This window comes from Pseudomyrmex gracilis, unplaced genomic scaffold, assembly GCF_002006095.1.
Source record: "Pseudomyrmex gracilis isolate BER0280 unplaced genomic scaffold, ASM200609v1 scaffold_762, whole genome shotgun sequence".
Lineage (NCBI taxonomy): Eukaryota > Metazoa > Arthropoda > Insecta > Hymenoptera > Formicidae > Pseudomyrmex > Pseudomyrmex gracilis.
In genome coordinates, this window is record NW_018021346.1 from 1 (window position 1) to 51,826 (window position 51,826).

Here is a 51,826-nt window from a genome sequence, read left to right on the forward strand (position 1 = left end):
ACTTAGATATTGCCTTGAGAAAATCTTCCCACTTCTATTTTGCATGAATCTCGCGTATAATAGGCACGGTGTGCTCGCGCAGTTCGAGCGCAACTTCGTTGCGCGTGAACTTGGCGCGAGGCACTACCGTGCCTCTTGATTAAAGAATGTGTAGAGAGGGTGAAAGAGGATAAATAAAAAGGAAAGAAGAGAGAATAAATTAGGGAATCTTACTTTTCAATATTCTCTTGTTTTTTTTCTTTTTTTTCTTTTTTTTTATATAGAAAAGGTATAGGATAGGTAGTGTGTGTAAAAAAATGCAGAACAAAAAATAAGTAATAAGAAGTCAAAAGAAGTGATTGAAACGAACGAAAGTTATATAAGTTTTAAAATATTCTAAAATTATGTCGCACGGATTTTAGGTAAATCTCAAATCAAAATTATAATTAAAAATCGAAGTTATAATCAAAAATCAAAGTTATAATATTGATTATTTTGTTAGTACGGGACGGAATTTGCGGTTTTAATTATAATAGTTATATTTGCGTACTTTTTACGCAAACAGTCTCGCAACTTTTGCGAAAATCACTCCGCTTAGCACAGCGAAGTATCTTGCTTCGTTACTTCAACGAAGCATCAGTTCGCAATTTCTTTGCGAAAATTGTTTATCGAAAACGGAACGGATCGAAAAAGCAAAGTTAAAAACATATTGAAAAATTCGATATATTTACACATTTGAAATCTAAATTACAGTTAAGTAAAACGCGATCAATCAAAATTTCTACGTAAAACTTTTCGTACGTGTACTTTATTATCTTTCACAAGATGGATTTTATCAATGATACTTAATAATCACGTATACTCGTATAATCAAAACTAAAAATCGCGCTAATAGTAACGTAAGTTTAAATTAAATAAATATGTTATTCTTTCCCAATATACTTTTCGATAGTTTCTAAAATATTTAACTTTATCGTAAAATTCTCGCGGAAAATCTACTCTTTAATCGAGATCAATAAACAACAAAAAGTGAAAACATGGCAAGTTTCAAATAAAACAATTCGCGAAATCTAAAACCGCGTACACGACCGCGATCGCGTTATTTCCTCGCACTTGCGAGGTCCAGGGCGTCGATTTCGACGCAAGGCGAACTAAACGCAATTGTTCGCAATTTGTTGAAAACGAGAAGTCGTCGAGAAAAAACCGGTATAAAATAATTACATTACGGTATTAAATAATTACAGAAAAGAATCATTACATGAAGCAATTTGAATTGGTTTGAAAAGAGTAGTCAATATATCTCTTTGATAATGATACAAAATATATATCTCATAAATATCTTTATTATTCTTTATTATACTCTAATTTTTATAAGTAAATTTGATTTAAATCTATGATCACAACGAAAACTATATTTTTATCTTTGAAATAATTATTTTTTCTCGACGCTTCGAAATAAACGAGTAAAAACTATGTATCGCACTGATTTTTAAAAAACCCTTCTCCTACCCTAAAAGTTTACTCACGTGCGCTGGCCACTTACTGCGAGGACACCACTCTGTAACAAAATAGAAATCTATCATTAGATTAAGAACTTCGAAAAAAATTGGATGTACTTTAATACTTTTATATGTAAGATATATATTATAATATTAAAACCAGAAATATACCTTTGTGCCAGCATTTTATTGCCCGAACCGGCTCCTCCGGTACTGCAAACACCGCCATCAGGAATACAGCCATCAGGAATACCGCCATCAGCGTCACCAAAAGTCTAGATTGTATCTTCTTTAGCACTTGAACACGCGCGATTAAGTGAATTTCTTTCATATTTTCTTTAAAAGTTGCTTTTGATAATATTAGACGTTAATTCACGATGAAAAATTTCACGTATATCAAACTATTATCTTGCCGTTTCGAGATTTGTTTTTTTTGTAAAATAAAGTATTTTAAATATATAAAGCGATGTATTACGATTACATGTAACTCACATTTTGTTGTTATATGTATGTTATAGCATAATATGTGCAAATATATTTTTTATTCGAATTTTACAGAGAATTTTACAACACAACCACTCTTTAAAATCGAGTCAACACAAGAACTACTGAATATAAAAAAATCTATAAAGTTTATTCACCTCCGAACTCTTCTCAATGACAGTTAAGATNACAATGGTACCGCTTGCACCCAAACTGTCAGAGAAAAGAATTCGAAAATGGATAAGAAGTTATAGATTTACCGCGATTCTCTTAATAAAGAGTATTAACNAAACTCTAATGTGTAAAATATTAATTACCGTATTGTAAAATTCTTCTGAAGATTGAAATAAAAAATATAATTTCCGATATATGTTATATACAATATGTAACAAAAAAATGAATGTCGTTACGTGAATCGATATATCTCTTTATGTATTAGAATAATTATTTTACAAAATAAATAAATGACGAAGCGGAAGACTAATAATTTATATACGCGAAATATTTAATCGCGATATACGCGGTATATTTACGAGAACAAAATTATATAATTAATTCACGAAGAAATTCACTTATGTACGAAATTGCGTACGAACTTGTTATAATGAAAAAGAAAAATTTTAAATCGCGCACAACCCGACAACACGTCTGTTACACTTGAGAGATCGACGAGATCTGAGGCTACGCGCTGCGCTGTGAATAGAGCGCACGCATCCTTCACTGTGCGCAAAAACACTCGCCGGTTGGAAAAACACCTCAGTCGTTGAACATAACATGTTTATTTTTCACATTCTTTCGTATTAAAATTTAACATTTATTACATTTCTTAGTTCTCTTTAAAGGAAGAGAACATTTATTACATTTCTTAGAAAACATTTCTTATTCTCTTCCTTTAAAGAGAATTAAGACATGTAATAAATGTTCTCTTCCTTTTTAATTTTCAAAAAAAATCAAATTCACGCTCTCGAATATACTCACACACTTAAAGAAAGTGACCATTTAAACTCGTGCACATAGCACAGAATAGAACCGCACGCTGTGGACATAGCGCACCGACATGTCGCTCGTGGACTGGCTGCGTAGTTCCAATGTGTACCACTCGTGGACATGCGCTGGATTACGGGGCGGAAAAGTGATTACACATTCTCTTATGGGCCTGGTCGCTCTCAGACATTATATATAACATTAAATACTACATATTATACATATAATTTATTATATATTTATAATATTATTCTTTATATTGTATTATATGTATTATATACATACTACAGTAATGTCACTGACCTCCGCCGCGCGACTTTGGCGCGGTCACTGACCTCGGCCGCGCGGCCTTGGCGCGGTCATTGACCTAAGCCGCGCGGCCTTGGTAGGGAGGAGGTCACTGACCGCGGGCGCGCGGCCTTGGTGGGGGGAGGAGTCACTGACCGCGGTCGCGTGACTGCGGTGAAGTCACTGGCCTCGGCCGCGCGGCCTTGGTGGGGGGGGGGTCATTGACCGCGGGCGCGCGGCCAGCGAGAACCGTCGTCATACATCAACATAATATGGCTGCACTCTTCCACGAGCGCACACGGACAACGGTCTCGTTTGTGTACGTATCCCCACGTGTTCTCATAGCACGGAATAGAACCATGTCCACGAAAAGCTATCGTAGAAATTCTTATAGCCGTGGCCGTTCTCAGGCTTCTCTCTGATGGACGTAGCGCTAGCGAACGGAGGGGAAAAACGATAACAGCTAAACTAAGACCGTGGCCGATCTCAGTCTTCTTTGTATTCACGGGTGCTTCGACCCGTAAGTCTTGGACTAGTGCATTACACGATATAAATTAAATCTGATAGTTCGCAGTGGTTTGTTTGATTTCATCTTATCTCTTAAATGTACTCTTAAAACAATTGCAGACCACCGTCGCATCAATATCTTAGCAGAAATGACGAGAAAAGTTCTATTTATGATATTTCTTGTCGTTTTTTTGATAAATCAAGGTACAGTATATCTTATTTCTATATAAAAAGGGCGTGGCTCGTTTTAGGTGTTAGGTTATTTTGTTTTGACTCATACACTAACTTTGTATGTGAGGTTTCAAAATGTAGTAAATAGTAGTTACTAAATTATTCATGAGTTACATAATGTGAAATACAAAGTTTTTCAATGCTGATAAATTTTGAAACACAAAACTTTTTAACTTGTTCAGAAAACAATGGTTGATTATATAGCCTATAAAGTCTAGATAGCTCTTTTTTTTAAAAATAATTTGAATCTAATTTCAGGTGAGAGTACTTTGTACTGTTATAGATGTATGAGTAACCAACCTGGATGTGGTACACCTTTAAATTGGCTGTGGTATTGGGGAGAAGTGTGTCCAGAATATGATGACAAGTGTGTTAAAATAATCGAACGAAAAGGAGGTAACTTATTAATATTAATAACTACTATTACTTATTAAATTTCTCTTTATTGTATTCTTATATACTATATTTTTATACATAAACAAAATTGTTTGTAATTTTTTTTAGCCGAGACAGTCATCACACGTGAATGCTTAAGTTCCGTCACTAGCTTTAGAACGGATATTCCTGCTGATCATTACGAAGGTTGTAGGCCCGCTGCTAAAGATGTCCGATTAGGTCATTATGTTAACAATAGTATACATCAATTAGATATTCATCGTGATTATTACGATGAAGTTACTTGGTGTTTTTGTTACTTTGATAATAGATGTAACAGTGCAACAAGTATTACTGTTTCAGCATTTATCATTAGTTTAGGAATTGCAATACATAATTTCATATCTTGAGGCTCTTGTACATTTTCAACATATTTCTCTTTAAATTTCTAACTTACATTTATTCTAATATCCCTATGAGCAAAGTGCTAAAAATCTGTAGAGAGATTGCTACAAATTCAGACACAGCGGTGTATAAACAGATGTATGTCAAATAGTGCCATTTTTCACAAATTGGTACTAAATTCTGAGCAGATCTGTTCAATACGAGTAGCAGCATCTTTGCGTTAGACAGATCTGCTCAGAATTTAGTGCCAGTTTGTCAATTGACTTGCAAACTGGTTTTTTTTGTTTTTTTTTTTGTGTTTTAATCTGTGACCGTTTTGATAACAAATGTGTCGCGGACATTTAACGAAATCTGTTCGACATACTTGGCTAACAGGGATATTAAACTCGTACATAAAAAGTAAAATTGGCACATATCGCACTGCCGTCCATTAATTTAGATAAAAAAAAAAACTTATAAGCCGTCCATTAGATAAAAAGAAACCTATAATATAAATATATTAAATACATCCTTGCGTTGTGTATATTATATTTAGTTTTTCCGCACAATATAACATATGTATATTTTTCTTGTGTATTTTGTAATCTCTATTTTTATATTAAAAGAGAGAGAGTGTAAAAATTTTTATATTTTGTATGTAATAAAACAATTCTAAAATAGTTATATATTATGTATCGATTATTATTTTATAACAATAAAAATAATAATAATTATGTATTTTTTTAAAGGAAAAAAAATGTATACTGATATGTTAATAGGATCAAAAGACCGTCAAGCAAAAAAGCGAGAATCGATGCAATACAAATAAAGTTGGAAAGGTGTGTCTCTCCCCGGTGCTATTTTATGTATTTTTGTTTTACATAGCAGCCGTGTAAATGTTACATATTATCTTGGGAGAGCCAATCAAGTAAATACGATATATTAATGTTTTTGATAGAAGAATAACTCATGTAGCAAAAGAGAGTTCCCGTGAAGAGAACAGACTCCTCGCGGAGCTTCTCGTCTCTAGAAACTCGAAATGACAGGGAGCGTACGTAAGACCCGTCGCAGCTAATATCACTTGGTCACGAGTCGAACGAGCCTTTCCTCCAGTCTTTCACGTGCCGAGCGAGCGATCACATACAGCCCACGAGAAACTGAAAGTTCTCTATCCGTCGGCGCGAGTACTCTCGCGTCCTCGTGCCTTTTGTCTTCTTTTCTCGGGGCGAGTCGATTCTCAACGTGACACGGTACGACGCGCGTGCGACGATGCGTCCACGATTATAAATCTCTTTCCGAAATGCCAGCAGGCGGGTTGTAGGTAGTGTTTCCCGACCTACATGTAACCTGCTGAGGACAAGAGAGGATAGAAGTGGAAGTGTGCGGAAGGCGAAGAGGGATAATATGAGGCTCCTCTGCGTGGCAATTGTCATCGCGAGTGCAACATTCCTCTTGACAATAGTCGGTGAGTTTTTTCCGTTTTTGAACAACCGCTCTTTTTTCTTTGTCAAGTTTATACTGAACCAAATATAATAGAAACGTTTTTTTTTTTTTTTTAAGTCAAATCGAGAATATTTTCTTTACTTTGCGACTTTCGATTTTTAGTGACTGATCAAACAGCGGAACGTCTCGCGCGCAACAAACGTTAGATCCAGGATCTATTTCGAAGCAAGGATTTAATTACTTTCTTACTTGATTATGGAAGGATAAACAATTTGTTACACCGTGTGTGTATATTTTTCCGTCCCACTTTGCACAGACTGCGGACTGTCAGATACAGTAACATGAACTGTTTCTGGTGTGGTTAAAAAATATAGCACACACACACACGCGTGTGTAATTTCTCATCACTTATTGACCAAACTCGTCAAAATATCAGATTTCAAAAAAGCAAAATATCCGATTTCAAAAGTTATTGGCAAAAATTGTTTTCTGTAGATCTATCGCATTCGCAGACCTAATATTTGACCTTTTAATAACTCTCTCTTTTTTATCATTTTCTTCGCAAACTCTAGCGTCAATTCGAGCTATTAGATACTGCGTGTCTGTGTCTAACTGAGCGTGACTTATTGTACAGTTCCGAGAGAAACGGAAAGCGCACGAAAGCCGAAGATAAATTTCGCAAAGGTCATAGGTCGCGCCTCTCCTTCTAATTAAACGTGCGTAAACGTGTTGTCCGATTCACAGACACGGGATGCGTTTTTGAACGCGAACTTAATTTGCCTCCGCTCGAGCAAACCGTGCCGATATCCACTCTCCCGTTTAAACTCGTCTTCTTCTTCCGCACTAACCTTTGACTGTTTGCGCAGCATAATTAACGCCGCACCACGAAAAGGAACTTCTTCACAGCTGATTTAGCAGGTTAAACAAAACGACTCTCTATGTAGAAAACTGTTTTAAATACAAGTTTCTATAGGAACGTATTTACTCCCATATAATTTCTCCGTCTGTTTGTACTTCGAGGTTTGTAATTTTGCAACAAACGTCTTGAAATTCCATTACTTGTCAGTAAAAAAAAAAAAATAAAATGTAAGAAGTTGTGTTTACTGTGGGATACGTTTATATATAGTGACAACGCCATTACATAATGCGAATACTCGTATATAATTGACGCGCAGTAAGACTGTCACTTTTTGAAACACGAGTCTGACGAAGCCAGCAACGTTTTTTCGCTTTGCACCAAATTTTACATCATCATGTAACAAATAGATCTCTTAAAAGTCGCGACTAAAAACGTGTGAAACGCAACTCAAAAAATATAAATAAAATATTTCAAATATTCCTTCATCTTCTAATGCGTTTCAATTTACATTTTCTCAACGTGTATACTTTTCTAATTGCACAATAAAGCGCATAACGTGCGCTGTGTATAAAATCGCAATAATCGCACGCGGAAAAATCAGTCAATTGGTTTCGTTTCTCTCGTTTCTTATCCTTCTTAGTTTTGTCAATTTGTTGAGAACAACATTAATCGGACGACGACCGATACGAAAGAACAAAAAGAAGAGTCGCGCGACCAAGAACGAAACACGTCTAAGAAAGAGGAGGTAACACACGGCGGACTTTTCCTGAGAACAATAAACTCTCGTCGAACAACGTCTCAATTACTCGAATATCCCTCTCTGACAACAAATTCGAGAAAATCTCCTTCCCCATTTCGCGAACGTAACACGCGCTTATTTAGAGTTCTCGTGCAATAATTCTACAAGCAAAACTAAAAACGACAATCAAGAACTAGGAAAACTCCCTAGGATTACCCGAACTTTGTACAAAAGGTATTCAAGCAGCAAACTGTGACGAGATTGACGTTATCAATGGAAAGAAGGAATAACCGGTAACGTTTCTTTTGCCATTTGCAGATCCATTCGGTTCGCCGCGTTTGACGACGTAAAACTCGTGCGAAAAAAAAAAAGAAACGACGAGATTCGCCCGGTGATCGATTCGAAAGCCGTTCCACCTCGAGCTATTTACGCGGATAATCTAGATAGAGAAACATTGCTCAAGGATCTCTCATTCTCTCGCAACCTTGTTCCCTTTAAAGAAATGATTAAGTGGATTCATGCCATCTCTTGTGCTCGCGCACGACCGATCGCGGAGAATAATTAATCGGATTTTGCAGAACGCACGAAGCTACGTTCGATCATCGGCTTTTAGTTTCAGTCCAGTTAACGTCCATAAATCTAAAGCAGATTTTTTTTTTGCCTCACAACCGCGCGCAATTTACAATTCTCACTTTGCATCGGTGCGCACGTGTGGAAAAACATCATCCGAATCAGTATCTCATCATTTTTACATGGCGCGTTGCAAACCATAGCGTATGACGACATGCGAGTGAAAGATGGTTTCTCACAATGTGAAGTGAATCAGTCCGATACATTTGCTTCGCGTTTTCTCGAATCCGACAGAGCGACCGACACTCGATCAGCAGTGGCGACCAAGTGTCAAAAACTTTACACGCAAAATCAGACGAAGCTTGTGTGTGTTGGTTTTTTTTTTTTTTTTGCATTTATATACGGTCAAAATTCCGATGAGAATTTTTTTTTTTCCGAATCTCACATCACGCTCGTGAGTTTTCTGACACGTACGAGTTTCCGTATTACGACATCGTTCGACCAGAGAGTTATGTGGAAGTTACTCAGCTGTTTTATAATATATCTTGCTCGTATAACAATCATTTCGCTTCACATAACGCAACGGCGCGAGCTTCGCATAGTGAAAACGTAATGTCTTCCGCTGCGTGAAACGCCGCTGACGATAATGAATAGGTGCATATCGCGCAAGAATAATATATTACTCGGCGCGAATGCGCGCGGTGGTTCACATTCCACGTGTGTATTGTTCGTGCGCGCGAACGACCGTGTCGCGCAAACTACGAGTTAATGGATGAATACAGAATTAAATGTTTGTACACATTATTTTATTTTAACAAATAAAATCACGCGGTTCGAAACGGGAGCGAAGAAAGCGCGCACAGAACGCGCGCACGGCGAGCTGTCCTTCGTAAAAATATCAACTCGGTTCAAAATCTCAAGGTGGACACGATTTACGGAAATGTTAAACACGCGCACAAGCAATAACAAATAAACCGATCAAAGTGTCGCTAACTTGTGACCTTAACATTTGATGTATCTGCTTTTCGTTATTTTATGTATTTTTTCATTGAAACGAAGTTAATTTTAATTGTAAGTTCGTTGTTAAAAAAATCTCGATCGTTTGACTCTTGCAATGTCGTGAGAAAATCAGTGTCGACCCTCGCATCGACCGTTGAAAGTGAATAAAATTCAGTGCAAAAGGTTCGTGACGATGAGATAATCGTAAAGTTTTGTGTTTTATCTCGCATTTCTATATGTGCAAATTAACGGTGCAAGGTGCACGAGCTGTGTCACCGTTTTCTTCAATAAACGTGACACACATTGTCGATGACTTTCGCCGGCGAGAGGATAGAAGATTTTCGCAAATTCGTCAGATGCAGTTCCCAATGGCGAAACAATCAGTATTTTGTATCTTGCACATTTTTATTTACAAAACATCTAGACCTCGGCGTGAGCTGCCGTGTAGCGCAACTGTCTCTTCTTCAACAACAACGCGACACACACAGTGTCGATGACTTTCGCCAGTGAAGGTTACAAGATCCTTGTGAAACTCGCCACTCGGCGCAGATGCCGTCCATGTTCGAATTCTTTTCCGCTCGTTTCGCCTCGGAGTTTCAAAGAGACGTTTTCAACGTTGTTTGTCTCCTCGGCAAAACATGATTGTTCCATGTAATTTATCCCCTTTTTTTTTATTGTTGTTAAAATTAGAAAATTAACTCCTTGTATTTATCTTTTCTTTTAATTTTTTAAATTTAGTTTTGCTTTGTGGATTAGAGAAAATTTTACAGCAACTGAAACCTCGAAGTTTTAAGCTTCGCGGGCAGGAACGCTCATCTCTCTTTTCGCAAACAATTGGTATTAATAATCGTGTCGAACAATTAGGAAACCAGAATTACTCCGTATGTAATAATACTTCACAAAAATTTTACCACATAATAAAATATAACAAAATAAAAACGCGAATCAATTTTTATCCAAGTAATTTGCCGCTAGTTTGTGCGGTGACGATCAATTCAATTTCAACACCGCGGCGGTGACAATAACGCACAGATGCATGATCCGAGCGTTGTATTCAACACATGAATGCAATACCGAGCATATATACATGTAAAGGCGCGTATTAATGACAACGACGGGCGTGCTCGTTCGCTCGCTCGCTCGCTCGCTCGCTCGCGTTGCGTCACGCTTTGGTCGCGAGATCAGGCATGACAATAAAGCCGCCGGGAAATTTGAAGTCGTGAGCAGAGTTATGAATTAAGTTCCCCTCCGGCCTCCCTCCCTTCGTCGCGGTTTACGGCGTGCAGGTGGGAAAAAAGACGGTCGTAGCCTCTTTTACCGCGAGCTCGTGAGAGAGCGTTTTCTATTCTCTTTGCGTTGCGCCGCGCGCGATTCCGAATCTCCGCTGTATGTATATATATATATATATATATATATATATACATTTACGGCAACGCAATCACTCCAAAATCCCAGAGGAGCAATCCCCCGAAGTACTCGCAATTACAAAATTATCGGCGCAACGCGCTGTTTTTTTTTTTTTTTTTTTTTTTTTTTTTAGAAAAAGATCTCCGGTAACAACGAAAAAAGATCGATATGGAAACAACAACGCGTTCCAATTGTATGTATCGTCGAGATAGTTTTTTTTTCCCCGTCGGTAGACTAAAGAGAAATCCATTTCCATTGCAGTTCCATGACACACATTTCACCTTTTCATCCGTCGTCGCGGCGCGAGAGCCAATCTCTGCGAAGCGCGCGTGTCTCTATGACATAAAAATGTATTCGCACAAAATATCTGTGATTTTATGGGCGTCAACCCCAAAAAAGAGAAAGAAAGAGAGAGAGAGAGAGAGAGAGAGAGAGAGACGAATTCGCTCGGTAGTGCGCAAGTTTCGCCCGAGATCGATTTGTTGTGTATTGCGGGCTCGCTCGCGCTGTCGAAATCAGAAGTATTATTCATTTCGCGTGTGTCACAGGAGGCATTGCCTAATAAACACGCGACGACACTATCGCCGGACGCCATTGTGAATATGAATCAGCGCGGCTCACGCGCGCGCATATATCATTCGTGACAATTGTCAAGCAATAATTATGTGTAATTTTAATGGATAGTGTCACGATGTGTGTGTGTGTGTGTGTGTACATTATTATCACCGATAATACCAATTCGAAACACATAAATCACACACGCACTTTACTCGGACGATTTACCTTAGTCTATTGACGATTGCGTTTCCTCCTCCGTTAATCACGTAGTTTTTTTTTTTTTTTTTTTTTTAATCCGTCGCGTAAATCTCCGTGTGCAACGGCTGTCAGTGACCTCACATCGTCGCGAAATATCTGGGCGAAGGTCGTCGGTTGATTCGAAGTCGAATCTCTTTTGCAAAAAGCAGTGGTTGATTTTCTAGAAAATCAGGTTTTGCGCGCGTATCGCATTAAATCGTAATCTGCTGCTCGTTAATTTAAACTGTTATCGCCGGCGCGAAAAAAACATCTGTCATTTACTCGAATCGGTCGATTATCGCAACGTTTTCCCACACCGATAAGACCGCTGTTTCACAGCTACTACCGCTCTCACAATCAATCGAAGGATGCGTTTCTTTTATCTTTGTTTTTTTTTTCGACAGTCGTCGCGCTGAAACACACACATCATATCCGCGGCAGCGCAACAAACACACGTAACTCTTTTGATGCAATCAGAAAAATATGCCGTCCGTGTGCGTGGGAGGGGAAATAACGCATTTTTCCTTTCACCGCGTGTAACGCGTGATTGCGAGTCTCTCCGCTCTCTATGCGATGCTAAAAAGCGTTCATCCATGGCGCGCAAATTTACAAATTTAATAGTTGTGGATGTTTTCAAACATCAAAGGTGCGCCAAGTTGAAGTGCGCAGATTGAAAAATTCACAGAAAAATGTTTGTAGATTTTTTTTACAGAAAGTAATTTTTATATCATTCGTAAATATCAAAAAAGTGTCACGAAAGAAAATTCAAGAATAAAAAAAAAAAAAAAAAAAAAAATTTACTTACGTGTATGTGATTTTTTAAACAAACGTCACGTGATTCTTAAACGATTTACGCGACTTCGACATGTCATGTGCGACTGAGCTGCACTGCCTGCCGCACATATATATAGAGCACGTTTATGCGGTTTCGAGCGTAGGTTCAATTAGTCGATCCACATCCCTATTAACGTCGGTCTCCCCTCGAGCTTTCTCGAGGGGTTGTTGTTCCGCGTCGTTTTTTCCATCGCTTGTACTATATTTGCGAAATTACTTTAAGACCACGGCGTGCAAGTCGCGGCGCATCAACGGAAGACGTATTGAGCCCGCCGTTATCGACGAGCATCGAAATTCGATAAACGAATTTCGCGCCGTACGCGAGTAACACGAATCGAAAATTCTCTTCCCCTCGTTGAAACGTTCAATTCAAGCGCCGCCAACCTCGGCGGCCACTTTTCTCCCGGTACTTTTCTCGATTTGTATGTGTACGTATGTACACATAGAAATCTCGTGTGTATGTGTACGTATGTGTGTATGTGTGTGATTTCGACGTCGCGCAACATCCTCCATAAACACGCAGCTGGATGATGGAGCAACACGATAAGCACAGGCAGGCAAGAATTTTCCGCGTGCGTCCGTTGAAATAACGTTAATTCCGATAAAGTCCGACCGGGCACGTGCAACTGCTGAAAAAAGCCCGAGAATCGGCATTTTCTATCGGGCGAAAAACGCGCGCCCCGCCGGTAAGGCGCGCAAATATATAACTTTCTTTCTATCTCAATTTACTTCCTTCTGTTCTCTTCTTAAAGTCGTGTACGTACCCAAGTTAGCTGCTTTGCGCGCGTATTTCTTCTTTTACACGACTTCGTTATATTTTGTCTCTGTCGCTTCGGGAGTCACGAATATTAGGTAAAATATAACGTAACAGAGCCTGTAATTTTCTCTACTGTTAGAAAAAGGTTCATTTACTATATAAAAACAAAGATAAGATTTGCTGGTCACAATCTTCTTCGAACATTAGAAGAATGCAACTAGAGATTTAATATAACGTAATAGAGTCTGTGTCTCTGACTACGAACGTTTGCTCTCTCAAATTGGGAGAAAACAAATAAGTTTCTTCCAAAGACTTTAATATTTCACGAAACGTCTAGGGAAGACTCTCTCTCTCTCTTTCTCTTTCCATTTGAAGTTGGTAAAAGGCTCAATAATTTAGCGTTTTTTAGCGGTTTTCATTTCGCAGAAGTGGAATTAGCGGTTTTCGCGAAAGTTTTTAAAGCGACGCGCGGTTAGAATTAATCCGCACCGTAACAACTTGTAAATTACAAGAGATTTTCGCTGAGTATTACATAAGACACATCCTGCTGAATTAATCTATAATTTTGCAAAACGTAATCCATTATTTCACGCGGCGTGTCTGTCGCGGGAAAGAACCGGTTTACATTTCAGGTCACTTGCCTTTTTGCCACGACACACACACAGAGCAACATGAGTGGCGATCGTCGGATCTTGTTAAACGTGTCACTTAATTTTGATCACAGGAAACGATAGCAGAACAAGCACATTGATTTTTAAAGTATTACTTTATCGGAGGGAAAAAACCGGCGCGTCTCTCCGTCTCTTTCGCGATCGAACAGATATCGTCGATTTTTTTTCGGATTGCGAAAGTACCGCGCTGTTTACACTTATTTCGTCGACAATCGCCACGATGAAGATTGAACGAGGAACAAACCAAACCTGAGCGCGTGAACATCGGGGCGAGGCGATCGGGACACGCTCTTCTTTCCTCGGTAACGAGAGGGGATCAGAGACGCTACGCGACAGTAAAATCGAAATTGTCAGAGCTCTACCGCTTTAGTTTTAGAACCCCCGGGTTACTGTCGAATCCCGCCGCCTTCATCACCCTCCGATTTTCCCCCGCGCACACCGTCCCCACTCGTGGTGCCCTTTTCTTCCTCTCACGGAAGTAATAAGTATCGTCGACACGGTATAGCCTCTTACTTGCTGGAATTCAATCAGGGGAATTTCGACGTTGGAAGTGAGGAAGAAAGAGAGAGAGAGAGAGAGAGAGAGACAGAACGCAGACAGGGAGTTCGACCGTGCTAAACGTTGAATGACTTATTCCCAATTCCCGTTGCTCTACTTTTTATATCGGGGGGTGCGACGGAGAGTGGGAAGAGAGCGCGAACAGGGGTTGTCCGCGCGTATTTTATATTATTTCAACGGTGTTTCTCATTCTAATCAACGAAGAATGTTCGCGAACAAATTTATTGTCTTTCTACGTTATATAAATTTATTTCCAATCTCTGCGAGCTTTCGCTTCGACTTCCGGAACCGAAGCAGAAGAGCATAAACTCATCTCGCGATCATCACACGCGTCGGAATAGATTTCCAGAATTCTGTCGTCGGAAGTTTGAAGACGGCCGGAAACCGGTTTCTTCGGTTGTGAAAAAAAAAAAAAAAAAAAAAACGCAGCGAGGATGACGCGAGAGACATTAGAATTTCGATCACGCCAGCTGCGCGCGCGCATTCGAATCATTTGAAAGAGCTGTGCATAACGCAATTTGGCAAATGACACGTGACAACGACGTCCGCTCTCAGGTTTTTCTTTGTTATGCATATACGACGTAATAAGCACGCCGGCGAGTAGAGCGACTGCATTATGCGCGCGACGCGTGAAAAAGCAAAATAAAAAAACGACGCCGAGGCGCCCAGCAAACCAAATAAATTCGCGACCTCGACTCGGGATCTCTCTCTGTCTGTCTGTCTGTCTCTCTCTCTCTCTCTCTCTTGTTCTCCTTCGGTTTCCCGCGATCCTTTTCCACGAAGTTTGCACAATCGTTGCGACGCCGCATCTTGCAACGGTGGCTCGGTGATTCCGCGCGCACCGTTTCTCGTTTTGGTCGCGCGACTCCTTCGCCCCGATTTTCGGCGAAATCTCACCGCGATCCGAGCGCAAAGCTACCTCAAATTCGCCACGTGAAGCAGCGGAACAACACTCGTCTCGTCATCGCTTACGCGACGATTCCTTCCGTTTGTGCGACTTGTCATCGTCTGCATACGAAGCTGGTGTAGCGAGGCGAAATAAAACAAACGACAGTACGACGACAAGCACGACCATGAGAGCTGCAACAAAGGAAGAGGAAAGATCAGGCCGCTTATGATTCTATCATTTTGAAACTTATTTTATATTTTTGTAACATTTGAACTTACATTTTTCTTGAGTTGTTTAATTGTTTTGCTAATGATCGCCGATTTTTATCACAACTGTTACATGGTTTTGATCATCAGGAAGGATTCCAAAAGAACGGAAACTGTTTGAAGCAAACTGTTTGTTGTGAAATAAATGAAATTCCTAACACACCCTCTATCGCACACGCCCTATTATTTATGCCACCTTGTACATTTCGCGAGCGTTTGTTGTCGGATATTTATTAATTTCATTATTTATTTGAGAACTAAAATTTCTTTACACAGTTCGCGCGCTAAATCACTTTCAGTGCTTGTTCTACAAAATACATACGTTGTTATCAAATCAAATCGTACACGTGAGTCACGCGTGTGAACGCGTTAACCTTTCAACACACACCACCTCGATGCATCGAAGCAAATTGTAACGGTGAACAACGAATGGTTTTCTTCGCGAGAGTTTCCTTATTACCGCACGGAAGAATAATTAGAAGACGTAAGAAATCGCTGCAACGAGCGCACACATACAAATGACAATTTAATTTCATTTCATGAAGCGAGCACGAAAGCTCAGCGAGCGTCAGGAAGCTAAACTATAGACGAGCACGGTGAGTCATGATGATGTTAACGAGACGACGCGCTGCCTCACAGGAAGTGTCGAATTTTAATGGACGATCGTTCATTGAGAAAGAAACGTCGCGCGGAGCAGCACAGTCCGCGGTTGCAACGATTTCGCGCGCAACAACCACGAGATCTTTCACCGCGCGTCTAACTACAACGTGGTCGTGCGGATTACGTAAACGCGCCGGCACCGTTTACGTAAGTTCTCTATCCGCGCGGTTCTCTGTCAATAAACCGGCTCATCTGTCTCTCACGCGTAGCACCTACGTGCAGATTTGCTCGCGAAAAATAGCGATGGAATAACGAGTCGACAGTTTCCTTTCGAGAAAAGCTTTCGGTGTAATAAGAATCGCCACAAGTTTTTATTTAAAACTTCGATTTATTTTACTCACAAAAGTCTTATAACATTTTTTCTTATTTGGTCATTTCTAACGTCGCCTATAATTCGGCTACGCGCTAAACCGCGACCATCGAAGATTGCTTTATTTGGTAAAATATTTGGAAGGGTCGCGTTTTAAAGACTGCGTTATATGGTAAAATATCTCAAAGGTCGACGGTGTGGTCTTTTATCGCACTCTACGATAAATACTAAGAGTCTAGAAGTTACGCCTAACTATAAGTTGGACAATGGTCACATCGGAAACGCATCCGCGTACTTTACAATATTTCATAGAAGGTTGAGAACTACTCGAGTTTCGGATCGAGCTGTCCCGTATTTGTCAGTGTGGCCGGAAATAAAATCGCGACGAGCGGGTTTTATATTTTATCTATTTCCGACGAGTCTCGATATAACCAACGTTGGCTTTTATTTTTATTCGCAACGATTGTATTAATTTTTCAGAGACACTTTACCATTTTGCAATAATAAAAACCGTGAATAAAAAGAGAGAGAGAGAGAGAGAAAAAAAATATCATCAAAGAGAAAGAAAAGCTCTTCGGCGCGTACACGTACACAGGATGTGACGGGAGACAGAGATTTGCATTACACCTCGTCGCAACCACGTGACGAGCCGTCCCCTTTTGAAAATCCGCGATAGAATTTCATTTGGATGCAGGTAGCTTCGTGTGATTTTTTTATCTTTTTTTTTTTTTTTTGTTGAGAGAGGGCCACGTGCGCGAATCTTCGCTAATGCACCTCGCGCGCGAGAGAGTAGCGGCGCGTCGCATTCGATGCGTTGCGAACCGTCTGGTCACATTGTTTCTTTTATGACACTCATTACGCTGTACTGTACACAAGCCGCGCTACATCATGAACTTAATAACAGCGGGGCAAAGTACATTATACAAAACAGCGACGGCTATAAGAGAATGGCCCGGCTCTTTGCTTACCTGTGTGTCGAATGTGATCGAAACACCCGATGTGTAAGAATCAACGGACAGAAAACAGATTGTGGTCAATCGATATATCTATTAACGCCATAAGTATTTATTTATAACAGACACAAGTTTCTTGACATATTTTATATCGAGCATTGCACTAAGAAATATTTACTCGATAAAATATAAACATGAAAAATGTTGACGTATCAAATCTCTTCAATAGAATCTCAAAGTGACGTAAATCAAACAACGAATTTTGTCGTCTCTCACTAAAATCTTTTTCAGTGATGACAGTGCGTCATAAAATTTCCGAATTACATTCGGTTTGCAAAAGAGATCAAAACTTTTCCTCTCCGAGAGAAGAGAATTGTCTTTGTTCTTCGGAATCCCCGCGAGGAAAAGCTTTGAATCTAAACACGTCTCTCTCTTTCTCTCTCTCTCTCTCTCGGAAAAGTGCCAGTGTAAATAAATAAGACTAAAAAATGTTCCGTCGCACAAGAGGTGCGAGAGTGCGGAATCTTTTCTACGTTCGAGAGAGTTTCATTATTCGACGTGAGCGAAGCACATTTTCCGCGCGGACGAGGAACGGAACAAGAGACCGGTTCTTGCTTCGCGCGAGCGAGCGAGAGGACAGATCTTTTCGTCCCGTTTGGCGCGTTTTCCTTTGTCCAGAAACTCGTTCTCATTTCGCGGCGATACCTTGGCGAATTCCGGTGTGTGTCACGTGCGTTTTCGCCTCGTCGCTCTTGCGTCGCGACTCGCTGCCTCGACGGACGGAAAAACTTCCCAACCGGTTTCGATTCCGCGGTAACGACGCGCGAGTTCGCGATTACTCCCAACGGTATGGCACGCGTCGTCGTATCTCGACATTCTCATCGCCCCCAAAGAGAGAGGGAGAAAAGCGTGTAATTCGGAAGCCCGTTATTAGGTGCCATTGTTACCCGGATTCGATAAGAGCGCGCGAGCGCGCACACGCCGGAGCGTGCCGATGGAGTGAAGAAACAACTGACGCAAGAGAACGTAGCCAGATAGCGCAGGAAGGAAGAAACAAGAGAGAAAGGAAACAAAGAAGAGAAGCGAGGGAGAAAGAGGAGGTCGCTCTTCGAAAGAGAGAGAGAGAGAGATGGAAATGACATTTGTATGCATTGCGGCCTGATACACAGAGAGCACAGCCAACTCGATCCAATTGCACTTTCTCCCTCTTCGAGTTCTCATCTCCCGCGACTCATCTCGGAATTGCTATTTTCCCGCAAATTCGCGAACGATTTGCAATAATCTTCGTATGTAATAACATTCTCCTCGCACTCTGAAGAAAGAAAAAGAGAGAAGAGATCCGCCGAGAACTTCTCTATTGTTGTCGAAGTCAAACCAGCTAAGAGATTTATTCGCGAGAATCAAACCACTCTATTTCCAAGCTCGATCGATGATTCGGCCGCGTTGAAGCTATTAATTCAGAGCTGCGTCATCGTTCCGAAATGTGTCTCGCGAGATAAAAACGAACGGAACGGAGCGGCACGTTGAAACGAGGAGGAGAAATGTGGCGCGGTGCCTGACCTTATGCGACGCTCGCCTTGGCCGCCGCCAAAAAGAGGCAACGAAGATTTATCCTTGGGTAATCGCTCGAGGAAATCTTTGTGCTCGGCCCGCGTGATGGATGGCGTTACTGTAACGAGTTCGCGCTTGTAATGCGGCTGGAGTTTTTTCAACGGCGCGAAAACTCTTCCTCCGCGTATTTTTCCGCGCCGGGGAAATTCGATCGATCCGAAGAGAACGCGCGTTACACAACACATCGTTGCGTTTTCGAAATCAGCCGGTTGAAAATCGGTCGAAAACCGCGTTTGTAATATTTTTTTTAGGGCAAATTTTTTTAATTACCGAAAAAACTTACTCTCGTCTCTTACGTTCGCTCTCTTTCACACACAAGAGAGAATTATTATTTCCCGGTTCAACTCCGAGCACGGATTTTCTTCATAGAGAATTTCTGGATCACGAATCCCGCTTCAGACTTCCTAGGAGAACGCGCCTAAGCCCGCGTGAATACGGAAACGCTTGTTCGTCTCGACGATTTCCTTTTTACGTGCCTCGGAGACGAGTTTAAGGATCAAACACACTCCCGTTGCGTCTCCCTTTGCGCACCTTTGCGCGGACCTTTTGGAACTCCGAGCGAAAGCGGAAAATGGAGAAAATACAGAATGGCACCGAGAAAAGGAGGAAACGAGTGATGTATTAGACCGAGGGAATCAATACTTCAGTGCCATTTTATACTGACAGAGCACTCAATACAGATATTATCGATACCATAAAGCTGTTTTTTTTTTTTTAAATCGTAGTGGAGGATTTAAACGAACAAAAGGAGAGAAAGGGGAGGAGAGATTTGCGATAAAGAAAACGAGAAGGAGAAAAATCGTAAATGGGCGAGAGAACGATGGAACAAGAATAAAAGGAGAAAGTTTGTCTAGAATTTGAAAAGAGAGATATTTGTTTTACACTCGGAATTTAATACAAAAGAATTTAATCGCACATATTGTCATTTTTTTCTTTCTTTGATTTTACCACAAGTATTCATCAGCTCGGCGTAGCCGAAACGTTGGAAGTGTAAAATCGAACGCAAATAAAAAAAGTCAATCGACCCGAAATTGAACGAATATACAAATCCGAGTAGTAGTTAAAAGAGCCCTCCGATTTTGCAATAGCAAACACAGCAAAATATATTGTCGCTTGATGAAAATAAAATTGGACCGTTCGGAAAATTCGTTTTCCAATAAGGCATTGCCGTAGATGGCAGCAACGTGAAGTTATTACTGCGCGCTCACGTACTTGCAGGATTATTTGGAGAGCGTGTTTTTCGAGAGAGTCATATTTAGGGAAACACAACGCGGTAAGAAGCGCGTTGCCGCTTGCAGCACAGTCGCTCTTCCAGGGAACGTGATTATTTGAACAATTTGAAATTTAAATCATTTGAAAATGTCAGAGACGGATGCCATCAGGGAGAGGTTTCCGAAGACAAACAAATTTTTACAGTCTCTTTAATTCATGCGGAGAAACGTTTAGTTGTCGACGCGCTTGTCCACGCGCGCCGCCGCTCGCGCTGTTTTTCCTCCGGGAAAAACATGGCGTATAAATGCTTCCGCCCGGCTTTCCTTCCTTCTTTTCCCCTCTGCCTTTCCCATCGACGATACAGATGCACATCGCGCTATTTGCGTTCCAGATGCGCGACTCGTCCGAACGCAAGATTCCTCTTATTGTACGTTCTCGCTGAATATTAATGCGCCGGTTGAGAGATTTTCGCGGAATCTGCGCTCGCAGGCATTTCGCGTTGAAATTCTCTCGAACACCACCTACCTGTGTGTGTGTCTTTGCCAAACGTCGAATTTTCCGGACGCGTCAAACATTCGGCAACTTCGGAAACGACGTTTGGGGTAATTTCGATTACCGTTCGAACAAGCGAGCACTCGGCCTGCCAAAAACTGAGAAGTAGCGTTTAACAACGTCGGAACGTCGTTGGCGTTGGAAATTAATTAGTTCCGGAGATGTTAATTTTCGCCCAAGTGCCGAGCTAATAATTTTTAGCCCGAGTCTCGAGCGCATGTACCTACGCGAATATATGCATATCGCGTGAATAACGCAATAGAGAGGTAGGGGAGAGTCCCGCGGTCGACGCAATGGCCGCAGAACTTCGACGGCCCTCTCGTCCGTAAATGTATATCTCGCGAAACTTTGTCTCACCCCCTCCTCCTCCCTATCCTCCTTGTGCAATGAATGGGCGAAGTTCGATGTTGGCCGAGGACTGGGTCAAGTTTGGGGTACCTTTATATATAGACTAGCGTGTGTGTGTGTGTGTGTGTGCTTCTCCTTTAGAATAAAATTAGCTTCTGTTAATAGGAGAAGTTGCCGAAAGTCAACGAGAACTGCATACTAGCAAAGATAATTAGCTTTGAAAAGCTTACTCTTTCTTTTGCTTGCGTTAATGCTAATGACAATGATAATAATAATAATAATATCATCGTCGCTTTTTTGCAGAGCGATACGAGCTTCGTCAGAGAGAGAATACATTCGAGTTTTAATCCCCGAGGATCACACACGCGCATTTTGCTTTCAGAAAAAAAAGCGTGTGTATTAGAAGTTTATCTCGTATATCTAGGACGAACCCGACGATCGCGCACTTCGAATCCCTGATAAGGCGCGTGCTCGTGCGCGCGGGTGACACACGCGAGCGCCGGGCCGTATTACGCCGGTTTACGAAAGCCGAACACAATCCCGTGTTCATCCTATTTGATGCTGGTTGTGTTGCGTCCGTGCCGTGGAAACTAATTAATGGCTCATCGACAAGCGCGCACTTTATGCGTCAAAACGCCGTGGATTAATTCGCGCGGGGACAATACCCATCCATACGCGGGATTTGCAATCAGACAACACAACGATGCATAACACGATGCACATTGTCCCGTTATGTTGTTACCGTTTTTTTCCTCCTCCTCCTCCTCTTCCTCCTTTCTCGTGCATGAATTTCGCCGCCGGTCGCGCGTAAAACGCGATTTTAATGCCGCGCCACGCACGTTCGGAAACGCTCACTGTAAATACTATTAAATATCGCGAAATATTTCCGTACGCGCGCGCGCGCGTATGTTATAAACGCTGTTTAATAATGCGCTTTGGAGCGTGTGTAATAAAATATCTGGGAATCTGCCCGCTTGTTTTTCGGGAAACCGCACGTCCGCGCACATCCAAAAGAATATTTGTTACAAAAATTTATCTAATGCAGCGGGTCGTTTGTTTTCTCAGTCGTTTTTTCTTCCCCGTGGAAATACAAGAGTCGAAAAAGAAATAAAAGAACAAATCGTTTGATTTATTTAAGATTTATTAAGCGAGAAAAAATGATATGCAAAAAAAAAATAGCTTACAAATAATAACATAGGAAAATAATAATAGTAAAAATATAATAGTAAATACGAAATAGTGAGTGAATTCTGGCTATATCTAGTGATTCGACTATATCTAATATATTTGTGACTTGACAAATATACAAATATATCAATCACTTTATTGTAATACTTGCGTCACTTTCCTTGTTAGAATTATATCGAGATGAATCTGTTGCCCAACACGCCGGCACAAGAACTTCGATATGTGTATTAAATAGAGCGGTCTCAGATAGAATGGACGAAGAGAAGGACGAAGTAGCTCGAGGATCATCTCTTCTTTTCCGTTCGTCTGACCGACAAAGGGGCGCGCGAACGAGCGCCGCCGTGCAGTCGGGCGACAAGGGACGAGAAGAGAAAATAGAACGCGGGAAAAGAGGGAAAGAAGAACGGGGAAAAAGAGAAAGCGAGGACATGTGAGCAAGTGGGATCACTGCGCGCGATGTTTACGACGACGAGGAAGAACTTTTCCGCTCTTATCGTTTAAAAGGAGGATCTTTTTAACTGTGCAAAACGATGCCGTCTTTGTGCCGCTTCCGTCTCGTCTCATCCAACGTTCGAGCAGCAACGTAATACACATTTAAAAACAAAAAAATAATAATTACACATATAAAATTATACTAATTATAAAAGTAAAAATTATAAACACACACGACACATTCTTTTCGGTTGTGTTCAAATAAACAAATAAATAAACCGAGATATCGACAAAAACTAAATGCCGAAGAAAAAGCGACTGTATAAGAAGAAAAACAGGAAGAGGAAAAAAGATGGGTTCGAAGAGGATGAAACAAGTAGGCAATGCTTCGGGGCTAAACGCGTTGGCGGAACAACCATACCAGTGGAGCTAAAAGCAGCAGGTTGTGAGCAGATGACGGAGAAGGCGGAGCTGCAGAGAAAGAGGCGCTTCATTAAATAATTAATCGATCCGAACCTTTCGGACTGTCGGGAATTTCTCATCTCCCGGTTTCGCGAAAACAGTGTTTTCTGAGGTTTTCCAATGCGGTCCGAACGAATGGCATTTCACATCGAATATGGTTGAACGCTTCTTTTTTTTTATCTCTGTCGCAGTCTAACATGAGAATATCGAACGAAAGATCGTCATATCACAAGAAACGGTGTTTAACATCAAACACCATGTTTAAAATGTAATGTGATTAACGAGAGTTTCAATTTTGAAAAACCTCGCTTTAGAGAACCATAAAAAAATTTTCACACAACATCTCGATTGTGTAAGAATTTATAAGACATGTAATATATCTAAATGTACAAATCGGGTCGAGGGCTTGTCCTTCGAATGCGATCATATGCGATCATATGCTTATCACGCCGGAGACACGTGCGTTTCCACAGCGAAGGGAAATCGAGGGCCAGCGCCGCTCGCTAGAGAGCTGGAAGAGTCAGTCGCTATTTGGCAATATATCGGATCGGTCGAATTACTTTGAATTAAACTGCTTGTTAAAAGAAAGATTATTGTCGAGAACTATCATAAATGCGGTATCATTGTTCAACATTTAAGAAACTGTTATATGTAAAGCAATAGTTAAATACAGTGTTCTTATTTTAAATTTACTGTCTAAAAAGATAACTTTAAATCTTACCTAGTACTTACCTGTTGTTCCTCGCGTCCTTGGAATTCCTGCTCGTCCTAAAAATAACTTACCTTTCAATTGTATGAACAAAAGATTTTATTGTTGCGGGAGTTGAAGTGTGTCCACGTGTAACTTCATAAAAAAATGTTAAGCTTACTTACGTAGTAAAAAATGTGTAATTACATGTGTAATGATCGTTTTGGCAAATGAAAGAGATTCATATGAGACTTTAGCAAACAATTTGTTTTAAAAGACTCACCACAGTCATGTTCGTTAATTATTACTACTTGATATTACGTAATCCCGCTCGACGTGGCAGACCTTTCGGCGCGTATATGATAAATCATAATAATAGTGCGCAAAATTATTAATTGTATAATGAGACGTTTATGGGCGGGTCGACAAAGAAAAGGAAAAGTCGCTTAACAATGCGCGCGCACAGATAGATAGAGAGAGAGAGAGAAAGAGAAAGAGAGAGAGAGAGAGAGAGAGAGAGAGAGAGAGAGAGAAAGAGAGAACAGATTTTATATATTAATGACTTCTATATTTTGGAACTCATTAATCTCGCTAAAATACACGACCGGTAGCATAATATGACAGAACCGCATTAACTGCATATATACACAAGCGTGAATAACGCAGTAGGCGGTAGTACGCACTACCCGCGGTTTGCGTCGACATTCATTGCGCTCTCTCGGATTTATTACAATATTTTAATTTTTAATCGTTCGTATTGCCGCGCGTGTGTATTATGCGGACTATAATTAATTGCCCGTCCCGACGTAAATAAATGAACGCTCCATTTTGTGAAACGTGTGTATTTCGGAAATTTTCAAATTCACCAAAAACGCGAAAAGAATTGGACAACCAACCGGGTTTTAAGCTCGGGAGTAGTTAACAATTTTAGGCACCTGAAAAAAAAAATCAAACTGTAGTGTCACTTGTAGCAACATGTTGCTCTTTTTATGATAATACAATATCCGCTTTGTCGGCCATCTTTAAAGATCCATTACACACACGCACGCATCACACATTTCGACTTCCATAAATTTTTTGTGAGATTTTAGATCACATTAAACATTTTCTCTCATTTCTGTGTCGGAGGAAAAACCTCAGTGTTTTCCAACCGCTCCGATTTTCACGTAAAAGAGACATGTGGAGACGCCAAAAACGTACTTGTCGACTTAACATGACAAGGTGGGATATCCTGTCGCGAGCAGGGGAGCTTTGAAAGTTTTGCTAATTATTCCATAAAGAAATGAGTGACGCGTCGTGAGACGCGAGGTTGCTAGCGGAGTTTCAAAGTTACGTCGATTCAACAATTTCGAACTTAACTAGCACTAAGAACGCAACTGGATGCGCCACTTTCCACAGGGGAAAAAAGTTTATGCTACTTCATGAAATCTTTGCTAATTATGGTGTCGGTACGGTAAAGAAACTTTATATACACACATACACGCACGCACGCACACGCACGCACGCATCTCGGAAAACGTACGGAAACATATCACAAGCTTCGATATATTCCAATAGAAGTCCGCGACAAGTATTGCATGACATTTCACCAATACGGGCTCAGAGACGGACCGCGCGCAAGCTTCTTCGAGAATACAATCTGTTATGGTTGTGACAACTCCTTCGGCGATTGACGTCAAAAGAGAGAGGCGAAGATCTAAGGAATCCGCACGTGTGCAATAGGTAGAGACATTAAAATCGATTCAATTGGAGAAAGTGAGTTCGAATTGCATTGAATGGCACGAAATCATACAACGATAACGTTATCTAAGGCATATTGAATTCAGTGCATTACTCTCTCAAGTAGAATCAGTACATTGCATTGACAATTTGTAAATATTTACTGATTTAGATAGTGATAAGTTTTCCACTGAAAATCGATATATTTTACTTAATTCATTTAGTTCAAGTGCTTTGGACTATGCGAATCAGTACTTAATGACTGGGTCAGTTAGTAAATATACAAATAAATTTATACTATAAAAAACAATTATTCAGTTTTATAATTTATGTCTTCGAGTAAGTTTTTTTTCTCTGTTATTCTCTACACGTTGTTCTAGTATTAATTCGTAGAAAAAACTGATTGCATCAGAAATCATCTCGACTCGATTCGAACCTGGAACCCACTGATTGCCAAGCGGGCACTCTGTCAATTCAGTCATTGAAACCTCCAAGACCAATTGTTTGAAAACCATTATATGAATGTCGTTCAGTGATGTTGTTAATGATTCTCAGTGAAACTATTTGTCACTGAACCAATTAATAAAATTTTAACTGATTCTACTTAAGAGAGTAAATGACACAAATGTGGTTACACTTACCTCACATCCTTGCAAGATGCGAAAGATTTGAAACAAAGGAAAAAAATAAAGTTCAAAAGAATGTAAAGAAACAGACTTTAGATTAAAAAAAATAACACGTTACAATTTAGCAACATATCTGTTAATATTTTTTTCCCCAGTCCTTTTATTTTGTAATCTTATAATTTGTTACATTTGTTACATCCTTTATGGATGTACATATTTGTTACTTTCTCTTATCTTTATGGTATTCTCATGAAACACGTTCTGTAAATAAAATAAATAAATAAATAAATAAACAATTTCTGGAAATATTTGATAAGAAAATTTGAAATAAACTTGAAATAAGTTTTTGTTTATTCCGCGTTGCATCAAGAAATGATAGTTCACCGAATTTCGAAGATTTCTACGTGAGAGATTTTCGACAGGTTAAGTTATAAAGCCGGCAAAAGTTAGCTAACGCGGCGTGAGCTTTTAATTTAAAATCCGATTCATCCTTCGGATCGATTCACCTGCCGTTACTCTACGCCGCACGCTTAATTTGCGGTTTCCATGGAGATGCAACGACTCTTCGCGAGTGCATACGGCTAGACGGGGTGAATGTTCGCTCGTGCGCGCGCGGAATGGGGGATAATAAAAAGAGAAAATAAGCCGTTTGATGTAGAAATCAATAAGGCCGAATTTGTAAAAAAAAAAAAAAAAAAAGAAAAAAGAAAAAAAACAGAGAGAAAGAGACGCGAACACACTCATATGCGCGCGCGTTAGAACGAAATGTCTGGCGAGAACACGAAGGGAAAATAAACGAAATGAAGAGAGTGTCAACGATATATGGAGCCTTGATTTACATTGACGGTGACGAGTTATCTCGCGCAAAAGCCACACACGTACACACAAACACGCGGTTTCGTACAAAGCCTCGACGGCGCCAATAAAGTCCTTGTTCTCTTTTTAACGACGATTTCTCGTCGCACCCGACCTATTTTCCATCGCTTACAGAGCGTATAACGCGATCTCATTGTTAAGCAAATTTCTGCCGATGTCAAGACCGGATCGATGGCCGTAAGTATTCAAGAATCACATTACAGTTACAAAAACAATTCTGTTAAGGATTCGCCGCGTTAGAGAGTAGATTTGTTAAAAGAAAAATCTATAAATATTCCCGGCGAATTTAACGCTATCATCTTTTCTGCAATGTTCAGAATGTAAGTGGCCTCTACTGTATGGTCTCACGGCCTGAGTGTATATTCTGCGAACATAGAGGTTTCCGGATTGCAAACGTAGAGTTCAAATCCGCTTCATCAGGATTTTTTCCGAGTCCAGTCCCTTTCGATCAGATTAATCGAAAAAAGGGTCGATTGAAATCGAGCTCCCAATAATTAATTCAAAGAGGGTCGATTAAAATCTCGAATTAATCTTCTCTCTCTCTCTCTCTTTTTTAAAAATATTACAAGTTAAAAATACCAATATACTGTCTAATAAATGTGTAAATTGAGAAAATAGACGCTGAAAAAAATAGAAACACACACGCAATGTAATTTGCTTCCGGAGTTTTGATGTGATATAAAAACAAATGAGATTAAATATCTGATATGTAAAAATTATTAACGCACAGACATATATGTACGAAAGATATTTAAAATAATTGTGATAAACATAATGAAAAAACGACGATCATCCTGTGATAGACGCATCATCACAAACTCTGAACTCTGTTACCAACCAGTGTAGCTGACGATATCAGTAATTTCAAATCAAGACAAAATTTTGCAGTATTTTATGAATAAATGTTTGAAATACATTTTGACATTTGCGCAGCTTTTTTTTACAGACATTGTCCTTTTGTAGGTGGCGCTCGTGACGGTCGGGCCGGCAAAGTGTCGAAGCGTGCAAAGCCACTCAACCCCGGCGAAGACGACTACTATTACGATGATTCTGTGGACGAGAGGAACAATCCGACGAACGAGGCGCCGGCCGTGCCACCCGGATTCCTGAGCCCGTCTGTGCGGGAGTACCTCGATCTCGGTAAATCGATACCCGGTACGTAAACAAGATCATCTCACGCGAAGTTGTCCCTTTGTGAGCAGTCCCGCTTGTCCGATCCCGGAGCCGACGCAACGGAGCGCTTTCGTTCTCCACCTCTTCCGTATTCTTCTTTTTCTCTGTGTGCACAGCTTCTGGAATCTGTCCCTACCTATCTATTCTTTATTTCGTTTTTATCCCACCCTGTTTTTCCCTCACTTTCTCGCCTGTCGCGTTTCGCCTATCCTTGTTCTTCCAGCCGAGAAACGACGCTCTTTTGAAATCGAGTGGACGCGTCGCGTGAAAGCCGGTCGCGCGCTCGTGTTATACGCGAGAAATAAATAAACTCGATGAGAAGAACCTTACGAGAAAGAGAGAGAAAGAGAGAGAGAGAGACGAGAGCTGTGCTTGCGCGGAAGACTCTCGTCGGGACTATCAGTGGAATAATGAGGAAACGACGAAAGCAAGAGAAGGGGGGGGAAGATATGACGAAATAGACAGGCGGGGAGAAGAGAGAGACAAGTCGATTGCGTAGATTCCATCGAACGCTTCTTCCGTATTCTCGAACAGAAAATATTTCACGCTCGGCGATGCCAGACTGTGAGAAACGCCTGGCACGCGGGAGCTACGCGCGGAATTGACCCTTTTATTTAAAATATCGTCTCTGCAACCACCCTGTTTTATCCATAAAATATGCAGAATCCGCGAGAAATATGCAATTGCATATATATTAAAACTCTAATCTCGTCGTCGTCTCGCGCAATCATCTTTGTGCAAAATTTCGCGCGGACTCGTGTCGCGACACGTGTCACTAATTCTCGGGAGCAACGTTAATGCTGCACGCTTGGGACGAGAACAGAAACAGAATGCTACTTTACATAACGTTAAAAAAAAAAATAAATAAAAGATTGACTAATTTTATTTTTCAGTAATGACGAAGCTTCTGACATAAACACACACAACGACTATTTTCTATTTTAAAATATTGACAACGACTAATTTAACTTTTAATTTACACTTCGTCATTGAAAATCACAAACTTAGTTTAAACTTGCCCGATCAAAACCAAGAGATTTTTAATTCCGTTAAAAACCCGATTCAAAACATCAACATTGATTATAATTTTATTTTGTTGAAGAAGAAAAAAACGATTGAAATTGAGTATGATGTCGTACGGCGTAGAAATATGAGGTTGGAAAAAAAAAGAAACTGGAGAAAATAATGTTAGATTATGTAAGATGGATCTTCAAGTTAGAGTTTTGTACGCCGAGATATAAAAATTTAAGAGAGTTGGGCCTAGAAAAACTCAAATAGATGAGAGATAAGAGCTACGAGATATGACAATAAAGTAAGAAAATTTGACGATAATAACTTGCTAAAAAAAATAGTTACGTAGAAGAAGACAACACGAGAAATAAAGAATTATATAGTAGGGAAAAAGAAAAATATTACAGAAACGGGTGAGATTTGAAGGTGGTAGAAGAAATAAGAAACCAAGACATGGAGATGGAAAACATGTTGATAGAGAAAGAGATGTCCAAAGGCAAGTAGAAGAGAGTAGAATGTGAAAGAGAGGTGAAATATAATAAGAAATATAAAGAAATATGCCAGGGAAATGGATAAAACCGAGTTATCTACAAAAAAAGAAATACAGATGACATTAAAATAGGAGATCAGATACGTGCCCTAGTTAGAGTAAGATGTGGAAAAAAATAATATTGGATAACAAAGAAAAATAAAATATGTAATAAGTGAAATAAGGTATAATTTAAATATCATTTCCAATGGTAAATAAACTACTACTTAAAAAAGTGACACATAAAACAATCTTTTATTCAAAATAATTTCTTTCTTTTCGTACGTTGCATAAATTTTCCCGCATCTGCTTAAGTTTATTAACACTTTCGAATAAATTGCGCTGCAATATTTACGTCCGAATTTTTTTATTAAGTACAAATGTAATAAATAAAGTATGAAGATGTGTAAAAAGATGCCCCGCTCGCGCTGTGAAACCCGTCAGGTCGAGCGTCATGCCGTCGGCTGCGATTATATACCGGTCGCAAATGAATGGGATTTAACTTGCAGAGAGACGGACGACGCAATACCGCCTGCGTTTTCATGAACACCCTTCAACGAGTAATCCTGCCTACAATAGACGTCAGAAATAAACAAGCGGGAGAGACACCGAAGCGGAAGTATAAGGAAATACGTAGCTCGCATACCTCGACGAGCAATAACTTTATCTTCTATCCACTTCTTACCTTTTCCACCTTGCAATCGCATAAAAGCGAGCTCAAAACACGCGCGCGAGCGAAACTGCCTGGAATACACTCCCGGAGATTCCAGCAATCTCACTGATATTTTGTTCTCAAACAAGAAACAAGAAGGGATCACGTAACCGCTTCTTAGTTATCCTGGACTGTTTTCCAACGCGTTTCTCTTTCCATTGTCAAAAGACTTTGCTCTGGTTGACGGTGGATGAACCGTTTGAGAGAGACGAACGTCGCGATGACAGTGAGGATGTCTGTCGACAGAGATTTTTTTTTTAATGCAATTTTACACACAGCCGCTGCTTCTCTTTCCGTCAAAACAAATGATCGAGTACAAGAAAATTATTATAATCTTACTTCAAAAAATCTTATAAACCTTACAGCTCTTTTCCATCGGTCTTAGTCAAAAAAAAAAAAAAAAAAAATGCCAGATAACACGTCAAAGTTTACGATAGAACGTCGCCGCAGTAAATTCCTCGTGCATTGTTTGAGAATTTGCGAACGTTAATCGGTCCTCGTCACGTCGAGGTGCGAAAGGTGCGCCAACATTGTCGCCGTCGTTGCCGTCATTAACGTCGACGTCGTTGTCGCTCTCCGCTTCATTCAAGATTGACGTCAACGCCAATGAATCCCGTCGATGGCGATATTCGCGGAATTTCGCGCTGGCGTCCTCGCAAATTTCTCAAATTCGTGGCTGCTCGTCGCGCGTATCGTATCAAAGTTACTTGCTTGCTGATAATGTACATACACATCCTTGATTTCTACTTCAGAAAAATACTTACAGTTTAATCTGATTGATGAGAAGTGTTGGAGCAATTCTCTCTTTCAAAAAGTCACTTCATCAGACATTTCATCAGGTGAAAAACTAATAGACAGGGGTGACACCTGAATTAGCGACAATTTGGAAAACATCAGACACAAGTGTGCATGCACATCCTTCGATGCTACAAGTTTTTCGAAGAACATTATTTGCATCGAAGAAGAATGTTCGAACAATCTGTTCGAAAACGAACTGCAACGCGTGGAAGACGATAATTAAATTGACGAATACGTGCAAAGAAAAATGTAATGAAGCAACAATGGATAAAATGAGCCGATTTGTATCCCAAAAGCGCAGAAACACTTTCAACGTATATTTTCATTTTGCGCTTCACACACGGCAGCTTTATTTAGTCATCCGCGTTGATCTATCTATTTCATCGCGAGCATTATCGCCATCTGTCACATATAGCACGGATTTTGAACGGAGCATATTCGAGGGTTACATTGAAAGCGGATCTATATAATCACGTGACGGAATATTTAACGCGCTATCACATAATCAGATCGCGCGAAACGCAGTCGGCAAATTAACTATGGCTATTAGTGGAGAGAAATGTTGGCGTTAATCCTTCTCTCCTTCAAAAATTGAAGTTGAAAGTCATTGAAAGAAAAAAACTAACTAAAATAATCAGAGAGTCATATTTCTTTAAAAACTTAAAGGCGATGCTCTTATCTTGCTTATTAATGCACGAAAAAAAAATGGTTTGGTTGATTCAGCAAAGCTATAGCTTGCTACGTAAGTTTAAGATTTGTAATTAAGAAAACTTGATAGCGCAACAAAGACATCAAGTTTTGAAGAACCATTTTTCAACATGCTCTACAGACAAATATAATTTTGTTAAATATTTTCTTAGCTAGTATATAACAAATTGCATAGAACTGATTTTCATTTTATAAAATAAAATTATATATAATAATAAGAGGAAAAAAATTTAATTAATTCAAGATTTAACTCGAATTAATCTTTGAAGGTCTGATTCAGTTTGCTGATTAACTGATTAACTTGATGAAAGGTACCGAAGAGGCCTCGAAAAAATTCTGAGGTGGATGGTATATATAAAATTCAAACTCGAGACCTCCATATTCACAACCCTTGCACTCAGTTTGCGAGACCACTTGTTCCTTGCGAGTGCTTTATTAATGAACATCATAAATTATATCTACAAACAACAAATAACAATTTAAAAGACCGATAGTCTTTTATTGTTAAATGCGGTTTTATTGATATTTTGAATTCTTTTAAAACAACAATTGTTATTTTAAATAAAGCTAAAGCAAGATTAAGTCACGCGAGATTGGAACACGCAAGATTCGCGTGTCTTTTCAGTGTGGAAAGTAATAGGGAGACTATAAATCGCAAAGTTTTGACATGTGCTCGACAGAAAACAGCTAAAATTAATGGCGTATCTTTAAGTAAGTTTATTTTCCAACCCGTCGTCCATCAAACTCGCGTCATGATATTGTATTAAAACCAAAACCGATTTATATCACTTAGTTTCTCGCACATAACAGGTTTCTCTATGAAGGTTGAAAATTTCAACACTGACCTATTGTGGCGCGAGCAAGCGAACGTGACGTTAGCTTCGATTTTGCTTTATTTCTTCGCCCTGCGAAGAACAATGTAGTTCGCTCCGTCAATCGCTTCTCTCCCTTTAGCGTCGATCGATCGGAAAATATTTGCAGCCTACGCGTTCGGAGGAAAAATTCCTATAATGGCATTTACACTTTCTGTGTTAACCCCGGAGGGTAGATAGAGGTGGATGAAAGAACAAGCAAGTGGAGCTTGCCCACAGATTGAAGCGGAAAGATTCCGGTCACTCTCCGATAAACTTCATCCTTAAATATTTCTCTCTCTCTCTCTCTCTCTGCTTGGCGATTCAAGTCTTCCGTATCTATGCAAATTTTTGGCCTCTGTTCACATCAAACGACACAACGAAATGGCGAACGAACCAACTGAGTTACAGCGATCTTTTATACGTGTACGTTTGCAGGTTTATACGCCGGTCCAAAGACGGGCGCAGCAACCGTGACGCGTCGTTTACCCATGACAGGGTCGAAATACCGTCGTGGTCATATTCCACGTCGTTCAGAGTACAGATTCGCCAGAGATTGTAAACAAAAATACGATCTTGGCACCTGCAGCTACGTGACGAACGGGGCCGCAATGTATGTATGTGTGTGTGTGTGTGTGTGTTTGTGCGTGGGGGAGGAGAGGAGGGAGCGAGATGCGCTTCGCGCTGAATTGCAGAGAGGGAGCGCCTCCACCATTAACTTTGATGCGCTTATAAAACGCAATAGGTTTGAGCCGCGACGCGACAGGATGAAGCGCAGCGAACGGGTACCGACACGTACGTGTGTATACGTGAGCCGCGCGCAACCGGAGGTATAGAGTTTCCAAATTTAATAGCCCTGTGTCGCGAGTAGAGAGGAGTGAAGAGGGAAGAAGGGGGAAGGGGAGAGAGAGAGTGAGTGTGTGAGGACTCAGGCATGAGGAATGAGTACACAAGCAGGTACACTGGATGGCTCTCGACCATAAATACGAGAGCTGGTTTGATTATATAGGGGGAAGGAGGGAGAACCCCTGTGTCAAACCAACCGTCCATCCGCCCATACACCACCACCCTTACACTTTCCATCCCCCTATCGTCATTCTCCAGTTTGTATGTCGCATGCAACCGCGGACGCGGCTGCGTTTTATTCCCCTCCCCCTCTTTTATTTCAACCGAGGTGAGATCCCTCGTCGTCGTATCGGAGTCCCATCATTTTTGCGCGTATTTCTCCATAACGTGTGCGCGGAACAACCGATAGCAATATTTGCCATCTGTCTTTGTTAATATTAGGGTCACGTGACCGTCTTTGGCCATGAGACGTGAGAGCGTTGTGTCTCAGAGTCTCAGATCGTCTGTGGGGAATGTGATTTCCAATCCATCTGACTATGTTCTAATTGCCTTTCTTAATGTATTTGATTAACGAGTTATCGCGCAACGCGCAAACAGGTCAGTGCACGTTCGATTGCTAATTTCATAAGCGCGAACCAAACTTGCTTCTCTCGCTTTGTACAAGCTCCTATTGTCTTGCTCCTGCGACTCTGTTGCGCTTTCGCTCAAAAGGGTGTAAAGAATCCTTTCGCTCGTCTTCGAGACAATAAGGTGTTATCTCACAAATTTCTCTAGAAGAGGTGAGCGAAAAAAGCCATTTGAATAAAAAGCAGGAAATGAGGAATAATAACTGCAACGTCGAATCAATATGGCAGCGCAAATTTATCTCATTGACTTAACGGTTCTCAATCTCCTGAAGGGTCGCGCGCGGAAGCGACCATTCTCTCCTGGCCTTCTCGGTCTCGGTATTATGCTCTCGGATAGGATAATGAAATAGTCCAACCCCGGGGACGAACACCCCCCGCACCGACGCGACGTCGTGGCTCTCCACGATGTCACGGCAGTTTCTACGATGTAGGAGAGAAAGAGAGAGAGAGAGAGCTGCGCGAACCCCGGAAAGTGTCAGGAGGGGATGAAAATAGGTCCGCGTTACGCGCGTCTCACTTCCAAGATCCTCTCTTTCCCGCTTCGTCCTCTCTTCGCTTTCTCGCGCTTTCTCCCTCCTTCGGGCAAATCTAACCAGGTAAGTCTTTACGTGCATTTCATGGCGCACGAACAATAGAGAGGAAAAGGAAGTTAACGCGTAACGGAGATACGAAGGGGCCGAGAGATGGAGAAACGGTGGAAAAGCGTAACGGGAAACGATAGACCGCGAGTGAAAAGAGAGACGGACGAATGAGCAATGTGAGGGTTTGGAGAGAGGGAGGATGAGAAGATACCTGCAGCAAACCTCGTTCCGTGCGCCTGACTGACTTTACGACGATGGCTGACACGGCGAGACGTAAGAGAGGAAAAGATAAATGCTACTGGCGTAGGGCGAGAGACGACGGACTCGCGTACGCGATCGTGAATCATGCCGACATCAACGATACGTCCTTATTCTGATATTTGATGCTTTCGCGTTGTGTTGTATTTAACATTCAAAGATGTTTTTCGAGTTTGAATCGCGTTAGTGTCATTTTTATGCCGACGTTTCGTGAACATTTCAGCTCACTTAATCGGATTTTCAAGAGCAGCCTGATTACGCCCTTATTTTGCGGAAACGAGCTCGCGGTGAAACCGAAGAATCGACGAAATTAATTCGATTTATTCAAAAACAAAAGTTTGCAATACTTGAACACAAAATGAACACGAGGCGCGCACGAGGGTTGATTTTTTTATTTATTTTCAAATATATTTATCCTCAGTTTGGATTTGTGAAATCGACGGCAACAGTAAACTCAATTAATCCTCCTGTGTGTGCAATTAATACTCGCGCCACTGAAAGGATTAATATCCCGCTCGTAGGACAAACGCATCCAAAGTGTAAACAAACAGCTGGATAGTCACAGCGGTCGGCTGTTAATCGCTTTGGTGCGATTCGAAGCGCGTGCGTCATTTCCGTTCTCCGCCTCATTACGCGCGGCTCGCTAGCTCACTCAGGCTCGCTCACACACGGAACTCGCTTCCCACTGCGTAAGACAACATATGATATTTCATATTCCCTATGAAAGCGATTTGCTTCCGCCTGTGTGAGCAATGCACGGAACAGTTCTCCGCGCACGGTCTTGTCTTGGGATATACCGCGAATTAATCAGAAACGCCCGAAGGATTTCGAGATGCGCACCAGTGCGCTTCGGCCTACGGCGCTCATCTCTGACACCGATTATTTTATCGTTACTCGCACAAAGACGAGCGCGACTCTTGTATCGACGTTCGTCCTCGTCTGCCAGGTGCACAAGACGTCGTCTTTGCACCTAAGGGTGTACACATCCAACGTGTTTGACGTGCATGCGAGAGGAGCGTTGCGCGCAAGTTTCGTCGTGCAACTCCCAGTTAACGAATCTCGGTGTAGGATGGTAATATGAAAGGAGAATTGGAGCAACCCACAAGGCTCGATTCGTTGTCAAAAGTATATTTGTGGAATAAAAAAGTACTATCAGATACAGTGTGCGCAGTCTCGCTTCGTGTGTCGTCTTCGTCGTCTCGCTCGCAACGCAACTCTGGACCGATAGGCACACGCCCGTTACTCCTTTCTCGCAACTCTCTTCCCCAGAACGCTCTGCTTTGTTTTTAAGGGCTAAGCACTCAATTGGCTAAATAAACAAACAGTGCATGCCTCCGTCGTCGGCGAAGAGGGCGAGACATCGCAAGAGCTCGACATTCGGCGAGAAGTAATAAAACTAAAAAGAGAGGGCGCCGGAAATATGAAGCCTTCCACACTCGGATAAGTTAATAGATGCAAGATTTACGTCAAAAATTGTTGCGTGAAAAAAAAATACATTGCGCTTTTTGTTATTTGATACTTGAGTACATTGTGCGGTTTTAAAGACGTCAAAATATGAAAGATGGACGTGCCACCTAAAGACTTAGGTTTTTTATAGTAAATCTTCGCCTAGAGCCCTATTGTACTACCTTTCGTTATTGTAGTATAGTGTTTTGTAAATCGTTCGTTATCATCGATTTCACATTGGAATCTGAAGAGACTACGACAACTAAATGTAAATGTACGCGGTGCATAAAAAAAAAACTGTGCGCAAAGAATGTTCCGCAGCTACAAGAACGAGACGATTAACAAAATAGAATAGATGTGAAGAACTATGTTATCTCTTTCTAAAGTAGAATAAAGTTATAAAAGTTGGTATAAAAATGACACTAACGCGGTTCGAAAAACTCGAAAAACATCTTCGAATGTTAATATAGAATTAAAATTTGTGATATATGAACTCTATAAATTATATAGTAAGTTTGATACATGATGTAGTTTGTGCCGTTCTGTACGAGCGTTGCTCACATACACTAAAAAAAGTTTTATTGAGATAACAAAAATATAGTAAATCAAGAGTATAGGGAATATGATATATTATTTAAATATTCATTAAAAAAACAAATGTTCAAATGTCGAGCACGAACGAAAAATCAGAAGAATGGCGCTTTCAGAGTATAGAAAATATGATATATTATTTAAATATTCATTAAAAAAACAAATGTTCAAATGTCGAGCACGAACGAAAAATCAGAAGAATGGCGCTTTCAGAGTATAGAAAATATGATATATTATTTAAATATTCATTTAAAACAGATGTTCAAGTATCGAGCACGAACGGAAAACCAGAAAAAAATGATTATATTCGCGAAATTTCGCAAATTCATGGGTGCTCGTCGCGCGTATCAAATCGAAAAATGAAACTTACTGTTAATAATGTACACATGATTTATTTCTACTTCACATCAGAGAAATATTATACTTTGAGTTTTTTCTGATTACAAGAAATATAGCTCCCTGATAATTCAGATAGTCTACAAGTAGCCCTGATTGATTCTGCAGAAGTCGATCATCAATGTTCTCGTAGCGATAACAATAACGTAAATGTCGAAACAGACGAGAGAAAAGAATGGGAGGTGTTTATTATAGTAGATACTCGTTAGAAGTTCCTACACGGCTAAAAGAAGCGACGAGGAAAGGCAAAGCCCGAAGACGAAAGGACGAGTGCGGGACGGGAAGAATAAGGAGAAAAGAAAGGGGAGGAGGGAGGAAGGATTCTCTGATTCGCGCACAGCCCGTTTTGCTTATTTATTCTGCCTCAGTAATTCGAGACAGAAGTTTGCTGGCGCGATCCAAGTCTCTCTACGTAAACTTTTCATTGCATCTTCCGATACATCCGAGAAAAGATCGCGATTCTTCGTCTCTCGCGAAAGAATATCGACTTTGCGATGCGCACTCGTGCACAGGCTCCGAATCGCAAAAAGAAGTTGCGCTTGCCAAACGACAAGCGGGAAAACTTGTTTTCTGAAACAGCAGACAACAATGCGAAATCGATTGTACGAGAAGGGAAAAACAGTATAATGCGTGATATCGCTCGCATAATGTATACAAGAACGACGTATCGTTTCTTTGTTTGCGCATGATATATTAGTTGTTCAAGCACAAAAAGAGGTAAAGGGACTCACAATCGAATTAAATAAAGCAATATCACAAAAAAAGTCACTATATCAAGAGGCACGGTAGTGCCTCGCGCCAAGTATATGCGCAAACGAAGTGCGCGCGCGCTGCGCGAGGTACCCCGTGCCTCTTATACGCGAAAATGGCCAAATGGCAATATCGAGATTTTCCGATCTCAACAACGGCTAAACCGATCGAGTTCGGCCTAGACTCAATCGAAAGTTAAGATCGAGGCACAAAAAAAAGTATTTCGCAGTTGTTTTCCTCCGTAAAAAATTCTTTGTTTTTGCACTTTGTTTTTAGTTTTCGGTGCAGCCGCGCCAAGTTTTGTTACATTAAATATTTTTTATTTTGAAACATTCCACATGAGTTTTTGACATTTCACACAAATCGAAATCTATATGTATGATTCGACATAGTTTAAGATTTTCTACGCAAGGCGAAGTCATTTCTTACATCAATGAGTGCTTTATATAACAAGTGCAGTGGTCATACAATATTTGAAACTTTTTATTGATTTAGAATATTTTTTATTTTACAACGTATAAACAACTTACAAAGTTTTATATATTTTATATATTTTTGTATAAAAGATTTTACTTGGCGTAACTTATTAATATCATTTCTTTTGTATAAATGTATACAAGATTTTACTTGGTGCTACTTATTGATATCATTTCTTTTGTAGAATAGATCTTGTAGAAGAAGATTTTGATAGTAATACTTTCTCTAGAGATGCGAGTTGCGCATGTACTTGGCGCCTTTTTTTACCTTTTTTTGAAAAGGTATTTTGTGCGAATTTATAATGTACACGATTTTTAGATGAGCAACGATTGCCGCGAGCAATCGGCGGTTTGACCGCAGACAATTGCGAATTTCACGATCTCTCGCAACGGTGATTTTTACCGTAAGCGCGTAACTTGCAATAATTGTAGCGAACGGAAAGCGTAACAGACTCGACTGGTAGTTGCGAAAAGAAAAGCTGCTAGCAAAAAGAGCTATGCGGTTTTTATGTGCTGGGCCTTCCAGAGGATTCCGCCGATTCAAATCTAACAATCGTGATGACTTGCGTTGTTTTTTGGGGATCATCTGGAACGACAGCATCTTTCCGCGAATTGCGTCTCGTTTCGTGCGCAAACACGCACGTGCGTAATAATTGGCAACCTGGTTCTTAGTTTCGCGCAGATCTCGTGAGCGCCTCGCTGATTGGCGCGCGAATGGTTGCGCATTTTGTGACAGAGTCTCGGCAGATTCATGGTGCGTCAGACGGTATTGTGCTCTTGAGCATCTAGTAAATTGGTGAAATTCACTCGCCAATGATACGAGCTACAAGATGGACCTGTAATCGAATCGTGGTGTGTACAATCACTGGAGTGAACTCGTGAAAATGTTTGAAAGACGCACGCCTTTCTACAGGGCCATGCAAAAAATTGAATTAAGAAAATAATCTTTCAGCACACTGAGAGAGTGCCAACGTGTCAGCTGACAAGCCGAACTGACAAACTTGTCGTCAATCATCACCGTCAAAATCAGAAAAAAAAGAAAGCGCGGCTTTTTTAACCTTTTCGCTCCGGGGATTTTTCCTTTAAAATTGACCTCGCATTTTAGCTGAAAAAGTTAATAATAACCTGCTACCTCCCCCCTTCAAAGTTAATTTTGAAGGTCAAAGAAGTAACCAGGATTTTTTTCAATTTTTTTCCGAAATTTAGTGCATTAAATTGACCTTATAAACATCTATTACGTTCGCTTTTCTTGCTGGTCCATGTATGGACCAGTCCCGGAGCGAAAAGGTTAACGCGACGTACGCAATATATATTTCTTCATTTATCAGCATATTGTCTCTCTCTCTCTCTTTGTGAATGACGTACTCGTTGAAAATCGAGAAATTTCCGCGTCAAATTCATTCGACAAGAAATCCTCCGAGGCTCAAAACATCAGATTGCTCTGACCTGTCTTGAGTGCCCGGAGGAATACCGATGCGATGCGAATGGTAGAACGGACGAGGCTGTATGCGCGCAACACCCCGGGAACGTATACAGAACGTGCACCTTCCGACGCGGTCGCATAAACTCGACCGTATCTCGCGCCGACATCCATACGAAATTCGCACCTTGCGCCGCTTGTCCGACTTGTTTTGTCAGCGGAAGAGATTCCGTGTACTCGCACGGAATAAACGGCTCGTCGTCTCGTTTCCGCCCGCTATTCCCCATCTTCTCCTCCCTCTCTTCTCTCTTGTCACTCTCTCTCTCTCTCTCTCTCTCTCTCTCTCTCTCTCTCTCTTTCACTCTCTCTCTCTTTCACTCTCTCTCTCTCTCTCTCTCTTTCCATTCCGTCCGTGGTTGAGTCCGCGTAATTATAACTTCGGTGGAATCCACGAGACGACAACACACCGTCAAACGTATTCTCGTTCTCGAGCTATTCACCCCTTTCGGAAGTGTGCTCGTGCACCGTGTCGGTCTAATTATTTCGTTTTCCGTGAGCTTGGAATCCGGAGAGAAGGAGGAGGAGGTAGGATGAAGGAAAAGTGGCGGATATGGAGAGATGTGGATAGAAGACCTCGAGGGCGCCTTCTTCTCTCTTTTAACGGCGCCTTAATGCGCCCCTCTTTCAGCCGCGACGCGAACCGCTTCAACTTGTCTACCCTTTTGTTTGCGCCTCTTTTGACGACGGTATCTCGCCCTCGTCGCGATCCTGGCATCACTTGCTTACGCTCGCAGACATTAAATTAGAGATGTTGAGCTTTCGATTTTTTTTCACGGAAAACTTGAATCGCGCCATAAGCAGAGAGATGTTTGAAAATGAAATTTATCGGAGAGCCACAGTGACCAGAAAGGGACTTTTTCGCTCCGATCTGTGGGCTCCATTTTGTTTGTCCTTTCATCTAACTGTAATCTTTCAAAAAAGTGAAAATGTCATTGTAAAAACTTTCGCTCCGCCTAAGCTGCAAATATTTTTCGGCACCAAAAGAAGCGACGTTAATTTACTATTCTTCATATTACCTACCTTTTTCACCTGAGCGTTTCGCAGTGAAGTAAAAGTCAGAGAGAAAAGCAAATAACATGTGCATTAAATTAAACACGATGCTTGACAATATTACGAAAATCCTTCGATAAGATTATAAATAGCTACGAACCGGAGAAGAGAGATGAAAACGGAAATTGGGAAAAGGCAAAGAACCGTAAAACGTTTAACCCCCTTCGCTCATTTAGGTGAGCAACTCATCCGAATTGCCTGGCGTTTTATAAGCGTTTGCGGATTTCGCGCAAAGGGAATTTGTGAACGCTGAAATTACAGTCGATATAATTGTGATTTATTGAATTATTTAGAGTCGCGTACGTATGTATATATATATGTATGATATCAATCGATATGTCAGAGAGAATGATAAAACGTATTTGAATGTTTAAAAAACTTCACAAATATCATAGTTGATCAATCATTTCATTCAATCTCAATAAAAGATCACTTGTGCATGTGTGACAAATACATACCGTTTCTATGTATTTAACTTTTTCTTGCGCTTCTGCAAACTTTGTACTTGTAAAACTCCATGAATTTTTTTTTTTTTTTTTGAATAATTCAATACTCCGAGATTTACGCTTCATTGAAATTGCAGGTCGACCGGGTACGGATTATCCCGTGCTGGGGAAGGTGCCCTATACAAATTTCTACTGCGACGACCAGTCCTTTCCCGGTTTCTTCGCCGATGTGGAGACGAGATGTCAGGCGTGGCATTATTGCGACATAGACGGCCGACAGGCAACGTTTCTCTGTCCGAACGGCACGCAATTCAGTCAGGCGGTCTTTGTCTGCGACTGGTGGTTCAACGTGAGGTGCGAGCTCAGCCCGAAACTTTACGCTATTAACAGCCGACTATACGGCACTCCTACCGAGAACCCGACCAGACCTCACCGGCTGATCACGAAGGAGCTTCTGGAGAATATTTTTGTGCGTAGGAAATGAAGCGAGAGGAAACAGAAATGTCGTAGATAGAAATAAGAGACAGAGAGAAAACAAGAGCAACGAAAATTTGCGAAACTATCTAGAGAAGAAGAATAGGATCTATGAAAGCATACTTAAGCAAGGTCAAATAGTCAAATAGTCTTATGTCGTGATCCCGTTGCAACTGCACAACTTTGAGAGGAAAATGAGAAGACGTTCGAGAGCGTCCGATGATAGTCGTCGCGAGATTATATCTAGGAACAATTGGGTCGGCAAAGTCCGAACGAGTAACAGATTGTCGCGATACATCGTGACGAGTCGCTTGAGAGCGCGCTCGAGTCGCTCGAATCGCGAGACGAGTGTGTTCCGAGGGAAATTACCGGAAGATAAATCTTTGTCCAATGAATATCGAAGCGATCGGCAACAGAAGAAACGAAGATCGGCGCTGAGGGAACAAGAAGGATGAGTATCTGCTGCGCATTGTCAATAAAAGAGAAACCGGAGGTGAAACTCACCCTCTTCGTCTGTCGTTCCTTATGTCGCGAAAAAGCGTCTTGCACCCGGTTCTTAATCGTTTATGAGATCCTGAGAGAGAGAATATGTGTGTATGTGTGCGTGTGTGTGTGTGAGAGAGAGAGAGGAGAGAAAAAGAGAGAGAGAGAGAGAAAGAGAGAGAGAGAGAGAGAGAGAAAACAGTAAGAGAGAAAAATAAAAGCTTCATCCCTCCGTTTCCTTCTTACACGACGTTTTACGACATGTTATCGGTGTCTTTCTGTCGCGCGTCTCGTAGAGAGATAAGACTTGGAAGTTGATTGATACGACAGAAGTACGAAGAACCATCAGTCCGAGTAATACATATCGCTGACACGTCCCTGAGAAAATTAACCGAACACTGATCGATCGTTAAACTTAGACGTGTCCTGTCACGACGAGAAGATTTCGACTGTAATTTATCTTTTTTAGGAGATGTCGTAACTTCCGATGTATTTGAACCGAAATGTATATTGCACATATATCTGATATCTCCCATGTAAAATGTGCGATAAAATGTTACGTCTGTTTAACACAATGTATTATGCATATTTGCGAGCGTTTTTGCGTTTTTGTTTGACTGAGATCTGCGGATAAACTGTTAATACAAGAATAAGAAAAAAAAAACACACATGTGTAAAATACGAATGGTTGAATACAATTTTTTCTCCGCCATTAGGAATCCGAAGATTAGTCCTTTTTTTTTATTTATTTTTAACTGCGGTGATTAAAACTCAGTTTTTTTTTTTTTTTTTACGATAATCGAAATACACCGAAGAATCGACGCGTTTCGCGCGTGGCCAAGCATTCACGGCTGCAAAAGTCGATGCTTTCCCGGACTCAATAGCCGATAACACGATTGTGATGCCCGAGCGAAGTACGACAACGGCGGGCTTGCCAGCAATTAGTAATGGCGTGATCGCGCGATATTGTCGCGCTGAAAAGCGATCGTCACGCGACGAATTTTTACTGCGGCAATAAACGAAACACGCACAACATGCGCCATCAATCGCGAATCAAGATTGCGAGTTGCGATAGACACACACGTACAAAATGTGCGGACACACTAGGCTAATAACAATATTCGCGCGAGATTCTCTTCTCAAGCTCCCCCCCCCCCAGTGTAAGTTCGTAATAAATAGTGTATTTTAAAATAATTGTTGAAACTTGTGTGAATGCGTGAGAGCGATATAACATTTGAGAAATATTTCATTCGTATCGTACAACAAGCAGTCGTACGTGCAAGCAGGAAAGGGACGCTACTCCTCTCTCTGCACTCATTCTCCGAAAAAACGTTTCCTAACACAATGTCACCACGATGGTAACGTAGCAATTTTAGCAACGGAATGAAGATATGTGTGTGCCTTTCAACTAATATTGTAGCAACTTGTACATATTTAATGACGAAGCATGTACAAACGTACGTACCTTACCGAGCAATGAGTCGTTCCGCGAGAAGAGAAGGAAATTCGCCTTTTTGCTCTTTTTTTTTTTCCGCTGCTGTCGATCGCTCGCTGAAGTATAAAACTGTACGCGAAGGAAAACTCACTGATTTGTCAATCTTCTACAAAGACTGTTATACTTTGTTTTTTTTTTTTTTTTGTCAAAATACACTTGAACTTTCATCGCCTGCACGAGTATTAATTCAATATCAACTAATGAAGTGAGTCCCGAATTCCAGCCTGGAAATCATGCGCGAGAATCTGTGCATCACAAAAGCATCAAAAATCAATGAGACAACTCCTTCCCCTCTCGCAAACTCCGACTTCGTTGCCCCGCAGCGACCTAAGCCATTGTACACGTCGTGTTTAATAACGTCATAGACATATTAGCAACTTCCTCAGAAATAAACGAGCGTTTGAAGTATGTACTTGTGTAACAATAAACTTTGATAATCTTCAGACAAGACCCTTCTCGATAGAAAAAAGTAGAAGCTTGAAAGCGAAAATGTGCGACTTAAAAGTATATTGACGCATATCTCTGTGTCTTCGTCGACTTTTCGCTGACTTAATGCGACGACGGAAAATGCGAGTTTTACAAATTGCGTGGTGCGTAAAAAATGTTTCGTTGAAAATTTTATTCACTTATAAAAGAAAAGCACTTGCGGAAACGAGTTGCGGTAAATTAGTTCGAAAACTTTTTGGATACAATGTATTTTTAATGGAGAGATGCCAACCGACTTTTGCCAGTCAATTAACTAATGAACACTTGTTGCCAAGCAGGAAGGTTTTCCCCTCAAACTTTGAGGATCTTTTAAGGAGATCAAAATGTAGAAAAAAAAGTTTTGAAAAAAGTTTTACACGCGCGTACCTGCATATACATCGTTAAGAGAATGACGACAGGAGTGAGCACGGTCACTCCGCGACCGCAATTGATTCAACTCTCCACACACTCGAATGCGGAGATACGGGTTTTATATAAAATATCTGGTATCCCCTCACGTTTGCGTTAAATGAACCGCAAGGTGCATTCCGCAAAAATAATTGGTTTTGGCAGAGTATCAGAATTTTTTTCCCACGAGTTGAGTTAGCGCGACTCGATGGTATATTCCGAGGTTTGCCTTTGGTTTCTGTTTCAATTTTAATTTTTTTTTTTTTTGTCGCCGATCGATAATAAATTCGTTTCGAGCCGTATGGCCCAACGCCCGTCGGGAAGGAAAGTAGAAGAAAAGAAAATACTATCCCTGAAAATGAAGCTGGATTTAGGAAAGGAAGATCTACGTTAAAAAGAAGATCTACAAAACAAGAAGTTGGAAAAAATATCATTCGAAAGTTTTCGTAAAAGTGAGATTATAGCTACATATTTTGAAAAAAAAAAAAAAAAAAAACAAACTGTAATAAAATTGACAATTATGAAGACGACACAAACGAGATACATTGTAAATATTAGCTTTTATGGCAATGTATGACTTTGATTTATTATTTTTTATTAATTTAACACACACACACACACACACACGAAAGAGAGGATATATACATAAAAAGAACATACTGTCACTGCTAACACCATCGATATGATTGCCGATTTATATTTTTAAAATGTTTTGCGTAATTGTTTAAATTTTTTCTTTGTGTTTTTTTGCGTTTATGATGTTGATAATCATCGGAACTTCCTTTCAACATCAGAAGTGGGATCAGAGCTTACGGCGAGCTCGAGTGTGTGTAAAGTTAGTCGGTAATTTGTGTCAGTGCGGTGTTTTTAAAATATATGCACACGCACAGGAGGAATCGAGGCAGAATGGATCGAGCGGCTTTGGAGGAAGCGACGGTGGACCAACTGAAGAAAGAAGCGAGAAGATATAGGCTGCCGTCGACGGGTGACCGAGCTGAACTAATAGACAGCATAATGTCGCATTTCGAACGCCATGGACCATCAGACCTGCTTCAAACAGGCAGAAGGGAAATAGAATCTACACAAGCCGCCGGTGCCACGGCCCAGTCAGAGCCACTAACTGTAGAGGTTTTTCGCCAAACGATGATGCAGATGCAGCAGCAATGGATGGCGCAACAACAGCAACTCGTGAGCGAGTTAGTTCGCCAAATATCAAATAGAGAAATAGTGCGTCCGACGGGCGATGATCGGGAGATGAATCGCCCGGGACAAGAATCCCGTCGTGAAGAAGGTGAGTCAAGAACTCGTGCAGATAACCACCCTGTGCCATTTCCGGCGACGATAAGTTCCGACCGGTTGAGCGACGGTTTCGTTAACGCGTCATCCACGAAGTGGCTTGCGACACAGATTCCGGAGTTTGGTGGGACTGAAAATAAAAATATCAAAGTTTGGATTCGTCGTGTGGATCAAATGGCGCAGATCCACGGCGTTTCCGATTGTGTAGTTCAGCTTGCAGCGTCCAGTAAATTAGTAAAGCAAGCGAAACAGTGGTATGACCGCCAAGAAGGTCAAAGTGTTGAGGCGTGGGTGAACATGAAAGGAGAGATGTACAAAGTGTTTGAAAGACATGTACCCTTTTATATAACGATGGAAAAGGTTGAAGCNAGGAAATGGAATGTGAACAAAGAAACTTTCGACCAGTACGTGATGGCGAAAATGGATCTGATACACGCGCTAGACGTGCCGGTCAAGGATGCAGTTCACTTGGTAATAGGCGGAATCTCCTCAAGTTCATTGAGGGCCACCGCGCGCTCGCTAAAGAGTAAGACTGTGGAAGATTTCCTAAACGATATGCGTGGTATTGCGGCGAGCTGTTCCGACAGTGGTAAAAAGTGTACTACACTGGTGCCGGCAAATAAAGTGAAAAATAAAACTTGTAGAAATTGTGGCGGTGCGGGTCACGGGCACAAAGATTGTCGTGCGGAATTGACCTGTTTTTTTTGTAAAAAGAAAGGTCACCGGCAATTTGATTGCCCAGTGTTGAACGAACGTTGAACAAATAAAGTCGAGTCGGTCGAATCAAAGGAATTTCCTTTCAACATAATTTTCCTCTCAACATAATAATATTGCATCATAATAATATATCATCATTTCCTTTCAACATAATAATAATTATGTTATGATGATATTGTAAGAATCGTCACACTGATTAATATAAAAATTGTTTATTCAGTTCTATTTCGTACAGGTTTCTTGTGACGATGTTACAATAATTGTTTAAAATAACTGCGTGACTATGATTAAAATACACAGTTCACTACTAATAACTACGTGATGATAAATGATTGACTGCTCGATTCTGACTGCCCGCCTCGGTTCGAGGGCGCGCTTTTATAGGGCCTGAGTTCGGCCAAAGAAGATTCTGGAGTTTTCCTTATTTGGTAATATTCTAGAGCATTCTCGAATGTTCGAGAATAATCTAGAATGTTCTAGATACGGCTGTGTGCTAGGACAATCATTTCCTGTGTCAAAAGATTGCCTTATATGGTAAGATATTTCGAAAGGTCGATGGTGCGTCACGGTTTTATCGCTAACCGTCGGTTTTTATGATACTTAAAATAAACATGAAAAGTTCTGAACTCTACGCGTAACAACTAGACTAATCTAGACAATGGTCACAGTATTACGACTGAAGAAGTCTCAAGTTAGAGACGAAACGTTTTGTTTTTCCATGTAATTGATATTTTGCTTAATATATATTCACAAATTGTAAATATTGGTTTTAGTATTTGCGCGCAAGAGAAGACATTGCCGAGGGTAAATCATTCACGGGGTAAAATCAAATGCAATATTTTATATATTGTTACGCCGCGGACACCGAGTGTACGACGCGCGCTCGATGCGTTGGTTCGTGGCTAGGCAACGGTTGTTGTTGATCGGATGAGCGATTGTGATCTGAGTTCAAGTCTGTCACGGCGCGTGTTCCGACGACTTGCTTTGTCGGTTTTGCTGTATATTCTCTGGTAAATAAAGCCTTTCACTGAGAAACTGCGTCTAATTATTGCCTCGTCCGCGTGGTGCGAGTTTCGGCGACCGGAAGAAGCGTTGTACCGCTCACGCGAGTGCAACAATATTTATTGTATGTAATATATACTGTAAGATGCGTGCGGCGCGGTGGCGCCACTTGCCGGTAATATCGACTGGCGCGCGATAGATCGGCAGCGTCTTGAACAAACGTGCAACCACGTGAGCGCCGGAACATGCGTATAACTGTAAATTCGAGAGCTTTCGAGAACTTGGCGAAGCCGGCGGATTTCGGTCCGTTGGCGAAAACGAATTTCACTCCTTGTGTAACAAGCAAGCGGTCAAGATGTCGAGGAGTCATGTGTAGCGTGTATTCCGTGTCGTAGATATAGTCGTTTGTCGTAGTCGTGGTTGTCGTCGTGTCGTGCGTCGGTTTCTATCGGTCAATTGTAAGATTGAAGATGGTCCATAGTCGTAAATAAAATTATGTGACAACGGTAATTAAACGTTGATTCGACTTATTTTCCTTATCTGCCGAATAAGGTGTCGAGTAGGCTCAAGGTCGTGGCCAGGCAAGAGCTATACTGTTGATGTCGAACAAAGTCGAGTGTCGTGTTGCCGAATAAAACAAACAAGGTCGTGTCGGTCGAGGCTGTTCGCTTTTGAAGATATAAAGCGTTATAACGATGTAACGTGGTCGATGCTCAGCGGTAAATCTAGCAGTCGATCATACAAGCAATTTTATGGTTGCATTTTACACGCCATCCTTACAAATCTTAGAGACAATCTTATTACAGCCTTACAATACATAATGTTGTAATTTTTATAATAGTAATTTTTATAGTGTAATAATTTTATGATAATAATTTTTATAGTAGTTGCAACGTATTTTCTAATGTATGATGGAGAGACTAATTTAATATGGATATTATTATTTGTAATCGCATCATGAAGAATGCCATACCGAAAGTCTGAAAATTGACGCAATTGTAGGACGACAATCAGATGATATTTGTAAAGTTCGAGCCACGATCGTACATTTAATTGCAAGACTCTTTTTATGACACTTTTAAAGCCGGATGCAAATGAACCATAAAACCTGGGCATCCGCCGGTGAGCCTAGCTCATTTACGAGTGCGGAAAGTTTTTAGATTCACCGAGTCAAGTCGAATCGCCCGGTGGTGAATGAGAGGAGGGCCTGTTTTATCGGTCTACGAGTTCGAAAGTAATTCTCTCACTTGGCAATAAGACCGACAGGTCGCGCGACTAAAACCTAATTTCGAACCAGAAAAGAATGTTGTCATCTTCTAGTTTTTTTAAATGTACATTTATATTTATTTATATTTGTACGAATGCAACGAGTATGTATAACATTATTAATACAAATAAATCATGTTTTTTATGAAAAAAATTTTTTTTATTCAGTGAATTTCATTCGACACGACGGGTTGTGCATGCTGCGTTGTTTTCATATTGTAGAAATTCCTTTAAAAAAGTTGACTTTAATTATTTATTTATTTTTATATTATCTAACTTTGTTTAATTAAAAGTGAGTCATATATGCAGAATTGCTAGAATTAATTACGTGAGTTTATTACATTTGTCGTTAATAATGCAGATAATGAAGACAGTAACGTTTTGCATTTTATTGTTTGCTCTTTTTAATTTTGGTTAATAATGTGATAAGTTTTTGACATTAAAAGAATGCTAAAGCGACCGTTGAACTTCGACTCAGCCGCTACGCTGTTTAGTAAGTAGCGCCTTTTGGTCGGACCGAGACAAAGATAGATGTATCTCTTTCCTTGTCTTCAGGTCAGTTTGAAAAGTCCTTCTTTTACACTGAAACGAATTAAGTGCAAAACGAATTATTATTATTAATATTGTAGAAATGAAATTTGTAAAATCATGCACGTTAAAGCAGATAAGACGAGCGCGAGGTTGTTTGCGTGATATGAGTGTGTATGTAGGTAGCCTCCGTGTGTAGCCGTAGGTTAAAACTAAGATTTATATTTTCAAAAACGGGACAGCCGTTCGTAAGACGTCGTCACATACAGACCGAGAATAAAGCAAGACGCTTGAAATAAACTGTCGAGTTTAAGATTCATTTTTCGTCTAACGTAATTTTATCATAATCAATTAATAAAAATAATCCACAATAATAATGTTAGATTATGTAAGATGAATCTTCAGATTAGATTTCTGTACGCCGAGATATATAATTTTAAAAGAGTTAGGCCTAGAGAGAGAATAACTCAAAATTAGATGAAAATAAGAGCTACGAGATATGCTAATTAAGTAAGAGAATTGGACAATAATAACTTGCTAAAAAAGTGTTATGTAAAAAAAGACAATGCGGGAAATAAAGAATTACATAGTAGAAAAAAAGAAAAATATTGTGGGTAGAAAATTTGTGCGTCGTTGCCTTCAGTTTCGGTTAAAAAAACCTATTCATATATGTATCTGTAGAGGGCTTCATATTTCTGGCGCCCTGTGTTTTAGTTTTATCGCTTCTCGCTGACGGTCGAGCTCTTGCGATGTCGCACGCGTTGTTTGTTTATTTAGTCGATCGAGCGATTAGCCCTTAGAAAACAGAACATAGCGTTCTGGAGTCAGAACCACGAGAAGAGAATAACGAGCGTAGCAGTCGAGTTCGAGTTGAGTCGCGTCGTCACCGACGAAATCAAGGACGGTCACCAGAAACAAAACAGTTCCCTGGCTATAAAAGCTGCAGAGAAAATCGAGAAAGCAGCAATCGCAACAATGAGCGCAGATCGAGCTCTTGCGGATCGATATACGGAAATGCCAGAGGAAACTTTGGAAACACTCTTCGAGAGTATTATCCACCTAGTGGATAAGGAATCAGCACCACCGGAATCTAAGCCGGTGAAAAATCATCGGAAGGTGCTGAAAGAACTTTTCGGGGACTCGGACTTGGACGAGGACCTTGACGGGCCAGCACTAACGGCCCTCGCCAGAACGCTCCCGGAGACGGCGAGGAAGATTCGCCGGCTGACATATCCTTGTATTGTGCGTCCTCTCACCTTATATCCTACAATATTACCAACAAGAACGGGTGGAGTTTAAAGGCAGTAGAAAAAATAAGAAACCAAGACATAGAGATGAAAAATATGTTGATAGAGAAAGAGATGTCCAAAGGGAAATAGAAGAGAGTAGAATAAGAGAAGCAAATTATAATAAGAAATATAAGGAAATATGCAGGGAAATGGATAAGCCGAGTTATCTACGAAAAAGAAATATAGGTGAAATTAAAATAGGGAATCAAATCCGTGCTCTAGTTAGAGTAAGAGGTGGCAATATAGACAAAAATAATATTGGATAACAAAGGAAAATAAAGTATGTAATAAGTGAAATAAGATATATCTACTCGTATTGGTCTTATATACTTAGTCCAGTCAATAGGGAAAAAATGATGCAAAAATATTTAACCGATTTCTGAGTACATTATCGTTTAGTGTGCGCTTNACTGATAGACCCCTACTATCATGTATCTAAAATTTTGTCCCGGAACTTGTTACAAATGATGGTTAAAAGTGTGAAAAATAGGTTTTTCGCTTTTATCGAGGAAGAACTGCTA

At 40.6% G+C, this 51,826-nt stretch overlaps 2 protein-coding genes across 2 annotated transcripts; both read left to right on the forward strand.

Annotated features, from left to right (window-relative positions):
* The first annotated feature begins 3,743 nt into the window (after positions 1 to 3,743).
* Positions 3,744 to 5,229, forward strand: LOC109861437. Its single transcript, XM_020441077.1, has 3 exons — positions 3,744 to 3,944; positions 4,230 to 4,367; positions 4,476 to 5,229. The coding sequence occupies exons 1-3, from the start codon at positions 3,890 to 3,892 to the stop codon at positions 4,754 to 4,756; spliced, it is 474 nt and encodes a 157-aa protein (XP_020296666.1). The 5' UTR covers positions 3,744 to 3,889; the 3' UTR covers positions 4,757 to 5,229.
* Positions 5,230 to 5,717: 488 nt separating this feature from the next.
* Positions 5,718 to 42,996, forward strand: LOC109861438. Its single transcript, XM_020441078.1, has 3 exons — positions 5,718 to 6,195; positions 28,118 to 28,309; positions 42,020 to 42,996. The coding sequence occupies exons 1-3, from the start codon at positions 6,135 to 6,137 to the stop codon at positions 42,364 to 42,366; spliced, it is 600 nt and encodes a 199-aa protein (XP_020296667.1). The 5' UTR covers positions 5,718 to 6,134; the 3' UTR covers positions 42,367 to 42,996.
* The last annotated feature ends 8,830 nt before the right edge of the window (positions 42,997 to 51,826 follow it).

Bases quoted from the DNA above. Each gene is read 5' to 3' on its own strand.
- LOC109861438 (XM_020441078.1), top strand. From the start codon at position 6,135: ATGAGGCTCCTCTGCGTGGCAATTGTCATCGCGAGTGCAACATTCCTC. The intron at 6,196-28,117 runs GTGAGTTTTTTC...GTCCTTTTGTAG, and splicing joins ATTCCTCTTGACAATAGTCG to GTGGCGCTCGTGACGGTCGG. The intron at 28,310-42,019 runs GTACGTAAACAA...TTGAAATTGCAG, and splicing joins TCTCGGTAAATCGATACCCG to GTCGACCGGGTACGGATTAT.
- LOC109861437 (XM_020441077.1), top strand. From the start codon at position 3,890: ATGACGAGAAAAGTTCTATTTATGATATTTCTTGTCGTTTTTTTGATA. The intron at 3,945-4,229 runs GTACAGTATATC...ATCTAATTTCAG, and splicing joins CGTTTTTTTGATAAATCAAG to GTGAGAGTACTTTGTACTGT. The intron at 4,368-4,475 runs GTAACTTATTAA...AATTTTTTTTAG, and splicing joins AATAATCGAACGAAAAGGAG to CCGAGACAGTCATCACACGT.